The 63,117-nt window shown below is 34.3% G+C and overlaps 7 protein-coding genes and 1 long non-coding RNA gene across 11 annotated transcripts; 3 read left to right on the forward strand and 5 right to left on the reverse strand.

Moving 5' to 3' along the window:
- Nucleotides 1–27,154: 27,154 nt before the first annotated feature.
- On the forward strand, nucleotides 27,155–28,547 carry LOC112802992 (abscisic stress-ripening protein 2). Its single transcript, XM_025846437.2, has 2 exons — nucleotides 27,155–27,542; nucleotides 28,031–28,547. The coding sequence occupies exons 1-2, from the start codon at nucleotides 27,384–27,386 to the stop codon at nucleotides 28,211–28,213; spliced, it is 342 nt and encodes a 113-aa protein (XP_025702222.1). The 5' UTR covers nucleotides 27,155–27,383; the 3' UTR covers nucleotides 28,214–28,547.
- Nucleotides 28,548–29,910: 1,363 nt separating this feature from the next.
- Nucleotides 29,911–33,722, reverse strand: LOC112802993 (uncharacterized). The gene is made up of 3 exons (XM_025846438.3): nucleotides 32,234–33,722; nucleotides 31,438–31,601; nucleotides 29,911–31,329 (listed from the first exon to the last, which is right to left on the reverse strand). Exons 1-3 carry the CDS (start codon nucleotides 32,838–32,840, stop codon nucleotides 30,457–30,459), a joined length of 1,644 nt encoding a protein of 547 aa, XP_025702223.1. The 5' UTR covers nucleotides 32,841–33,722; the 3' UTR covers nucleotides 29,911–30,456.
- A 1,572-nt stretch (nucleotides 33,723–35,294) lies between these two features.
- LOC112802994 (F-box protein CPR1) lies at nucleotides 35,295–37,106 on the forward strand. Its single transcript, XM_025846439.3, has 2 exons — nucleotides 35,295–36,615; nucleotides 36,868–37,106. Exons 1-2 carry the CDS (start codon nucleotides 35,373–35,375, stop codon nucleotides 36,921–36,923), a joined length of 1,299 nt encoding a protein of 432 aa, XP_025702224.1. The 5' UTR covers nucleotides 35,295–35,372; the 3' UTR covers nucleotides 36,924–37,106.
- Nucleotides 37,107–38,470: 1,364 nt separating this feature from the next.
- On the forward strand, nucleotides 38,471–44,957 carry LOC112802996 (uncharacterized). Its single transcript, XM_072237896.1, has 2 exons — nucleotides 38,471–38,753; nucleotides 38,862–44,957. Exons 1-2 carry the CDS (start codon nucleotides 38,606–38,608, stop codon nucleotides 42,944–42,946), a joined length of 4,233 nt encoding a protein of 1,410 aa, XP_072093997.1. The 5' UTR covers nucleotides 38,471–38,605; the 3' UTR covers nucleotides 42,947–44,957.
- LOC112802997 (protein BYPASS1-LIKE) lies at nucleotides 43,097–44,642 on the reverse strand. Its single transcript, XM_025846441.3, has one exon. It carries the CDS (start codon nucleotides 44,640–44,642, stop codon nucleotides 43,506–43,508), a length of 1,137 nt encoding a protein of 378 aa, XP_025702226.1. The 3' UTR covers nucleotides 43,097–43,505.
- Nucleotides 44,958–48,772: 3,815 nt separating the features above from the next.
- LOC112802998 (uncharacterized) lies at nucleotides 48,773–52,867 on the reverse strand. Its single transcript, XM_025846442.3, has 13 exons — nucleotides 52,302–52,867; nucleotides 52,157–52,225; nucleotides 52,000–52,065; nucleotides 51,842–51,917; nucleotides 51,655–51,732; nucleotides 51,237–51,334; nucleotides 50,996–51,069; nucleotides 50,388–50,475; nucleotides 50,114–50,271; nucleotides 49,931–49,973; nucleotides 49,478–49,543; nucleotides 49,209–49,286; nucleotides 48,773–49,087 (listed from the first exon to the last, which is right to left on the reverse strand). The coding sequence occupies exons 1-13, from the start codon at nucleotides 52,398–52,400 to the stop codon at nucleotides 48,992–48,994; spliced, it is 1,089 nt and encodes a 362-aa protein (XP_025702227.1). The 5' UTR covers nucleotides 52,401–52,867; the 3' UTR covers nucleotides 48,773–48,991.
- Nucleotides 52,868–56,129: 3,262 nt separating this feature from the next.
- On the reverse strand, nucleotides 56,130–57,439 carry LOC140184773 (uncharacterized). Its single transcript, XR_011882463.1, has 2 exons — nucleotides 57,321–57,439; nucleotides 56,130–56,755 (listed from the first exon to the last, which is right to left on the reverse strand). It is a non-coding gene; the product is annotated as an uncharacterized lncRNA (long non-coding RNA).
- A 239-nt stretch (nucleotides 57,440–57,678) lies between these two features.
- LOC112802999 (protein SET DOMAIN GROUP 41) lies at nucleotides 57,679–60,521 on the reverse strand. Of its 4 annotated transcripts, none has more exons than XM_072237895.1 (5): nucleotides 59,550–60,521; nucleotides 59,414–59,456; nucleotides 59,160–59,269; nucleotides 58,853–58,951; nucleotides 57,679–58,730 (listed from the first exon to the last, which is right to left on the reverse strand). In XM_072237895.1, the coding sequence occupies exons 1-5, from the start codon at nucleotides 60,339–60,341 to the stop codon at nucleotides 57,714–57,716; spliced, it is 2,061 nt and encodes a 686-aa protein (XP_072093996.1). In that variant the 5' UTR covers nucleotides 60,342–60,521; the 3' UTR covers nucleotides 57,679–57,713. The 4 variants fall into 4 exon arrangements, with proteins under 4 accessions (XP_072093996.1, XP_025702230.1, XP_072093995.1 ...); XM_025846445.3 differs by having other exon boundaries at nucleotides 57,679–58,772; XM_072237894.1 differs by having other exon boundaries at nucleotides 59,160–59,272; nucleotides 59,550–60,474.
- Nucleotides 60,522–63,117: the final 2,596 nt, after the last annotated feature.

Raw genomic sequence — 63,117 nt, forward strand, 5'->3', positions numbered from 1 at the left:
AGTTAAAAATGTCAAAGATGAAAACAATTCACTCATTTTTCAAGAGAAAAGAGAGAATATATGATGAACAAAATTCAGCTTCAGATTCTTTGAGTAATGTTCAAAATATTATTGAACAACCTGTGACACAACTTATTGAGCAAGATATTCAACCCCCTGCTTCCAAAATAGCAAGGACTGAAATAGATCAAGTTAATATTGATACATTGATGCGTGATCCCGGAAAGCGTCCGCAAATTTGGAATTATCCTATCAATCAACAAGATGAAATTCGTAGAGCATACATAAAGTTTGGACCATAAAGTTTTAGTATGTAGTTGAACATTGACTTTTATATAATATAATTACTTTTTTGATATATATGCTACAAATCATATTTTGTTAATTTTTTGTTATATTTTATATTTAATTGGCCCCCCTCTTATAAAATTTCTGGTTCCGCCACTGTGTACGATTACAATAGAATTAAATTGAAATTAGAATTAAATTAGAGATAATTAATTAATTTTAAATAGTTTTTAATTTAAAATTTAAATCAAATCATGAATCTCGTTATTTATGAAATCAAATTAGGATTATCTCTCTCTTTTAATACGATGTGAACTTTTTCTTCCACTTTTTTATCGAAGCAAAAGTCGGTACAGTGTTGTCATGGTTATCGGTCATCGTCGGACATCGTGTCAATACTCTTCCGATTGGTGCTGTTGTCCGCACAGGCCACCGTACGTAGGGAGGACGCGCATATTGTGTGAGTTAAGCTCGCGGCACCGCAGTAACTCGGACGTCCAGTGCCACCGTCGCAGCCGGTTTGTGCCTTCTTTCCGTCGTCGGATGTTCACTTTCTCTGTGAACGTGGATGGTTATTCTTGGGTGCTTAGTTGTAGACAATGATTACTGGTTATGATTTATCTGACTATCAAGGTTTTAAAATGTTTTTTTACACGTTTATTTGGTTAGTAGCTAGTCATTTTATAAAGTAATTACGTTATTATTTATACATGTTCACATTAGATGCTCGTTTTTGTATGATTTTGGATGTTCACTTTCTCAGTTTTCATGGATGTTTATTCTTCAAGTAATTCAACAAGACCCAGACAGCTGGCGCTGGGATGACGCGAGAGCGGGGGGTTTGGGGCTGCAACTTACGTCAGCGACGCTGACAGTTGCAAGTCACGGATGTTTGGCCGCATGAGGAATGACGGAGGTTCTTCCGTCGAGGGCGTTGACGCGAGGAGGCGGAGCACGACAGTTTCGGTCAGCAGGAACAGAGGCTACACGTCGCGCAAAAACAGAGTGGTGGGATGCAGGTTGCTGCGCACACGGCAGGGCAATAGAGAAAGAGAGTTTTTCTGCGGAACAAACAATTTTGGGAGTAGGGTAACGGTGGGTGATGAAGAGTTAATGTGAAAGAATTTAGAATGAATTAGGGTAGATATCACAAAACTGAACAGACAACTAGAAATTAGGGATAATGATGTTTAATTTATATTATTAATACATATTGGGCTAAATAAATAATCCATTGTACATATTGTATAAATGTCTTATTATAAGAATTTGGAATGAATTAGGATAAATATCACAAAACTGAACAGACAACTAGAAATTAGGGATAATGATGTTTAATTTATATTATTAATACATATTAGATTAAATAAACAATTCATTGTACATATTGTATAAATATCTTATTGTCTCTCTAACGAGATGCTTTGATTAAAGTTAGCTTACCAAATATGTTATGGTTCATGGGGGTGTATGGCACCTCTCTGAATATGGCACCGTATATAAGACCGGATTATTTATTTTTATAAATTAAATAAATGTAATAATTATCAAAATAAATAATTTTAAAAATATTTACCGAAATAAATAACCCTCTCTTATTTCGTTTAAGAGAGGTGGACGCGACACGTGTATATCTTGTTTATACTTGATGTATATCTCGTCGAGATACATGTATTTAAAAAAAATTGAAAATAATAAAAAATATTAATAATATCAATAATCCAAACTTTTAGCATGCAAATGGTACATAAAAAGGTTGGTAGAAAATATTAAAATGGGCCAATGAGTTATAGCTCAAATGGCATAGACTCCCCATACTCAATTAAGAGGTCGCGGGTTTGAGTCACATATCTTTCCAGATGATAAGGAATTAAAAAAACAAGGATAGATAAGTTGGTTTTTTTCCTACTAGACCTCTAAGAAACCTGTTCTTAGCAACCTAGGTCACCAGAGGGGTGAAAATTGAATCACTCAATCTTCTCCATGCAACAAGCGAAGCAAATCACTCACCTCACTTAATCACACAAAATAAAACGTGCATAAAGCACTAAGGAAATTTGAAAAGCATTATTGGGTTTCTTGCTGTCCTGACTTAGCCCAATGGACCTTATGAGTTGTCGCCCTTTCAGCACTACTGTTTTTGAGACGGACTCTTGGTCTTCTTGATGTCCAAGATTGGCATGGCACAATTCTTCTAGAATTCAGATCTTTGACTTATGACAAGATTATCATTCCATCCCTTAGCTCTAAGATGACGAAAATGCCCTCCTGACCCCGTATCATTCTCTCCCTCTTCAAAAAGATTCGTCCTCGAATCTTGATTGAGAAGCTCTTTTTTCCTCCAAGGAATCCAAATCCAATCTCCGGGTTCAAATACCATGGTTTGATGACTTTTCTCTACCCACTGAATGGTGGCTATGTCCTTCATTTGTGCAAGTTGTCTGTCTTCTTTTTTCATCCATATTAATGCCTCCATAAATGACCAGTGAATCTACAACGCCTGGAAAAGTGGATATAAAAACACTAGGAATTTCATGGTTAGATGTATGAGAAATAAGGAGTCTGTGGATTTCAATGAGACTAATGCACTCTTGTCTAAACTAGAACTTTCTAGATTTGATTTAAATTTAAAATCCCTAAAAATAATACTAAGCAAATCAGAAGTAATTCAAATCTTCTAACAAACTCTAACAACAAAACAAACTAACATAAATTCCTAAAAATTCGAAAATTAATAATAAATTATGCCTCCCATTGAATTTGAAAAGCATTATTGGGCTTCTTGTTGTCCTGACTTAACCAAATGGACCTTATGACTTGTCGCCCTTTCAACACCACTGTTTTTGAGACAGACTCTTGGTCTTCTTGATGTCCAAGACTGGCATGGTACAATTCTTCTCAGATCCTTGAATATGACAAGATTACCATTCTGCCCCTTAACTCTAAAATGACGAGAATGCCCTCCTGAGCACGTATCATTCTCTCCCTCTTCAAAAAGATTCGTTCTCGAATCTTGATTGAGAAGCTCTTTTTTTCTCCAAGGAATCCAAATCCAATCTCCGGATTCAAATACCATGGTTTGATGACTTTTTTCTACCCACGGAATGGTGGCTATGTCCTTCATGTGTGCAAGTTGTCTGTCTTCCTTTTCATCCATATTAATGCCTTCATAATTGACCAGTGAATCTACAACGCCTGGAAAAGTGGATATAAAAACACTAGGAATTTCATGGTTAGATGTATGAGAAATTAAGGACTCTGTGGATTTCAATGAGACTAATGCACTCTTGTCTAAGCTAGAACTTTCTAGATCTCTCTCACAAGTGTGTTTATTGAACTCAGTTTCTTTTTCACTCATTGACTCCTCTCGCTCACTATTCTCATCTTTTCTCTCAAACCCCTCGCTTTCAATCAAACATGGATTCTTTTCACTCAAACACTCAATATCTTTCTCAATTTCTTTTCTCTCATATTCTTCAAATTGCTCACATCCCAAGGACCCAGTTGAGAAATTCTGCACTGTTGAATCGTCTAAGGACACATCACCCTCTACAGCATACTCAACAAATTCTTCTATCTCTGGCTTTGAAGAAGAATGAAAGATAGGCGTAGAAGAATTCCTCTTGTTATGGCGATCTATCATTTGTTGCACCTGCTCCCAGTCAATGGCCAATTTGACCAAATTGTCCAGGATTGTGTAACGGTAATGTTAGATTTCATCCGCAAGTTCTTCACGTAATCCAAACAAAAATCGGTCCTTAAGAACCTCAGGACTCCTTTTAATATTAGCCATATCCATCAAATATAGAAACTCCTTGTGGTACTCCATCACTGATTGTGAGCATTGTTTTAACGTAAAAAAAATTTCAAAAAAGGTATTGTGGTATGATGATGGCACTAACTGCCTCCTCATGATTTTTTTCATCTTCTCCCAACTGCAAATTGGGCACTTTCCGTACCGTCTTCTAGATCTTCCTAATTCAGTCCACCATATACGAGCAGCATCGAAAAAATTGGCTTGTACCAGTCGAACGTTCTTTTCCTCTGGAAGGATGGAATTTGCAAAAATCGACTCTACCTTCCTTTCCCATTCTAAATAAGCTTCAGGATTGTTCCTCCCTTTAAATGCAGGGATTTTCAACCGAGAACTCTTTTTTGCATATGAGATTCCTTCATCATCACTATCCTAATACTCAATCATTTTTCTATTGTTATTTTTTTCTTTTTTTGTCATACACTGACTTAAAGATAGAATAATTGCAAAAACAAAAAATTAATTAAAAAATTTCGTTTTTTTTGGACTCTAACGTGAATGTACAGAAATTAAAGAGAGAAAAAAAGATTAAACAAGACCCATGGAACGTGTAGATAAATAAGAATTTACCTACGACTGTAACTAATACCAGATGAGAAGGAATTTAAAAAAACAAGGATAGATAAGTGTAACAAATGCTAGATCGCCATAACAAGCGGATTTCTTCTACGCCTATCTTTCATGCTTCTTCAAAGCCAAAGATGAAAGAATTTGTTGAGTATGCTGCAGAGGGTGATGTGTCCTTGGAAGATTCAAACGTGCAGAATTTCTCAAATGAGTAATTGGGATGTGAGCAATTTGAAAAATATGGATAAGATAAGTGGGGTGGGATAGATAAGTGGGGGGATGCAACAGAAAAGACACAGCGGAAACATAAAAGATAGATAAACGGTTTTCCGACTAGACCTCTAAGAAACCTGTTCTTAGCAACCTAGGTCACCGGAAAGGATTCCCTACTAGACCTTCAAAGAACCTATCCTTGACAACCTAGATCAGAGGAATGAAAATTGAATCACTCAATCTTCTCCATGCAACAAGCGAAGCAAATCACTCACCTCACTTAATCACACAATAAAAACGTGCATAAAGCACTAAGAAAAATTTATTCATCAAAAGTTATCTATTTTCCTTTATCTATCAAAGGTTTCTTCGAGGTGTAGTAGGAAAACCCTTTATCTATCTTTTATGTTTCCGCTGTGTCTTTTCTGTTGCATCCCCCATTTATCTATCCAAGTGTTTTTTTTTTATCATTTGGCAGATATGTTTGATTAATTAGTACTAAAACAGAGTACATAAAAGATTTTAGATTAAATTATGATCCAATTGGATTGATTTAAATTTAAAAAATAAAATTTTACTATTTTCATCAACTTCTTTTAACAATTGGCAAATGGTTATAAATAATAATATTGATAGTGAGCACTTAAAAATTTGAATTTAAAAATTAATAAAGAGGGTACATAAAAAATTTTAAAATTTTATTAGTTAGAAACAATAGTATTAATAATGAGCAGTTAGAAAAAAAGATAACCATGTTAATATACAGTAAGACGGTGCATTTAACGAGCTTTCACATAAACGTGTTTAGTTTAAATGGACCATCAATTTTTTCTATTATTTAAAATTATTCATCTTTTCTATTATCTGAAACATTTTACTTTTAAAAGTTTAATCCGAATTATATTCTTAACATTCTTTTATTTCCATTAACTTCTCTTAACAATTGGCAAACGGTTATAAACAATAATATTGATAGTAGGCACTTAAAAATTTGAATTTAAAAATTAATAAAGAGAGTACATAAAAAATTTTAAAATTTTATTAGTTAGAAACAATAGTATTAATAGTGATTAGTTAGAAAAAAGATAACCGTGTTAATATATAGTAGGAGGGTGCATTTAACGAGCTTTTACATAAACGTGTTTAGTTTAAATGGACCATCAATCTTTCTTATTATTCAAAATTATCCATCTTTTCTATTATCTGAAACATTTTATTTTTAAAAATTTGATCCGAATTATATTATTAACATTTTTTTATTATTTTTAAAAATTATATTTAATTATTTATAAATATATATATCTCGTTTACAGTGTAAACAAGATATACAAAACTTGAAAAAACACATATATGAAATACGTGCAAAATCATCTCGTTTATTTAATTTATAAAAATAAAAAATCCTATATAAGACCTCATTCTTATATAATACATCAATTATATACCAAGTACTCTTTTTTTTTAAGATAGGAGAGTCGAACCCACAACATTTTAATTGAGTATGAGGAGACTATACCATTTGAGTTATAACTCATTGGCTATACCAAGTACTCTTCATCTGTATAAAATTAAGCATTAGTTGTCATGATAATATTAGTATAAAACTAATATATAATAATAATAATTGATTTAGTAATTAATTTTTAATTATTTAATTATTCTATCTAAATAATATAATATACAAGTGTAATAATCCGTGTCATGCACGTAATAAGATTGAAATTATAATTTTAAATTATTTTATTAAAATTAATTTTTTTTAACCAAAGATAGGAGACTCGAACCCGCAACCTCTTAATTGAGTATGGGGAGACTATGCCATTTGAGCTATTACTCATTGGCAAAAATTTGGAAAGATATGAGACTCGAACCCGCAACCTCTTAATTGAGTATGAGAGTCTATGCCATTTGAGCTATTACTCATTGGCTAATTTGGAAAGATAGGAGACTTGAATCCGCAACCTCTTAATTGAGTATGGGGAGTCTATGCCATTTGAGCTAAATGATAATAATTTAATTAATAAATAAGTAATATGATGTGTGTTCATACCCTGGCCCAATACAAAGGTCCAGGTCCAACTAAAAGGCCTAATCTAAAGGATTAGAGCCTAGCTAAGTACCGACCTTCACATAAGAAGTCGGTATCAACCACGACTTGGTCAGAAGAGGTCGGATGAAAGATTAGCTGGCAGATAAACACTCATTCAAATGAGTAACCGCCCCTAAAATCTCTCTAACCGCCTCATAAAGCCATATCTTAACCTCCCCAAGATAATAGGGACGGTTACCACCCTAAAGATACGGCACTACACCAACGGTGGTTATTGGCTCATCTCTATAAATACACTGACACTCCCTCAGGTATTTCTAAGTCCAATACTCTCTAAGACCTGCTTGCACTCTGGCTAACTTAGGCATCGGAGTGTCTTTGCAGGTACCACCCCCCATTCTCACGTGAGCACAAGTCGGACGGAGCCTCCCGAGTTGCGGACCTACCCGGAGTTCTCCTCCATCACACACTTGGGCCGCCAAACGCCATCCGTATTATTAATCTCCGGTTACCTACCGTAACATTGGCGCTGTTGCCGGGGACCCGAGAGATCGCTCAACGATGGCGGATAGATCCCACGAAGAAGGCCATGTGGAAACAGATTCTGAACAAGAGAATCTAGACGTGGGCAACGTCAATGAAGACAATGATCAACACAGAGAGGGCACCTCCGGAGTAAAGAATCCGAAGGTAAACTCCTCAGAGGGGCGTGAGTCAGAAAAAGACGGACCGCCTCACGTAACTGAACTAATGGGATTGGTTCATAGCCGCCTGGAGCAATTGGAACAAGAGCGGGAGAGGCAAAAGGAAATCGAAAGGTACCTTAAAGAGGAGATGGAACGGCAGAAAGAGTTAGAAAGAAAACTCTTGCAGCTAGAATCCTCCCTCAAGAACTCCCGCGATGAAGGAGAAGACCAACTCCCAGGCGGAGAAGATCCTTTCAGCGAGGACATAATGAGGGCAAAAGTTCCAAGGAACTTTAAAAGCCCTGATATGGACCTCTATGATGGAGCTACGGATCCAAAGCATCATCTTAGCAACTTCAAAAGTCGGATGTATCTAGCTGATGCCTCCGACGCTACGAGATGCAAGGCTTTCCCGACCACTTTATCGAAGGCAGCGATGAAGTGGTTCGATAGTCTCCCCCCGAGATCCATCACTAGTTTTGAGGACCTCTCGAGGAAATTCTTGATGAGGTTCTCAATCCAAAAGGATAAAGTAAAACATGCACCGAGCCTCCTGGGAATAAAACAGGAGGTCGGAGAGTCTTTACGAGCCTATATGGAAAGGTTCAATAAGGCATGTTTAGAGATTCAAGATCTGCCGACAGAGGCAGTAATAATGGGGTTAGTCAATGGACTTAGAGAAGGTCCCTTCTCACAGTCCATATCTAAAAGACACCCCGTTTCTCTAAGTGATGTACAAGAAAGGGCCGAAAAGTACATCAATATGGAAGAGAATGCAAAGCTAAGAGACCCGAGTTCGCGATCTGGGCCTACTTCCTCCTCTAGGGAGAGGGAAAGGGAAGTCAGGAAGAAGGAAGAACCCGGTCTCGAAAGGCCCAGAAAGTATCACTCTTATACTCCTCTAAAGACTTCTATAGTGGATGTATACAGAGAGATTTGCAACACTGAAAGGCTGCCACCCCCAAGACCTATTAAAAATAAAAAAGGGGGAAGCCGCGGCGAATATTGCGAGTACCATAAAATATATGGTCACTCCACCAACGACTGTTACGACCTCAAAAATGTGATAGAAAAGCTGGCTAGAGAAGGTCGGCTTGACAGATATCTCATGGAGAGGTCGGACATCCATGGAAAAAGAAAGCGAGATGATATGGATAGAAGAGATCCACCACCACAGACCCCTGAGAGACATATCCATATGATCTCAGGAGGATTTGCGGGAGGTGGAATCACTAAATCTTCTCGCAAAAGACATCTCAAAAGAGTCTACCAGGTCGGGGATGAGACACCCGACCTCCCCACTATATCATTCACAAAAGAAGATGGGCAAGGGATAATCCCCGGGCATGATGATCCCGTGGTGATAACCATGATCCTAGCCAACGCCCATCTCCACAGAACCCTAGTAGATCAAGGAAGCTCGGCGGACATCCTTTTCAAGCCCGCCTTCGACAAGCTAGGGTTAGATGAAAAAGAGTTGAGAGCTTACCCCGACACCCTATATGGGTTAGGGGATACGCCAATAAAACCACTGGGATTTTTAAAACCACTGGGATTTTTGCCCCTTCACACAACTTTCGGAAAAGGGGAAAAATCAAGGACTCTGAGCATAGACTTCATAGTCATCGATGAAGGGTCAGCTTACAATGCCTTAATTGGCAGAACTACCCTTAATCGACTCGGAGCAGTGGTATCAACTCCTCGCCTCTGCATGAAATTCCCGACTCCAGGAGGAATAGCAACGGTGAGGAGGGATCAAAAATTGGCAAGGAAGTGCTATAACGAAAGCCTGAATCTGAGAGGGAAGGGCAAAGAAGTCCACACCATAGAATTAGGTGGTGCAAGGACCAGAGAAGAGCTACGACCCCAACCGGGAGGAAAAACCGAGGAGATACAAATCGGTGAGGAGGAAGGAAAAAAAACTTACATAGGAGCCAACCTAGGGGAAACCCTGAAACAAAGGTTGGGTGAACTCCTAAGAGCTAATTCCGACCTCTTCGCCTGGAAGGCCTCCGACATGCCCGGGATTGATCCCGAGCTCATGTCCCATAGGCTCTCGGTTTACCCAGGGTCCCGACCTGTACAGCAAAGGAGACGCAAGCTCGGCCCAGAGAGGGCCTCCATAGTGGAAGAGCAAGTACAGGCGCTCCTGGAAGCCGGCTTTATCAGAGAGGTCAAATACCCGACATGGCTAGCCAATGTAGTGCTAGTCAAGAAACAAAATGGTAAATGGAGAATGTGCGTCGACTATACCGACCTGAATAAGGCATGTCCTAAGGACCCTTATCCCCTACCAAGTATTGACACCCTGGTGGATTCCAGCTCAGGGTACCAATACCTATCATTCATGGACGCCTACTCGGGATACAACCAAATCCCGATGCACGAACCCGACCAGGAGAAGACATCGTTCATCACACCAAAAGCCAACTACTGCTACGTGGTCATGCCATTCGGATTGAAGAATGCAGGAGCCACGTACCAGAGGCTGATAAACAAAGTGTTTTCCCCCCATCTAGGGAACCTAATGGAGGTATACGTCGACGACATGCTAGTAAAAACCAAGCAAGAAGTCGACCTCTTAACCGACCTCTCACAAGTCTTCGACACTATAAGGTTGCATGGGATGAGACTAAATCCCGCAAAATGTGCCTTCACAGTAGAAGCAGAAAAATTTCTAGGGTTCATGCTAACACAAAGAGGGATTGAAGCCAATCCCGACAAATGCAGAGCCATCCTAGAAATGAAAAGTCCGACTTGTTTGAGAGAGGTTCAACAGCTCAATGGCCGACTTGCAGTCCTCTCCAGATTCTTGGCAGGATCGGCACTAAAATCCCTTCCATTATTCTCCCTATTAAGGAAGGGATGCCAATTTGAATGGACTCTGGAATGTGAGGAGGCGTTCCAAGAGTTCAAAAAATTCTTAAGCCAACCTCCTATCTTAACCCGACCAGTACCGGGAAAAGACCTCGTCCTATACCTATCCGTCGCAAACAGAGCTGTCTCGTCAGCCCTGATCAGAGAAGACGAGGTCGGGCAACACCCGGTCTATTTCACCAGTAAGGTTCTACAAGGTCCTGAGCTAAGGTACCACAAACTAGAGAAGTTTGCCTACTCCTTAGTGATAACCTCACGGAGGCTACGACCTTACTTCCAGGCTCACACGATAAGAGTTCGTACGAACCAGCCCATGAAGCAAATCCTTCAAAAGACGGATGTTGCAGGGAGAATGGTTCAGTGGGCGATAGAGCTCTCCGAGTTTGATTTGAGATACGAAACTCGGACTGCAATTAAAGCCCAGTGCCTCGCCGACTTCATTGCAGAATACGCAGGTGAACAAGAGGAAAAACCGACTACATGGGAACTCTACGTAGACGGATCCTCCAACAAAACAGGGAGCGGCGCAGGCATAATATTGGTAGATGGAAAAGGAACCCAGATAGAGGTCTCCTTAAAATTTGAATTTCCGGCTTCAAACAATCAGGCAGAATATGAAGCCTTGATTGCAGGATTAAAGTTAGCAGAAGAGGTTGGTGCCGCAAAGGTGACGATCTACAGCGACTCACAAGTGGTGACTTCCCAAATAAGTGGGGAATATCAGGCAAAGGACCCCAATATGAAGAAATACTTGGAAAAAACCTTGGAACACCTAGGGCACTTTGCGGAAACCGAGGTCAAGCATATAACTCGGGATCTAAATAGCAGAGCTGACGCCCTATCCAAGTTAGCAAGTACCAAACCCGGGGGGAACAACAGAAGCCTGATTCAAGAAACCCTCCAAGAGCCCTCGGTATCAAAAGCAGAAGATGAACGAGAGGTACTTGAGGTAGTCGGCCTAAACCTCGGATGGATGAATCCCTTAGTCGAATACCTAAAATTCGACATCCTCCCTAAAGAGGAGAAAGAAGCTAAAAAGATCCGAAGGGAAGCACAACATTATACTTTGGTGAGAAATGTCCTTTACAGAAGAGGGATATCAACACCATTGCTGAAGTGCGTACCGACCTCAAGAACCGCCGAGGTCTTGGAGAAAGTACATAGTGGGATCTGCGAAAACCATCTCGGGGCAAAGGTCGCTGGCCAGAAAAGTAATCCGAGCAGGATTCTATTGGCCGACCTTGCAGAAAGATGCCACAGACTTTGTGAAAAAATGCCAGCCATGCCAGATGCATGCAAATTTCCACGTGGCTCCACCAGAAGAGCTCATTAGTATAACTTCCCCCTGGCCTTTCGCAAAATGGGGGATGGATCTGTTAGGTCCTTTTCCCCAAGCACCAGGGCAAGTTAAATACTTAATCGTGGGAATAGATTACTTCACAAAGTGGATAGAAGCAGAACCGTTAGCCACTATCACCGCTCAAAGATGTCGCAGGTTCCTCTACAAAAACATCATCACAAGGTATGGTATACCTTATTCCATCACCACAGATAATGGAACCCAATTCACCGACGCCACCTTCAGAAACCTGGTAGCCAGTATGAAAATCAAACATCAATTCACCTCGGTAGAGCACCCACAAGCCAATGGGCAAGCCGAGGCAGCTAACAAGGTCATACTGGCAGGTTTGAAGAAAAGATTACAAGAAGCGAAGGGAGCTTGGGCTGAAGAGCTCCCTCAAGTGTTATGGGCTTATAGGACAACCCCCAATCCGCCACAGGAGAAACACCCTTCCGACTAGTATACGGCGTAGAAGCCATGATTCCTATAGAAATCAGTGAGCAAAGCCCAAGGGTAATTCTCCATGATGAGGTCGGAAATGTACAGGGGCACAAAGAGGAGCTCGACTTGCTCCCCGAAGTCCGAGAGAACGCCCAGATAAGAGAAGCGGCATTAAAGCAAAGAATGACTACCAGATACAACAAGAAAGTCATTCGAAGAACATTTGCCGTAGATGACTTGGTCTTAATCAGAAACGACATTGGAGTCAACAAGTCAGGAGACGGAAAGCTCGCCGCAAATTGGAAAGGGCCATACAAAATCAAGGAAGTGTTTGGGAAAGGTTATTATAAAGTAACCGACCTGGATGGCACTGAGTTACCAAGGTCGTGGCATGCTTGTAATATGAAAAGGTACTACAGTTAGAAGCGAACTCTATTCCCTGATGTACTCTTTTCCCAGCTTCATGATTTTTTCCCAAAAAAGGGTTTTTTCTGGAGAGGGGTTTTTAACGAGGCATCATAGTAGAGGCTAAGGGAAAATATGCTGTCAAGACCCTTAGTAGCAAAAAGGTACCTTCCCGATTAATAAAGATCTTTTTCATTACTATATTTCTCTTAAATATCCTCCTCTATTTTTATAAGTCTTTCTACGAAACGCGCCGACTTAAGCTCGACAAAGCGTGAAAATCCCATGAACCGACCTAACATGGTCGTCAGGATAAAACGACGAGGTACAAGTCGGCGTAAAGAGGTTATACAAGTTGATCGTATTAAACTCGGAAACTATCCGACTCTTAAGTCGAAAGGAAATCCGAGTAAAACAAACTCGAAAGAGCTCTGAGTAAAAGAAAACCGAGCTCCGAGTAGATGAAAAACGCATCGCAAAAATAACCTAAGTCATAAAAACTCACTAAAGCAAAGTTGAGTATAAAGGATAACAAAAGAGATATGAAAACCTGAAAAGTTTAAAGTTTGCATACAAGCCTTTGCACGAAAAAGGCCCTAGAAAACAATGCAAGCTAACAAAAGGTTTTTCCGAAAAGATCAAACATATTCAAAACAGAAAAGCATGTGCACGCGTAAAGTAACTTAAACCCTTATCCAAAAAAGGGCATTTATTTTGTTTAAAACCCTTATCCAAAAAGGGCACCAAACAGATCATTTTGTTTACGACCTCAAAAGGCCAAGAAGCAAATTGTTCACAACGACCAACGAATAAATAGAAGTTTAAAAAAGGGGGGGACCCACAGGCCGGGCCCCCATATAGCCACAAAAATAAAGAAATCATTTTTTGGACGGAGTAGAGGAATCACCACCACCAGGAGGAACATCACCAGGGCCGGGAGGAGGAGCCAAAGAGGAAGTCGGAGCGAGGGTTGAAGAACTCGGAGCATCTCTGGAATGAGGAGGAGACTCTATAATCCTCTGCCCCCGAGTCTTTAGGTCTGACTCGGAAAGGACCTCGGGAGCAGGAGGATCAACAATGGCACCATTAATCACCACTTTGTCAGGATGTAGTGGAGAAAGATCCAAGTCGGGGGCTATAACCCTGACCTGCTCTAGGAAAATTCTCCAAGACTCCTCGGCACCATCGGCGATAGAGTCCTCCAAGTCAGCATAAGCATTCCGAGAGTTCATCAAATCCTTCTTCACCTCCACCATATCTTTAAATAGGCTTTGGTAACTCTCCTGGGCTGCCTTCCTTAGATTTACTTCCATAGTACATTGGGCTCGCAGCTGGCTCTCCTTCCCCCGAAGGTCATCTCTCTCCTTCCTCAACTTATCCCTCTCCTCCTTCAACTCCTCTTGATGCTTTTCAAACAAAAGAAGCCTCTCCTCCAGCTCCGCAACCTTTGAGGTGGTCCCCAAGGAGCTGAGGGGAGTCTTCTCGAATATATCCAAAAGTTTGCCACAAACTCCCGCCGCCCTAAAACTCTCCTCGGCCAGAGCGGTAAGGTGGTTCCGAACAGAAACATCATCCATACTTATAAGAGGATAGATGTTCTTTCGGACGAATGCAAGAGCATCCGCCTTAACACCACCTTCCCAAGAAGGGCCAGACTCGGAAGTCTTGCGCTTCTTCTTCTCCGGCTCGGAGAATAGTTGGGCAGAAGGGAGTGGTCGAGCCAAACTTGAGGAGGAGGAGATGATAATAGGTTGAGAGGGAGTACCAACAGTTCTAGGAGGAGGAGGAGGAGGGGGAGGAGAGACGACCGCCTTGGAACCCCCGGACCTAGCCCGGGACTTTGCCTTGGCTTCCTGCACCCTCTGGTAAGACTCTTGAGCATTCTTTTTTGCCATATCTACAAAAGAAACAATCAAGTCACAAGTCGGTAAAATACAAGTCGGATAAAAGACAAGTCGGTAAAATACAACTCGGAAATAGGAAATGCATGCGCTACCTATGCAAGATTGAACAAAAGTCGACGTCCCCTGAAGGATTTTTCTTGTATCTAAGTATGGGGCCCTCCCCCATGCTTCACGGAAAAACCCCACGATGGCCGCCTCCACCTCGTCTAGGTCATCTAGACCAATCTTTTCACAAGGGGTGGCCGGCAGCCAGTAAAGGGGAAAGCGAGGGGAGGAATGCTCGTCCAGAAAAAAGGGGTGGTGACCCTCTACAGCTTGAACCTTGAAAAAGAAATTTTTGAAGTCGTGGAAAGATTCGTCAAAAAGGGTGAAAATCCTCCGACCTTGAATGGCTCGGAAGGATACCCATTGTTGTTTGTTGTTTAGCCCACTAAAGGGCTTAGTCATATGGAAAAGATAAAAGAAGATTCTCAAGGAAGTCGGGAAATCCAGAGCGTGGCTTATAAACTGGTAAATCTTCAAAAAGCCCCAGGAATTGGGGTGGAGTTGAGTAGGGGCAACCTTACAGTGGTGCAAAATGGATATCTCGAAATCAGAGAAAGGCAGAAAAACCCCCAAACGGGTGATTATACATTCATACATGAAGAAAAAATGAGGGGCCGCCTCATTAACTCTCCCAAAACAGACCCGGTCTTCAGGACCCGGGACTATCAGTTCATATTTGGGCTCGTCCTCATCCGAAGTACAGAGCCTGTGATGAGTACGAAGATGGGTGATAAACTCAGCGTCAACCAACGGTTCCTCCCCAAGGACCGTAATGTCAACCCACTGAGAAAGAATGTCTACAGAAGCCATTTTTTACGTAAAGAAAAGTGGCAGAAAACCTACAAAAGGAAAAAAGAAAAAGAAAATCAAAAAACACGGCCACTAAAGAAGAGAGATTCGAAACTAGAATCTACGGGTCAACCTATCTACTCGCAAAACAAAACATGCAAACATAAAGCATGACATGGAAAAAGCAAAACTAACCTTTATCCAAAAATGGAGGTTGGTGAAGGGCAGAAGTCTTCGAACGCAAGGATGCAATACGAACAAGATAAAGAGAAAGTTTGAAAGATTGCAGAAACGGAAAATGGAAAGAGAGGGAAAGTATTTATAAAAAAGGCTAAGGGGCATAATGGTAAAAAACGAAGCAGTCATTAATGAGACTGCACCGTTACCAAAGCCCTCAATCCCTAAAAGATCCCTCAACGGACACGACGCTTGAATTGACGTAACTGTCAGAAACCAAAAGTCGCGGAAATCACGTCGGTTTCCAAGATCCGTGTTCTTTCAAACAAATCGACTACGAACCCGAGTTGAATACTTGAACCCAAACTTTAAAGGAAATTTGGGCTCAAGTAGGGGCACTGTTCATACCCTGGCCCAATACAAAGGTCCAGGTCCAACTAAAAGGCCTAATCTAAAGGATTAGAGCCTAGCTAAGTACCGACCTTCACATAAGAAGTCGGTATCAACCACGACTTGGTCAGAAGAGGTCGGATGAAAGATTAGCTGGCAGATAAACACTCATTCAAATGAGTAACCGCCCCTAAAATCTCTCTAACCGCCTCATAAAGCCATATCTTAACCTCCCCAAGATAATAGGGACGGTTACCACCCTAAAGATACGGCACTACACCAACGGTGGTTATTGGCTCATCTCTATAAATACACTGACACTCCCTCAGGTATTTCTAAGTCCAATACTCTCTAAGACCTGCTTGCACTCTGGCTAACTTAGGCATCGGAGTGTCTTTGCAGGTACCACCCCCCATTCTCACGCGAGCACAAGTCGGACGGAGCCTCCCGAGTTGCGGACCTTCCCGGAGTTCTCCTCCATCACACACTTGGGCCGCCAAACGCCATCCGTATTATTAATCTCCGGTTACCTACCGTAACAATGTGTATTGTTCTTTTTTAAATATGATATTAAGTTTATTAACTCAAATGTAACTATTAAATGTATAAGAATTATGTTTGAATTATGAATTCTTTAAATAAAATTATCCCATTTAAAATATTTAAATTATGATTTAAAAAAAATTGATACGATATTACATTTTTTTCTCCACTTCACTATTAATATACTGATATTGCAAGTCTACATTACAATATTTTTCTGGATCTTGACTGAAAAAGAAAATAGTTACGTGTATCATTCAATTTATTTAATACACCATGTGCTAACACTAACGATATTTTTAAAAAAACATATATTGATAAAAATAGATATAATATGATTACAAATATAACATAAATAAATAAAATATATAAATAAATGCTAAACCAATATGCTTACCAATGTCTTTGTTAAATTTTGTAAATTAGAGAATAATTATGTATTCGGTTGTTTAGTAATCACATAGATGATCAATTAATTAGATTGTAAATTGATATCACAGTGTGCATCTTTTTTTTTTCTCATTTCTAAATGAAAGCGAGAATTAAGAGAAATAAGTAGTAATCATATAAAGAAAAAAAAAGATTTTGCACTACAACACATAATTATTACTAAAAAAAATATTCACATTAAAATATTAAATTTTTACATACGTACACTGTAAATCATGAAGATCAATTACAATGTACTGGTCACTTCTCCTTATTTTTTATCATGATATAAGTTTTTCTTTTTCACTCAAGAGTCCAATAACATCTAATTGAACAAAAAAAATTAAATTAAAAGTACCAAATTAAGAACAAATGAGTGAACAATATAAGAAATTAAATTCCATTTGATTCTTCAATCTCAAAATTTGAGAAGACATAGACCTTCCTTTATAATAATTCATTCTCAAACATTTTTGTCAAATAGTTCTTGATTGAACAATAAATTTTATCGTACTGCTACAAAATAAATTAAATATAAAAGCTATTAGCTTCTATAAAGCTATTAAAAAGAATTGTCTTTGACTTGTGGAATGACGTACTTATAAAATTAACTTACAATACGAATTACAAATATTTTTAAGAATTTAATTTTGATGCACTGACAATGTAAAATATTTTACACTGTCAGTATATCAAAATTAAACTCTATTTATCAATTGAACTTAGCATTACTTGAAAAAATTTAGTAAAAGAATCAACTAATTTAATAAAAGAACTATTTCTATGTAAGCCATCTTGTTCTTGTCAAACTTGGATAGGACTTTCTATAACCTTATAATTCTGATCTTTATTTTCCATACTTTTTCTTCGTATAATTTACTGTAGGTGATACTATTGATAGGATAGTAGACAGTAGCCATTAGATATAAAGAAGAAAAAAAAATAGAATAAAGGCTATGTCAAAATTATAAATTCTTTAAATGATAAATATGTGAGAGAAAATTCACTTTTACTTATTATATATATTAATAATATGTCAATATTTTAAAAAATATATTAATAATACTAATAGTTTAAAGATAATTGTATTACAGTTATAATAAATTTAGTTATTACTTTAAATAAATAAAATAAATAATATATTTTAAAACTAAAGAAAAAAGGATTAACCATAATTATGTTTGAAATGTTTCCATGTTTTTACTCATTCTTTTTTGCTTGTCATTTTTACACGTAATATTAGATTAAGAAATTTCTAAATTTGAAATATAATAATTATGAATATGTGATGTGACAGAAAAATAATAACTTAAAAGGGGATATTATATATATATATATATATGTATATATATAAAGAGAGAGAACAGATATAAAAAGATGTATTATTATAGTAAAATATTACACTATGAATAATTATATTTGTTAAGTAAATTTATTTATACACTATATATCTATTATATTATTTTATGTAAAATTAAAATCTACTCTCCTAACTTAAAAAAATATAAATATTCGCTCCCAACATTACCCAAAATTAAATTGGGATTATCTCTAAAGTCTTAACACCGTAAACAGGGTATAATTAATATCTAATATTTTAATAATTAAATACTTAAAATAAGTTAATAAATAACAATAATTAATACTTAAAATATCATATATATATATATATATATATATATATATATATATATATATTTGTTTGTGGTATTACCCAAAATTAAATTGACCTCGTGTTCAAAGCCTTAATATCGCAATTGAAGTATAATTAATACCTAAAATTTTAATAATTAAATACAAAAAATAAGTTAATTAAATAACAATAATTAATAATTAAAATATTGAAAAGGAGTTTTTAATAAATGTGAAAATAAAAATAAAAAATTAATAAATAATAATAGTGTTTAAATAAAAGAATTAATAAAGAATAATAATTATAGGTAAAAATAGTGTATTTATTTTAGAGAGAAAAAAAATATATGAGAAATTATTTAATAACTCGTGCCATGCACATGATAATAAATTGTTCAATAACTTGTACCATGCACGTGATAAGGTTCAAATTATAATTTTAAATTATTTTATTAAAATTAATTTGAATGGTAATAATTTGATTAATAAAAAAGTAACATATTATGCGTTCATTTTTTCTTAATCTGGTATTAAGTGTAACAACTCTAATATAATTATTAATGTTTTTGTTAATCTTCTTTTTTTTTCTAAATTTATGATTAAAATAATTATTATAAATAATAATAATTAAATAAATCATTATATTATAATTATTTACGTTTTATTCCCAAAATAAAAAACGTAATATTTCTTTTTTATTTAAGGATTTTTTTATTTATGCTACCGATATATATTAATCGTTTAGTCAATAGTTTTTTTTATTGGTAGGATATATTTATTTATTTTGTTTAAATAATTTTAAATTTTTTCTTATTTAAGTATATATATATATATATATATATATATATATATATAAGTTACCTATGCTAATTAGTTTTTGATTTTTTGATTATGAATATTTTATTTTGAGCCTACAATCATTTAATGATTTTGTTATTTCATTAATACCATTATACGCATAATAATCTTCATAAATAATAATAACTTTTTATTTATTTATATGTATATATTAATTGTTTAGTTAATAATTTTTTTATTTTCATAATATATTTATTTTATTAAATAATTCTAAATATTTTCTTATTTAGTTTATAAATATATGTTAATTATATGTAGATATATTTAAATCGCATATATTAGTTATTTTCTGATCATAATTTTTTTTGAGCCTACAATCAATCGATAATTTTTTTATTCTTTATTATTGATGTCATCGTATGCGTAATCTTCATAAATTATAATAATTTTTTATAGTAATTTCTTTATTTATATATACGTATATATTAATTTTGTTAAATAATTCTAAATATTTTCTTATTTATGTATACATATATATTAATTGTACATAAAAATATTTAAGTCACATATATTAATTTTTTTTATGATTATTTTCTTATATATATGATTATTTTTTATTCTACAATCGTGCAATAATTTTTTATTTTTCTATCCATGCATATTTCTCAATCCCCTTTCTTACGCATGATGATTAACTATTTTTATTTTAAATGGTGATGTTTTAATTTTTCTTTTCTTTCGCGTATTTTTATACATTGGCAAGAAAAGCAAAATCACGTATTGTGAATCTTTTTCTTTTTTCACGCTTTAATCTTAATTAATCAATCTTGTGTCCACACAATATAATTAAATTTTTAATCACTTTAGTATATTGATAAATTACATTTTTCTTAATAATTGCATTACTAATCTGAAATACAAAAAATAAAAAAGGTGATATATATATCCAAGAAAAAAATAAACTTAAAATCGAAAAAAGAAAGAAATTTCATATTAAAAAATTAAAAGAAAAAAAACATATAAAAAAAAATAGTCATAATATATGAATTGAGGCAACAATTTAAATTTCTCTAAAATTAATTTAATCAAATACTAATATTAGAACTAAATTATTTAAATAATATTTAAGCTATTCTAGTCCTTAGATACGTATAGATTAGAGACATTCTAGTAACAATAACCAACCGAAATAACATTATAAGATCGAACATTTAGAATCCGTACAAATTCAGACCATCTTCTTGTTACGATTGTCAAACTAAATTGACCTTTATTTTCCTCAATGACATTGCAGTGATGCACCAGAAGGCCGGTAATTTCTGAAAAAATCACAGTATGTTATAAAATTATTTTAATACAAAAGTTTAAGAGAAGAAAATTTAAATATAATACCAATTTTTGAAATTGCATCTTCAAATTTGAACAAATTTTTTAAAATTGAACCTAAATTGAGAAAATTCAATTTTATTAGATGCTCTACTTGGAATATTTTTGGACAAACGTAGGAAACGTGGAGGGAATGAGACTTGAACTTGACCTACAAAGCTCCTTGAAAATAATTGCTCAATCAAAGAAGAATAACAAATTTGAAAAAAAAAATGCTTTGCCTGTTAGATTTAGACTCACAAATCGCAAACAAAACACTATATATAACCAAGGTTAGTAGTACAAAAATAATTATAGAAATTAATTATTGATTTCAATATCAATTTACCACTATTAATGTTGGTATCATATTTATGGCAATTAGTAGTACAAAAATAACTATAGAAATTAATTATTGATATCAATATCAATTTACCACTATCAACGTTAGTATCATATTTATGGCAATTAGAATTATAGAATTATGTTTATTTTTTTATTTTTAATTATTGATATCTTAATCTTTTTAAAAATATGTTTTGCTTTTTTAAAATATAACGTGTGTATGTGCTATTTAGACCTTTTCTATTATTATTATTATTATTATTATTATTATTATTATTATTATTATTATTATTATTATTATTAATTAATTAATTAATATCAATATCAATTTGTCACCATTAATGTATGTATCAATTTGCTACTAATTATGCTTGATTAAAAATAATAATTAAAAAATAATAATTAAAAATATTAATAGTCGACAATTAGTATTATACAATTAATATAATAATTAGTATCAACTTGTATTAACGTGTATATCAACTTGCATAATGATAGAGAATTAGAATTATATAAATTAATATAATAATTAGAATGATTAAAAATATTTAATGATTGACAATTAGTATAATAATGTATTAAATATTAATTTTTATATAATTATAAAAAGGATATTTTCTTAAAATAGATTGAGAAGATAGTAAATATAAATATTGAAAGTAGCGCTTTTATTTTGGAAAGAAAAAAGTTCATAAGAAATTGACATCTCATTTCCAATATTTCTAAAAATATACTAATATACCAATAATAATAATAGTTGAAAAATAATTGTGAAGACTTATTAATAATTAATATCTAAAATAAGTAAATTAAATAATAATAATTAAAAAAATCTTTAACAAATGTGAGAAATAAAAATAAAAGAAATTGATAAATAATAAATGTAAATATATTAAAGAATAATATTTTTATTTTGGAGAAAAAAAATCCATCGAAAAATGACACCTCTTTTTTATTAGTTAGAAAAAAATTTAACTTTAATAGATTAAGTAGATTATTATTATTATTATTATTATTATTATTATTATTATTAAGAAGACTTATAAGTTATAAGTACAAAATAATCGAATAACCCGTGCATTGAAAAGAATTTTATTATGATTAGAATAACTCATGCCATTAGCTCTACTCTAAAGGAGAGAGAACATTCAACAATTCAACCCAAAACCAGAATAAGGCCACTCAATGTAAGAAAAAATCGGTCTTAAACTGCTTATTGGAAGAATTTGCTGGGATGTCAATGCAAGAAGGAAAACAAAGTTTAAAACCACAAGACACTGGTAATAGGGCAGCACCTGAGTCACCTCAATCAGCCAATTCTAGAACAGAATGCATGGAGGTTATCATAGCTGGTCAGTCCAATACCAAGGAGGATGAAGGGCAGCTTATGCAATTCGCTATTGGGCAGTGTCTCACCACAGAGAAAGGTAGGAAGTGGAAAAGGTTAGTAAGACAAGGTGCTGCAGAGTCAGATACTAAAAGTGAACCCAAAAAAAGGTTGATGAGTGGTATAGCTGAAGGATCTACAAAGAAAGCAAGAATAGAGGATGAAAATGCAGTTGAAGAGATGGTGGAGGGTGCCAACCTACAAATGGCTCCCAAGGCGCCATGAAAACTATAGTTTGGAATTATCGGGGTTTGGGGAGACCCCTGACAATTCACACCTTAAAAGGGATCTGTAAATCCCACTCCCCCGAGATTGTGTTTATAAGTGAAACAAAGAACCAATCTCAACAGGTGGAAGTAAAACTTCGAGTATGCGGCTACGAAAACTGGCATATTGTTAACCCGGCAGGAGTGACAGGAGGACTTGTACTAGCTTGGAAGGACAACATCAGTGTTCAAATTATTAGCAGTGGAGAATTCTTTGTGGCAGCCAAAATTAAAGAAGTCGGAAGCAGTGAGGTATGGGCGTTCATTGGTGTCCATTTGAGTTGTTTGGAACAAATTCGATCCTTACAGTTTGAGGAGCTTACAACAATGAGCCAACACTTGGAAGGAAAAGTGGTAATAGCAGGCGATTTTAATGCTATAACAAGCCAAGCGGAAAAAGAGGTGGGGGCCAAAAATCAGCAACCACCATTGCAACATTCACTAATTTTATTGACAGTAACGAATTAGTGGATATTAGAATGGTGAGGCGCCCTTTCACGTGGACAAATCGAAGACAAGGAGAGGATTTGGTGAAGGAGAGGCTTGACCGCTATTTAGTTGGGATGGAATGGAAGTTGAAGTTTTCGAATGCAGTAGTGCACAGGCTCACAGAGTCAGGCTCGGATCATGCTCCACTTTTGATGGAAACCGAACCTCAATCCTAGCATAGTAAAAGGCGGTTTAAATACCAGGAACGTTGGTGTGGAGAAGAGGATGTTAAGAGAATTGTCAGTGAAGTGTGGAGAATGGAAGTTGTAGGCTCAGTTATGTTCTCCTTGGCCCAAAAGTTGAAAGTTTGTAGGCATAGACTATTTCAATGGCAGAAAACTCACAAAGCAAACTCCCAGAAAAAAATTGAGGACCTTCAAGCTAAACTAGAGGAGTTTCGGGTGGCTGGAATCAATGGGGGAGAGGAGATTACCAGTTTTAAGAAGAAGTTGGAGCTGTCATATTTGAAAGAAGAGAGCTATTGGCGAGAAAAATCTAGAGTCAAGTGGCTAAAAGAAGGAGATCAGAACACTAGATTTTTCCACCAGAAATTTCAATCAAGGATGCGAAGGAACAGAATTTGGAGATTAGTGGGGAGGGACAATGAGATTGCATCAAAACCGGAGGATATTGTAAAGGTAGCTGAAGACTACTTTTGCGATATTTTTACATCTTCTTGTTCGGCTGATCCGAATCCATACTTAGAGGATTTGGAGCCAAAGGTTACAGCTTCCATGAACCGTAGGCTCCAAAGGCCAGTAACTATGGACGAGGTCAAAAGAGCTACATTTAGTGTTCACGCTCAGAGTGCTCCTGGTGATGACGGGTTTACAACTAAGTTTTTTCACTTTTTCTGGGATATAGTTGGAGGTGACGTTTTTAAGGCAGTAAGAAGTTTCTTTCACAGTGGCAGAATTCTAAAAAGTTTCAATCATACTCAAATTTGTTTGATTCCAAAGGTGCTAGATGCCAATGACATGACTCAGGTACGACCGATCAGCTTGTCTTCAGTTATGTATAAAATTATTTCTAAAGTTATGGTGCATCGATTACAAGGTATTGTGAATAAAATTATAAGCCCAAATCAGAGTGCGTTTCTCAAAGGTAGACTCATTTCAAATAATATCCTAATTTCCCACGAATGTATGCACTATTTGAAAAATAAGAGAAGTGGGGCAGAACATGAGATGGCTATTAAACTAGACATGAGCAAGGCTTATGATAGGGTCGAATGACATTTTTTATGGTATATTATGGATAAGCTGGGCTTTAATGCTAAATGGATTAACTGGACTAAGGAATTGGTAACGACTGTTTCTTACTCTGTCGTTGTGGAAGGTCAACCTTTTGGCTATTTTAGGCTAAATAGGGGCATCCGATAGGGTGACCCCCTGTATCCATATCTCTTTCTTTTTTGCGCAGAAGGGCTTTCCTTTTTGCTACACAAGGCAGAGCAAAACAGATTAATTCAAGGAGTTCAAGTTAATCGGAGATGCCAAACAGTTAATCACCTTTTGTTTGCTGATGATTCAATCCTTTTTTGCAAGAGCGCACCTCATACAAGCCAAAGTATTCTAGAATTGCTAGAGATATATGAGGGTTTCAGTGGACAAAAAGTCAATTTGAATAAGTCAGCTATCTTTTTCAGTCACAACACACCTCAGAACACAAGACTAGCAGTTGCTCAGACACTAAATATTGAACATATCGGAGCACAAGACAAATACCTGGGACTGCCCTCTATAGTTCAAAAATCAAAGAAAGCAACCTTTGGAGCTATCAAGGATAAAGTTCAGAAGAGGATTATGGGTTGGAAAAGAAGTCTATTGTCATCAGGTGGTAGGCACACGCTATTGAGAGCGGTAAGGGAGGCAATTTCTATTTATACACTCTCTTGTTTCAAGCTCCCGGACACGCTGTTGACTGAGATTCATAGCATGCTCTCGCAATTTTGGTGGGGTCAAAAAGGTGCAGAATGAAGAATGGTTTGGATTAAATGGGACACAATGACGAGACCGAAGAAAGATGGAGGGCTGGGGATCAAGGACCTAAGGGCGCAAAATTTGGCTTTATTGGGAAAACAATGTTGGCATCTAATGAAATATCCTAATTCTACTCTATCAAGAATGCTCAAAGCTAAATATTTTAGATATACAGATTTCCTACATGCAGAGATAGGAAGCGTACCGTCGTGGGGCTGGAGAAGTGTTCTTGAAGGGCGCAAGGTGATTGAGAAAGGCTTGTTATGGAAAATAGGCTCTGACACTAATGTTCGCATCTTCCATGACCCCTGGCTCCCACCACCAGTGCCCTTTAATGTCCCTCAAAATGGACTCACAATCCCGCCAGATCTGCAAGTGTATTACGTTAGTGCGTTACTAAATCCTGATAGAAGTTGGAATAGAAATCTGATTGAGTCGATTTTTTCAGTTGATATATGCAATAAAATTTTTTCAATCAAACCAACAGAGGAGGAGGATGAAGTTAATTGGTGTTGGACAAAATCTGGTATATATGAAGTTGGGTCAGGATACAAAATTGCTTATGGATTCTTTCATTCTCCTACTTCATTGAGGCCCCAGAACATACACAATAGAGTCTGGAATAGCATTTGGGAGTTGAAATTACCACATAAAATTATGATTTTTCTATGAAAAAGTCTTCATGAAAAGCTTCCAGTGTTGCAACAAGTTCACAGCCGGTTTGCATCCACTCCTGCCACTTGTCCAAGATGCATGTTGAAGACTGAATCAATTTCTCATACTTTGTTCCAATGGCCCATATCTTCAATAATATGGAGACTAAGCTTAATAACCCCTAACCTATGGATGAGAGAAGAAGAGACATTTTTCAATTGGTGGCAACGAGTCTTATCCTGGGCAGCGGCTCAATTAGACGGTAGACAAAAGACCCTCCTCATAGCGGCGCTGTGTTGGAGCACTTGGAAAGCGAGGAATCGGTGTGTTTTTGAGAAGGTAATAAGCCCGGCATCAGAGATAGTGAAAGAAGCCAACAATTTAGTGCGTGAACTCGTGAGCCATACCTGATAGATGCTGCTAATTTTCTTTACTCTTATTTTACTCTTCTTTAACCTCTTAGTCTTTCAGTCACAGTTGGTGATAAATGGGAATACCCAATTTTTTTGTACTTCCTTATGGAAACACTTTTATTTTATATTAATAAAATAACATTTATCTTTGAGAAAAAAGTAAAAAAATATCATATTGATTTGATATAATTATAATAAAGACAGTTTCTTAAATTAGTATAATTATGTATCATTCATTAAATATTAATTATAATATAATTATATTAATTAAAGATATTTTTCTAAAATAAATTTAGAATTGAAGAGCAAATAGTGCAATTATTTTGGAGAAAAAATGAATTAACGAAAAAGTGACACCTCACCATTATAAGCTGGGAAAAAATCCAATTTTAATATATTAAGTAGATATAATCAAAACTTGCTAATGAGTTATAAATTAAATAATATAATCTTTCCATAATAAAAGATTGTCAATATTTAAGTGCAGATTTTAATAAAAGTGATGATTCTTAAATTTTCCCTAAAAAAAATGTATAACTAATAATAACACATACAACAATTAAATAAAAATCAAGGTTTACTCTTTTAAAATTTTACTAACTTTATGCTAAATGGACACAAATCATGATTAACCGCGCTTCTCACTCTATATTGCTGCTAACTCCATTATTTTATCCCATAAATCATAGGTTATATCTAGCCAGTCTTATTGGGAGATTTTTTTTTTAATTATATGAGTAGCCATTGACTAAATTGATGAACAAGAGATTATTACATTTTGATTTGTGCAAATACTATTGGTTTAGGCTGGTTTATTATTAGACTTTAGAGTTATAACATTCAATGAATTTGAAGAAATCATTAGAGATTAAAAGATGATATCTTTTGGACCCAAAATTTTACTATGAAAAAATGTATGGCCTACCAAGAAAGCTGCAAAGCAACCAAACCAAACAACCGTTAACACGTTGGTTATGTTAACCAGCCAATAATAATATATCATATATTATAAATAGGTATCTATTCCCTTCACAATTCTCACATCACTCCATAAACTCATCACTTCTTTAATTCATATTAAGCTTTTAGATCATGTCTGAGGAGAAGCACCACCACCACCTCTTCCACCACAAGAAGGATGAGGATAACACTTTTGAAGAGGTAGTTGACTATAAGAAGGAGGAGAAACAACACAAGCACCATGAGCACCTTGGCGAGCTTGGTGCTGCTGCTGCTGGTGCCTATGCCTTGGTAACTATTTATTTCTCTTAATTTCATCATCAATATTAATTAATTATACTCCTATATATTATATATATCATTAAATATCATCTAGATATAAATTAATATTCTATATACATGTCCTAATTTGAATTATTCTTTTAATTTGTACTTCAGATCATTTTTGTCTATTCTTCTTTAATCTGTTCAGTTTAATTCTTGGAGAGCAAACATTAATATTTAACTAGTAAGTTTACTTATTATATGTATTGTTCAACTAATTGAATGATTAATTATCTTATTAGTTAATTGCATAATATAAAGAAAAAAAAAATAATGAGGTGTGTATATATATATTACACAAGATCTGATCCTCAATCATGGGCACCAATATTTTTTTTTCTTAACTTTGGTTCCTTTTTTTAGTAACATCCCCACACATCTCTATTGTTAATAATATAGTGGAATAGTATATAGATTAATTAATTTTTTTTATGCAACTGTTGATTTTGTGACAGCATGAGAAGCATAAGGCTGAGAAAGATCCGGAGCATGCTCACAAGCATAAGATAGAAGAGGAGGTTGCCGCGGTCGCTGCCGTGGGAGCTGGTGGTTATGCTTTTCATGAACACCATGAGAAAAAAGAAGCAAAGAAGGAAGACGAAGAAGCTCATGGAAAGAAGCACCACCATTTGTTTTAAAATGTTTTAAGAATATTTTTATCGTTAATAAAAGAGTTATATGATAATTACAACAATAACCAAATCCTAAGCATTATTGTCATCACCACACCCTAGCCTTCTATTTTAGTTTCTTATATATTGATAAGCTTTTGGTATATTTATGTGTATTTCTATAAATCTTCCAATTATTCACTATGCACTATCGGCTAGGGGTTCTCAATCATCGAGTTTGGAGTGTGTTTAATTCTTTGGTGTTAATTAATTGCTTGATATATATTTGTATATGTAATAATTTAATGTAATAATGTGTGCTATGTTGAATATATTCATAAAATAATAATATTGTAAAGTATAGTTTGAGTCTTTTGATTAGATTAACAATTTATCTTTTTTGATCATTTTCTATAAGGCAATTATGTAATGAAGAATTGAAGACTCCTGATTAATTATTAACCTTTCGATATTAAGATGGGTTGAAAAAACTTTTAACACCACCAGCGCATATAATCAAAATATTCACTATCAAAAATTTGAAAATTAATTATTCAGTTTTTCTTACACTAAGACTAAATTAACTAAATTTAAGTTTTTGCCCCTGTAGAAATAGACTGAATTTAAATTATTCTTCATTTTTGCTTGCACTTCCTCTAGCCAAATTTTTTTCACCCTGTTTCCTAACTGAACGGATTAAGGATTGATAATTAATTTGTTACGGATCTAAAATTTATTTAAGAATTTATTATTGATAAATAAATTACTAAATATATAAAGTCGAATTTAAATTTTTAACATTTATTTAAATAAAATAAGTCAGTTAATTATTAGAGCAATTTAAATTAATTTTTTATTTTAGCCAATTTTGTTATTTATTCTATGCAGTTGAGACTTGAGAATGAGATCATGGACCCAAGGAAGTGTGATCCAAAGAAACATTGTTAAGGAAAAACAATAAGATAATGTTTTTTAGTCAATTTTCTACTCATTTAAGTAATGAGAGTGAAATTTAACTACTACTATAACTTTTCATGTTAATGTAAAAATAAGTGTATTATGATGTAACTGTGTTGTGTATGAATGAAAGAAAGATGATAGAATAAATATTCATAATGATTTTCAAATAACTTTAATTTTAATATATTTTTATTCTTATTCTTTGATTTTTCACCGTATTTTCCAATTCGACAAGTTAAAAACTAATCTGCTCATATTTGCTTTAAAGAGTTAGTGAGCTAACCACTAAACTAACCCCATTTGATTTTATATTGTTATTCTTAAATCTTTAAAAATTATCTTTGTGGGATGGATTGATCTTTTATTATTACGAAAAATAACTAATTTATTTTATAGTAATTTTTTTGGGATGTAATTTTCTTATTATAAAATTTGTTTAAAATTTATTTGTTCATATTAAAAATTTAATTGAAAACGACAAAGAGATTAATATGTTGAATGAAAGTAATTTTCAAAAATTTTTAATGAATAAAAATTTATTAGGGACTAAAGTGACTAATTTAATAGTTTTGGATTTGTAGAATTGCATAAAGGTAGAATTAATTCTGTGTAATTAGTTTAGTTAAAATTGATTATAATTTTTTATTAAAAAAATTTAACAAGCTTTTACTTTTCTCAAAATCAATTCTAGAGGACACAATTAATTTTGAATAAACGTAATCATATATTTACCTCTAATTCTGTTAGGTAATGCAAACCAAATATTGTTCATCATATTGGCAAGTTCATTACATTCATCCCTGTTTAAATACAGAGCTTAGTTACATGGTAGTCTTTGTTTTACAGCCACACAACACACATGAATCCTCCAAATCCTAAATTAGCATAGGAAACTAGGAAACATGAATGACTGTGATGAAAGGTAAACCTTGTATACAAAATGCAGCTCAGGAAATTAATTCCAGCACATCTAAACTCATTCACAGCTTAATTTTGTTACAAGTGATAATATAAAATGAGCAAAAGAATGTGTAAGCCAAACTGGCATTAAAAAGTATAGAAAGAGATAAAATGTAAATGTAAATCTACTTCTATCTGCCACAAAATGCTATGACTTGTGACATACCACTGCTGTGCAGGATAAATCACTGTCTATACTCCATAAATTCAACTCTTCAAGACATTTTTTAACGGATTCTAGTTCCATCACAGTTGACCAATGTACCAACTTTTTATCCTCAAAAGAAGATTTCCCAACTTCATCAGAACAAATCTTCATTCCAAAGGTAGTCTCATCAACTCTTCCAATCCTAGCACCACTCTCTTCCAATAATTTTTTTTACCACATATGCAAACCTTATACCATCATCTTTTCTTGCCAATGAGTCTGCCATAGCTACAACCTTCGACACGAAGTCATTACTCCAAACTTTCTCACTCGAAGATGAGCTTTTAGCATAGAAGAAATCCAAGTTGTTTGCAACAAAGAAGTCCTTGTTGAGATCACTGGATTCGAACAAGAGGTTAGAATTGAGAAGCATGTTTCCATTGATCACCCATGTGTTATACCTATTTTGGATACACTTTCTAATTACATAAGTCTTTGCCAAAATACTCTTGATGGCAACAGAATTGGGACCTTTGGAAGTCGATTTATACACTCCAACACTACTTAGAAATTGGTCCATATCAACTACAGGATGCCCCCTACTTGCAAGATCAAACAAGAAGTCAGATGGAGGGCCCATAAATATATAATTCCTGATATCTAGCCTCTCAAAGTGACATAATAAGTTTCTAGCTACTGCATCTGATACCCCAACAAGATTAACTACGACGATACTATCTTGTTTCGGTAGAGAGTGAAGCATAGATCCAAGTTCTTCCATGTTTGTCACCACCTTGCTGGGAAGTACTTCTTTGAAACAAAAATCGTACCATTTTAAACTGCTCAGAGGCTGCATTTCCAAAAGATTGAAGTCAAGAGATCTTTCCTCAATTAATTGAGAATCAGGTCCAGCACTTTTTCCATAGTTTACTCCTGCATCTCTGTGGGAAACACTCAATGCTCTCTCATGCAGAAAGTTCTGGTAGATATTAAAGTAACCGTGGGATTGAATAAATTTAATGAACCAAGGTATCCAAATTTTCTCCTCCATCTTCTTATACCATCCTGTAGTCACCTACCCACAATTTTGCAACAAAAATTATATGCTAAAATCAACAAATCTGAGAACTGGATAAGAGTGAAGAACACAAATTTTTTTCTTACAGTAAAAAGGAAATATTACCATTCCCTCAAGAAAGGGCCTAATTCCCTTTGCCTTGTTTCCATCGTACCACAACCTGAACTCTTTCCAAGGCTTTGGAAAGAGAATTTGACCCCATGTGCCAACCAGTTGGTATAAAAATAGTTGTGTCTGGTCATCTAACTGTAATTTGTTTCCATGTTTACCTGCAGCCCCGAACCAATTATGCCATCAGTACCCATATTAACATACACAAATAATGAAGCAGCAGAGAATAATTACTTAGGCAGCAGATAAAAGAAGAAAGTTACACCAAGTTGTCCAACAAACTGACAAAATTCTTCCACCGTTATCAACTTTGTAACATCCATTTTCATTTTTCAAATAATCATCACACACAAAGAAAAAGGTTCAACTCCATTCCATCAAAACTCAAAACACCCGTGTCTCATAGATCAAATTCTTATACTCAGCATGATTGTCACCGGCCCGGAATCCTACTGCCGGAAGTATCCCACTACTCAACTAGTGAAATTGCATGGATTCGCAGCTTCCATTCTCAATTTTTAAGCATCACCATCAGAATTGGAAAGTATTAGAAGACAACTTCTAAAATCAAATAAACAATAAGAAAATCAGATAAAGCATAGATGAAGAACTTTGCCATTTCTATGGAATCTACATTATTAAACCATATTCTTTCAATACATAAAACTTCACCTACTTTCCAAAACACACACACAAAACTAACATTTAAAATAAGTTTGCACAATTTTGAGCAAAATCAATCAAATGAATTCATCGTTACAAAAACAAATAAACAGAAAAAACATGGTACCTGGGACAAACCTTGCTCTTTGCAACGAAACACCATAGATGGAAGGGCTATAATTGGAGGCATTGTAATAGAAATTCATGATCACTCCTTTCACGAACTCGTAATAGAGTGAAGAAACCTCCAAATCATCCTCCACAACGAATGCAAACTCGTCATCGTTGCTTGGCCACCACGCTTCCAGCCACTGCGCCTGCAAGCCAGCATTCAGGGTCCTGTAAAGCATAACTTTTTCCCCAAATTTCCAATCAAACGAATCGACGAACTCCAAAATCCGGTGTGATTCTCTAAGCTTCTCATCAATCTCCGATGATCCATTGGCGAAATGGTCAATGTAGATGTGGAGGTGGACGCGGTCGCCGAGGTAATCGGCGGAGGAGAGTGAGCGGAGGCAGCGGGAGAGGGAGTCGAGGCGATTAAAGGCGAGGACTTTGATGATGAAGGTGAAGTTAGGGTTAGGGTTTTTCCGAATTGGGTTTTGGAGGGTGAAATTGGGGTTAAGTTCGGGGGCGGAAGGTGATGGAAGTGAAGACTGGTGGAATGTGTAGAAGATGAAGGCGGTAACGGAGATTAAGATAAGTGGAAGGAAGTGTCTTTTCGGTCCCACCATTTGCGTTAGGGTTCGTTTGGGAGTGAAGAAGTTGCATCTAAGAGTGGCATTGGAAGGATTTCTGCGACTCTGATGAAGAAGAAGACACAGATCTCAAATCTCAGTTAAGACTTAAACGACACTAGCACAGACACCTCAAAACGACAGTAGTAGTGCATTTTCGATTTAGGTGATACTATGTGACCAAGGCATTTTGGCAATTAAATTGGACTAAGACCCTGGATTACAACTTTCTAAGCCATGCCGACATCAGGAACAGTGGGTGGATCAGGAACAACTCCTAGAGCTGCATCAAAACGTAGGAGATCATAAACAGAGGAACCTTGATGATCCATGCTTGCAGACATTCCCTCTTTAAAACAAAACGAACAAAAAGACCTCTTTTTATATAAAAGACTCTAACCCAATTGCTAAAATCTTAAATTGAATTGAAAATGTTGAAAAGTTTCATCATTTCAATTTGAAAACAGAAGTCTCCCATTAGCCATAAGGTATAATTTCATTCACAAAGTATTTTATATGCATTTTATTTTTTGAAAAATAAAAAAGATGTAACAATCCATAAAATACCAAAAATTTATGTACGATTTAATTTATTTTCAATGTATATTTATATTTTAACATGTATTTTTATATTAATAATTGACTTTAGTGATTAATTTTAACGTGTACCTAACTAACTATTTGATCAACTCAAATTGATTAATTAAAAAAATTTATACTATAATTTTTTTGGTATAGGCAAGGGCCTCTGACGGAACCCAGGCCCACCATGGTTCTTTTCTTCAATTTAACAAAAGTTTTTGAATAGGCCGTTGTCAATATAGTTAAATCGATAAAAAAAAAAAAAAGGCTCATTTCTATTATTGTGAAATCAGTGATAGGAATAGTGGGGGAAATATACAGATACTTAAATACCAAAAAAGAAAAAATATATACAGATACTTATCAAATAATCACTAGTTTGGTTCTGTACCCACCTACTCTGCTGCTTCGCTTCTTTATGTTTTCATTATAATTGCATCTCTTTTTCTTCGCTTAACGCGTTCCACCAAGTCAACAAATGGAAATGGAAATGGAATTTGCCTGGAACGTATGCTTTCTTATATTTACATTTTAAGGTCTTTTTCTGCTGCTATCAAAACCTCATGGTTAAAGAATTAAAGTCAAAATGACCATACCATTTGGTAACATAAACAGCCTGTCAATGCAGAAGTCAAGAGAAAATTAGTGGGACAAAATGGTATTTTTGGAGTAGCTGTTACTATTGGAAACAAAATTAGATACTTGCAATCCGAAACACTATTATATTCATGTCAAATTTTACTTGATTAGATTGCAATGAAATTAGCATTGGTTCTGCATCCGGGATAACAATACCTTTAACAATGAGCCCACCATTTTTGTAATCATAAATTGATAATTGTGTTGTATGTATTTGAGAAGGGAATGGATTAATTCTTATTCTCTCAATTTTTTTTCTTTAATTCTTTTGTAAAATATGATCTCTAACAGTAATCATATATTTTTAAGTAGGATAAAAAAATATAAAAAAAATATTAAATAATAAAAAATTATCATTGACGAAATAATTTAAAAAATTGAGAAAATTTATTTTTATTTAAAAAATTATTTTTAAAAATTTTCTAATGACTTAACAAAAGAGATGGAACCAAATAAATAATTTTGATAGTTATAAAAATACTTTTTTTAATCCTAATTTCTCTCCACATTTACTCTTGTTTAGGTTAAAAACACTTTTTTACTCCTAAATTCCACTAGTAGCTCGTCTTTCAAGTATATTTTTTTCTCCCATCATATTTAATTTTAGAGTTTAATTTTTTTATTTTTTATGGTTAATTATGAGTTTTTTTAATGGACAAAGTAAAGAACTAAATGTTTAACTATCTTTACATTAAAATAATAAAATTCACGTATAATAAAAATTACAAATTTAATAATAATAAATTTTTTATTTTACTATTTTACCAATTTTTTTATTATATATTGTCTCGAGATTTTCTCGTTTAGCATCAAACCAAAAATACTTTTCAAGGCTCAATTTTATTTAGTAGCATATTTTTCAAGTACATTTTTTTTCTGTTTAGATTAATTTTAGAGCATTATTTTTTTATTGTTTATAGTCAATTATGAGTTTTATTTTAATTCTAAAATTTTTTCTTTTCCTATTTCCATCACAATTGTAATTTTTTTTAGTTATATGTAATTGCAATGAGACTGTGTTGTTTTTGTATAATTATGAATATAATTTAGAAGTTTTTAAGAATAAAAAACCATACAAGTTTTATTTTTTAATATTTCTTTTATGTTACTTAATTAAAAAATTATCTTTTATCCAAATAAAATTAAAAATACTTTTAATATTTTAAAAAAATTAAATATGATCTAAATGTTAAATAACTTTTTTTAAAAATAAAAAAATAAAAAAAGACTTCTTGGGTTTCCTCGGTCCTCTGTTTTCAACGCAATTTCAATTGAGAAAAGCAGCGCATTTCATTTCAATTTCCAAGCATGGATGATAAGATGAAGCTGAAGCACACAGGGAACAAACCAAAACAGCAATCGACCATGAAGAAGAAGCAACAGCAGAATGAGAATCACAAGAGCAAGAGCATTCACGACATTCTCGCTCTTGAGCTGATTCACAGAATCCTACTTAGGGTTCCTGTCAAAGATCTCGATCGCCTCAAGTGCGTTTCGAAGCTTTGGAACACTCTCATTTCCGATCCCGATTTTGCGAAATCGCATCTTCACCTCTCTGCCGCACCCACCCATGTATGCCTCTTCATAACTGACCGCTCCAATGCCTTTTCCGTTGACATTGACGCTGTATTTCACCGCCACAATGCACTAAAAGAGGTATCTCTCCCTTTCAAGATGAACACACCTTTGGATTTTACAGTTATGTGCTCCTGCAGAGGGCTTGTTCTCTTACACCGTGCCCCGCATTTTTTTATCGTATGGAACCCACTAATTGGATCCAGCAAAAGAGTTTCCTACTCTCACATTGTTTCTCGTAGTCGTCGCCAGTACTTTATGTTTTCCGGTATTGCGTGTTTGTATGGATTTGGTTATGATGCTTTACAGGATGACTACTTAGTTGTTGTAGCTTCTCAGGATAAGAATGGCCAAGAGCACTTTGATTGCTTGTCTTTGAGAACCAATTCATGGACTAATCTTGATTTTGCACTCTCCAAACCCTTGGATACTAGCAACTGGCAATCTTGTGGGTTCTTCTTGAATGGCGCTATTCATTGGGGGACTTTTAGAGATTATAGTATTCTTATATTTGATTTGAAGGAAAGAAGTTTCTCAATCATATCTATGCCTGAACAAGTGATGGGTTATCTCTTTGCCCCTCATCTCGTCCTACTAGGAGGGTGCCTGGCCTTGTATTCTCATGAACCCAAAAAAACTAACATATGGGTGATGAAAGAATACAAAGTGCATTCATCTTGGACTTTCTATCAGATTCCTCGTGCACGATTTGAGCCTCTATGCTTATCCAATAGTAGTGACATTGTTGCACAAGATTATGTTCTAATGTCTATAGATCCCTACTTAAGGTTGGCCAAATATAATGTCAGAGGAGAGCTCCTCCAACAAAGAATTTTTGATGATCATCATCTAGCACATGTTAAAGCTCGTCCGAGGTCTATATCGTCCGGAACAAGCTACATTGTATACACAGAGAGTCTCGTGCCAGTCCCCAGTGAGATTAAGGATAAGGATAAGGATAAGAAGAAGAAAAATGGTATGTAACTATTCTCCTAAGGATTGCACTATGTTATTCCTCATAGTCTTCATTGCTTTGGGATTAATTAAAAATACCTAGCAAGATGCATTATAAATCAAGTTGCAATCAGATGCGGGTTTTGGCTGTTTGCATTTATCAATGCTTATGGAATAACTGATCACTGTCTTGCTTCCTGAAGCCTATTCTTGTGGTGAGGGGTTTTAAGTTATTTCTTTTTTCATGTCTAATCGGTGCTTATTTTTTTTATAGGCCGTCAGAATCAGAAGAATGATGTCAAACAAGAAAAGAGAACTAGGAGCGAATGACTCAACAAGAGACACTTAATTATGTTGTAAATAAAGTGTTGGCAAGTTCTTCTGGAAGAAGCTACTAGAGAATTTTGTTTTATTTTGCTTTTGCATTAAAGTATGATTTCCCTTTCAACTATGAATGTAAAAAACTGGAACATTTGAATGAGCAGATAGAGTTTCCTCTAGTTATCCCTAAAATTTGGTATCGTTGCTAAACAGAGTATTAGATTTAAAATAAGAATCATGCTGTATTGCTGTTTAACCACATACTCTCACTCTCTCTGAATTTCGGAACGACGAGGACAGCGATTGATTATCGATGAGGCAATAATCTACAAGATGCCATGTTATGCAAACTTACAAAATCAATAAATAACAAATTATGATTTAAGCATCTGGTATTTTACAATATACCCCAGTTTGTTGAGGAATCAAGAGGCTTTCTTTTCCTTTGTTGACTGAAGATTCTTCCAGAGCAATCTACATATCAGATATGCTTTTTTGAGCTAAGTAAAACAGAGTCAAAAATCACCTCACTCGGCATTTTGAAAAACTTTTGAAAATTAATTATTCAGTTTTTCTTACACTAAATTAACTAAATTTAAGTTTTTGCCCCTATAGAAATAGATTGAATTTAAATTATTCTTCATTTTTGGTATAAAACATGATTGTTTTTTCAACAATTTATTACATATATATATATGTTTAAAAATTAATCAAATTCATGATAACAAATTTGGAAATGATGGCTAAAATTCAAAAGAAGTAAATAGATTTATGTCTCTTAGTTCAGAATTAAAATTACAAATAAAATATGTAAATACAGACTATAAAAACTAATTTAAGTTGATTGAGTGATTAATTCACTTGTCTTCTTAATTAAATATCTTTTTAAATAACGAACAAATTCTTATTGAAAATAACTGAAATCTGCAATTCTTCATGTGCATTGAAGATCATATGAATCACAATGCCTCAATCTAACAATCAAGTCAATCACACATGCATTACATACACATGGCGGCACATGCAATATAATTGATAAAGGCTAATAATGCATGTTCTTGATTTGATCTGATCTATATGTTACCTATCCGTAAATGGAGGACTGTTTGGTTGGTTATAAATGGAAAGTTAGTTATGAAACTTAGTTTCAATGTAGTGTTACATGAACTTTACTACTACACTAGTTCCTATTTCATATGCATCCATGTACCACTATAAATAAGAATATGCTATAAATATGCCAAAATTCTAATTGTGTAAAATAGTATGATTTTGTCTTTTAGTTGAAACTATATATATAGGAGACATATGGTGATGTATGATAGATATCATTGCTTTTTCCAAATTCCATTCATGTAGGCAAATACATTTGTAATTGAGAATAGAAAACCAGTGGTATACTAATTAAGAATTAAATGATTATATTGGAAGATACACATAAAACAGAAGCTACCAAATTAGTTTTCACTTTAATCAATAAAATAAAAGTAAAATGGTTCAGCTTTAATCATATTAGAATCATGTAATGTTAGGCTTTTCCTTGATGCATTGTAGGTGCAAGAAAAGAATATATACTTTTCCCATATATTACTACTAAAACTGCACAATAGAAGCCTCATTTCTTCTATTTCTGGTTTATATATTCAATCTTATGCATGCCCTTGTAAGAAAATATTATAGCAGCAACAAATATGGAGCTTGAATTAGGACTCAAAATCACTAAAACCAGAGATGACATTACTTCCATCTCTCAGTATCAGTTAGCCAAGGATCGAACCGGACCGGTTTTCGAGTCTAGAGAAACAAACACCATGTTCATCCTCATTGCTCATCTTAAAGGTTAGTCCAAAAGATTTCATAATCTTTCTGTTTGTTTATTTAGTTTCTTGCTATTTCATTCTGTATGTAATGTTCTATTTGAATTGAGAAGCATCAATTAAAACACAGGTTATAAGAGGAATAATATTGACATAAAGATTAGTGAAGATGGTACTAAGATATCAATTAGTGGAGAGAAGCCAATTCAGGAAATGACGATGATGGGGTGGGTAATGCTCAAGAAAGATGTTGAGATTACACAGTTCAATAAGGCCTTCAAAATTCCTGAAGGGGTGGTTTTGGATCGGATCAAAGCGAAGTTTGATGAAGAGGAATCGATATTGAAGATTGTAATGCCGAAATCCTTGAAAGGGATTTGTGGGGCTAGGATTGAAGAGGTCAAGGAAGATGAATCTGATGGAGGGAGATCAGAATTAGAGAAAAGTGAAGCTGATCACATTTTCAACAGCATTGGGGAGACAAGTGAAAGGGGATTCAGAGAGCCTGAAGTTCAAGAAATGGAGGACAGTGAAAGTGTCATGGAGAAGGAACAAGTGTTATCCGAAAAGATAGAACATGAAGCAATGAAGGAATCAGATTCAGAGCAAAATGTAAGTGCAAGTATCCCACAGAACATTGTGGATGCAAACCATGATGAAGAAAGTGTGAGAGAAAAGAGCAAAAAATCAGAATGTGAAGCCATCAAGACATTGGAGCCTGAGCAAAATGTAGGAGATCATATTCCACAGAGCATAGGAGATTCAAGTCAAGAATTTTCTGAAGAGTCTGCGGTTCAACAAATGAAAGAAGCTGATGTTGAAAAGATGCTTGATAAGGCCAATGGATTTTCTCAGGACAAGCATGGAGAGAGGTTAGAGAAAGAATTTGGAGAACTTAAGTCTGAAACTGAAGGTGTTGAGGAAGTTATTAGTATGGAAAGATTTGAAGAAACAAGAACATCAGAACTGGACAAAACTGAAAGTTTTGAAGAGACCATCAAGAAGGACATGAAAAGGCCTAAGAATGAAACTGTCGATGGTGATGATGAATGTGAACAGAGAACAGAGAAAGCTAACAGGAGTATTGAGGAAAATACCTTAAATGAGACCTCAAGAAAGGAAGATGAGGAGTCTGACAATAAAAGAAAGGTCAAAGATCGATCATATCTGCCGGACATTGTTGTCGAAGGAGTATTCGATGCAATGCAGGAAAAGGTTCCCAAGAAGGTGGCAGAGGCAATGGCCCTAGGAGAGAATGAAAAACCTGGATATGGTGGTGTAGTGAAATTGAAAGAAGAGGGATCTATGAGGATGAAGTTTGAAGCAAATAAGGTTGTTGAGGAAGACATAAGTAGGGACAGAAATGAACAAGTTAGAGTGCCAAAAATGAAGTCAAGGGAACAACCAAGTGTGAAAGAGAATACTCATGAAGGAGGACTACATGGAAGCGAAACACAAGAGCTTCCGGAGGGAGGGAAAACTAAACATTTCAAAGAAGAGGGTGCGAAAATTGAAGAGTCTGTTAAGAAAGTGAATGGAGAGAAAAATGGAAAGATTGAAGCTGAAGCAAATGAAGGTTTAAGGAGAGACTTGACAAGGGATACATTTCAGCAAGAAATAGATGATCCTGATATTCAAACTAAGGAAAGTGAACAAATTCTACAAGAATCGAGGGGTAAAGGAGGCTTTGAAGCAAGCATGGCTGAAATAAAAGATGCAGCAGAAGTAAAAGAAGAGCTGGTCAAGCAGAAGCGTGAGGCAAAGGTGGGGGAGACAGAAGATGCCGAAGATGGTGCGAAACTTGAGCCGCCTATGAAGAAGGTGAAAGGAGAGAAACATGAAAAGATACAAGATGAAACAACTAAGAAAGGAACAAAAGAGCCTGAGATTCAAATTAAGGAAAAAGATCAACAATGTGTGCTGGAAATGAATAAGAGAATGCTTGAACTAAGCATGGCAACAATTGAAGAAGCAAAGGAAGCAAAAGAAGAGTTCATCAAACAGCAGAGTGGGGAAAAGATGGAGGAACCTAAAGATGTCAACAATAAGGGGGCAACAATACAACAATTTGTGGAGAAAGAAACAGGGGAGAAACATGAAAAGACACAAGTTGAAGCCAGTGGGGATCTGAGGGAAAATATAACAAAGGATTCCATGATTCAATCCGAAGAAAAAGATCAACAAAGTCTACATGATGCGATGAGCAAGGAAAGATTTGAAGCAAGCATAACAGCAAGAGAATTTCCTCTGCAGAAGAATGGAAGGGAAGGACCAAATGTTGAGTCCACAGAAAAAGAGACAACTCAAGAGTCAGATAGTGAAAGAATAACCAAGACTTTTCAAGAAGTAGCCAAGGAAAAAAATCCAAAAGCATTTCTTGTAGGAACTGATGAAAGAGATGCAAAAGTATTAAATATGGGAGTTAAAAAGACTGAACAAGGGAGTGAAAAGAAACATGACACTGAGCTGTTATCTCAAGAAAATCAAAGGAAGGAAGCTTGTGAATCAAGAAATCAAAGTGTGAACCAAGATATCGTAAAGTCAAAGAAAGCAAAAGAAGCAGAAAGTGCAGATCAGTGCACTTATAAGAAAGAAAGAACTGAAGCAGCTGCAGCCATAGAAGATCAAATGGCTAAGCCAAGGTTTCCAACAACTCAACAATTTGAGGTTGAAGAATGTACATTACAAGAAGACTGCAAAAAGAAACATGAACCATCTCCAAAATCACAAAAGGAATATCATACAAATGATTTGCGAAATTCAATCGGAAGGAAGGAGCAAGAATCCAAGCATAGGGAAGTTTTGAAGCCAGAAGTTCCTCTAGAAGAACTCCTAAAGAAAAGCGAGCAGGAGACTAGAAAAGACGAATTTCAAAAGGGAGAAGAAAATGAGGAGAAAATGCAAGAAATTGAGCAATCCAAAAGTAAATTTGATGACAAAGATCAACAAGATGTTTGCAAAGAAATTGGAGCAGCAGAGATCATAGGGAGAAAGATGCCCGAAGCCAAAGAACAATATGCATCAAATGCAGGCTCAACAACTGGAAGGACGGAAACCGAAAAAGATTTGGAAGCAACACATAAAACAGAGAAAAGCTTGGTTCAAAACCTTGAAGATAAGAAGCTTGGGAATAGGGAAGAAATTAAAAAGACCATTTCTGAAGAAAATGATGAAGTTAAATATGCCGCAGAGTTAAGAAAAAGAACACAAGTGAAGGAGCATCAGAGAAAATCAGAAACTGCTGAGAATGAAGCAGAACCTCCCAAATTGAAAGAGCAAATTATTGAATGGAAATCACCAAAAACAAAAGGGTATGTGCAAGAATCAACAGGCAAAAAGCAACATGACTATGGCACAGAAGACACAACACTAAGTCAGCAATCCACATATGAAGAAAACAGAACACCAGAAAATGCTATTGATGAATTACTAAAGAAAAACACTGACACAACCTACAGAAAGTCAGTTGAGTCGGTGGATCCCTCCGAAGATGAACGAGTTGAATCTTTTCAAGCACATATCCCAGAAAATCAAGGCTTGGAAGATAATCAGGAGGGAACCAAATGTCCCAAGATTTCCACCGGCAACCCTGATAAGAAAGGATATCAAATAACAAAGGATATAGATGAAGAGTTGCTGAGGAAACAAGACTTATCAGAAAAAATTGTTCATGAAGAAAGGGGAGTGCAAAATTTTGAAAAGAGAGGAGAACCTGAAGAGGATCCCAAACAACTTCGCAAAAGAGAGAAGGTAAAACCAATTCAAACTGCTATAGATAAGAAGCCAATAATAATGGACATAACCCCAGAGTTTGAGAAGGTCAACGGATTCAAACAAGTTGCAGAAACAATGCAGAAACCTCCAACAAAAATTGAAATGATTTCAAAGAAAGGAATGGATAAACCACAAAGAGATGAAACACCACCTCTGGCAAAGGAAATCAAAAGAAAAGAGCCTCCTGAATTATTATGGTCAAGCATGGGCCCTGAGAACTCTCAGGTTAAAGAAGACACAACAGATGAAGGTCACGAAGCGTGTGACATAATAGAGGTAGAGAAGCAAAGAGAATGTGAAGAGAAAGATGTAAGTGGAGGAAACAATGACAAAACAGAAAGAACAAAGAAACTATTCGTTCCTTTGTTCATAGCAGGATCAGCCCTTCTTGTGTCTTTGGTATTTATGTTTGTGCATCGCAGAAGAACTAAAAGAAGGTAACAAAAATTAAATTTATTTTTCCTTTTATGCTATGATAAAATATCTTATGTTACTTTAACTAATACTCAGATCAAATTGAAGTTCACATTGCACACCAATTTTGAACTCAAGCAAATTGTACAAATAAGAGCATGAGGAAGATTGTTTATCTGCACAAAAATGCTTGGAAATGCTACAACTTGTTCTTTTGGTGTTATGTATTTACCAAGCCTTGTAATATTTGTAGAAAAATAGATTATACAACAGCAGCATTACAAACCAAAAAAGACAGGGGAGGAAAAACAAGCAAGGCAGACCATGAAGGTCAACTTTAAAATGTCTTAAACTCTATACAGTTTAGATGGTTTATAGATACAATAAACCTCCCCCTTACCACAATGTCATTGTGATCATCAATTCAAATATATGGCCTATACAATCTTCTCTATCCACCTCTTACTTCTTCACAACTTTTCAGTAAAATCAGGTTATTTTATGACATTATGTTAAACATCAACAAACTAACCCAAATGATGATTTTATTCAGCATAGCTTGTTGGCCTAATAAGAGAAAAGAGAGTCAAGTCCCTACTCGGCCGCGCACAATTACATGGAACACCTCCCTTACTTGGCGTTCCAACGGGTCTAATCCATCCTTGAGGGCCTCAAGAACATGTGAAAGATCTTGCACTCTTTGTCTAACCTCCTCTCCTTTCTCCTCAGCTAATGGAAACTGCAAAGTGTCAACCAACTCATTCATCACCCTAGCACATTTCTCAATCTGTTGAATCTCCCTCAGCAAGCCACAAGCATTCTTCCTCTCCTTCTTCTTGGAATCCTCCATGATCCTCTCATGGAGCGACAGCAACGGCGCAGACCAAGGAAACTGTCTCGGAATCAAAATGTGGAGCTGCAATCTGCGATCCTGGCATGGAATTGCAGCCACAAGAGCCCACATTACAAACAACAGGACCGAGCTCATCGTATAAACCGGCATAGCAAGGCCATTAGTGGCCACAAGATCATTACTCTTAGGGGGGCACAAGCTGTTCCCAATTGCTTGGAGCTGCTTAGCAGCAGACCAATTCCTCGAAACGCTCCATGAGAGCGATCGAAAATGGCCCACTGATCGGTGTTGGTAGTTACTATTTTGATTGTGAATTTGATACAAATCCTTAATGGTAGTGTTTCTACCAAAGGATCTATTCCTAAGAGCCATGTAAGCACTAGATTCCTTATCATCAAACATACAATTAGCCAAATCAGCGAGAGCCTTCTTGGCACGGCGGCATTGGCCCTCACCAATGATCCTCTTTTGATCCAATGCACATAGAACAATCTCTAACAGCCTCTGACACTGCTTAATCTGTTCAATTCCGTCACGGACGGCGTTGCAGAGATCAAGGGCCTTCACGCAGCGTTCAAAGAAATCAGAAACAATTCGGTCCATTGGGGGCTTCATGACCTGAGCCCTGTGATTGAAGAAAATCATCCTCAATTCGTCTTGGCATAAGATGAAGATATCAAGGAGCTTCCTCATCCATGCGAGTGAAAGCAAATCATCATTTCCAACTGCGGCCAGCTCAAGGAACCGCAACGTGACTTGTCTCTGGAAGGTTTCTAACTCGAGCTCCAAGCTTGAACCATCCATGGAGTGAACTTGGTTTCCACGGATAAACATAACAGAGGAACCTTGATCATCCATCATTGCAGACATTCCCTCTTTAAAACAAAACAGAAAAAAAAAAAACAAGACCTCTTTTTATATGTAAGACTCTGACTCAATTGCCAAAATCTTAAATTGAATTGAAAATGTTGAAAAGGTTCGTCATTTCAATTTGAAAACAGAGGTTTTCCATTAGCCATTACAATTTGGGAACACCAATAATTGAAAAAGAAAAAGAAACAAAAATTTGGTTGAAACCCACGAAGAAATTGGACAATGGAATGAGAATGCAACCAAAAGTTGGAGATTTTGCCACAAATAGATAAAATCAGAGAAAAGAGAGAGAGAGAAATTCAAAATGCTTGTGGAACCCTAGTGAGAGGGAGAGGGACTTATATACTTATATTGAGGATCATTGGACCGCGTCTTATGGTTGTTGGAAAAAATAGAAAAATGAAAAAGTGTAAGGTCAAAAAGAATACTATTACTAACAAAATTAAAAATTATATTATAATGATTGGTTAACAGGATTTTAGCTTTTGATCCTCAGTGATTAGTGAAAATTAAGGTTTCGAAAGATACACACGGATCTCGCTCACACGGTTCGGACACGGTGGCAAGAACATAGATTCTTCCAAATGTTTTACGGCAAAAATATTAAAAAATTAGACTCACTCGGAGATGGAGTATTTTTTTTTTTTTGTGACTTCTCGGAGATGGAGCATTTATTTAATGCTTTTTAATTTTGATATTAAATTTATATTAGTATTTTTTAATAATGTGTGAAATTTAGTGTATTTATAGATATCACAAATATAATCTTTTGATTTGTGAACTCCCAAAATTTGAATTCAGCTCTCCTCAAATTGGACCATCAATTTTTCTGTTCCCAAAATTCAGTATCTTCTATTTATGTTTTGGAATTTAAAAAATAAAATCGACTTCATATTAATTAGAAACACACAGGTTCTTTGTAACTATAAATAATACATCCAAAAATTTTATATATAAAAAAATAATCTTTATTTAGAGGATAGCAATTAAGATGAAAAAAAAGTTGATATTTTTTATGTCATTATATATTGCTATATATTATTAATATTTAAGGTAGATATCAAAATAGTCTTAATGTTTTTTGTCTTATTTATATCTCAAATATTTTAAAAATAATTTAATATTATTCTTATTTTAATGTCATAAAAAGTACTAATTAAAAGTTTATATCTTTTCAAATTCTAACTGTTTATGTAATTTATTAGAGAAAAAATGATTTTATGATTAGTTTAAATTTTAAAAACAATTCAATAATAAATATATAATTCAGATCTATCTATATAGTAAAAATATGCAATACACTTATAATTTAATAAAAAAAAACATTTAAGTAACGACATCTATTGTTGCATTTGAATTTTTAGGATTAGTTTCTTCTACTAAATTAGAATCTCTCATTTTGAAGGTCAAATAAAGAAAGCATCATGTAGTTTGGAATGTAGCAATGTCAAAACTCATAACAATGAATAAGTATATTGGATTTGAGCCATTGATTTTGGGAGAAAGAAAGAGAGAGAGGATAATTGGCCACCTTATTTGGGGGCAATTATGTCAGAGTGATTAGGATGTTTGTTAAGGAGTTGGGAAACTTGCCACGTGGAGGGCAGACAGGGCTTGATGCTGAGTGGGTCACGTGCTCAAGTGACATTGACACGTGGGGCCGGATACGGTATACCAGAACCGAGTCTACGTACTCGGATGAGTGAAACCAATTAAAACTTAAAAGACTTGGTCTCTTCAATCATCTTAGGCTTATGTTACGTGGCCTTTGCTTCTAGAATCAATAATATCAAATTAAGCTCTAAATGAAAGACTAATATAACAAATAATCAAGTAATTTAATTAGTTATTGTTGAGTCAATTTTATTATTGTTGAAATTGATAGGTGTGATGTGATTCTCAGGTCTTATCAACTGGATAATTAATGTATTGGTGATATAGTGCTGAATAGAATAATAATTTAGTAGTCATTATCATATACTTGTTTTATTGTGAAGCTTTCATTTTTTTTTCTTATTTTATGTTTATAATTAAAAATGTGTTTTGAGAACATATTAGGATATGGTAGCCTTTGTGTCAACTTAAAGTTGGCAAAACTTCTTTGTCCGATTTTATATTTTCAATATTTTGTCCTTTGATTTTTATATTATATATTATTACTATTATTATCAAAAAGAATTTTTTTGCATTTGCTGAAAATACAGATATTACATAATGTTATTTCAAAATGGTAAAATAAAATAAAAAAATATTGTACTTATTTGACTAGGTAATAACTAATAATAAAGTTACTTATGATCAGCACTGGCTTATGGCTGGCAAAGTGGCAAGCACACACAATTTGTACGTAACAAGCTCATCCCAATTTTTCTAGACTTCAAAATCTTAATGCTCTCCAAATTTAATTAAATATTTACACTTAAGAAGAAATTTGAGGTTTATTTATTACAACAAAAAAAAATTTCATTGTTTTTTAACGAATTTAAAGGAATATATAGGACGAGTTGGGGTCCTCCAAGTTTCTTTTGAATTGAATATGTATGTACTTGGAAAACCAAGTTTGGTTGAAATATGCATGCATGACAATAATACATAATATATGACGTTATAAAATAATGCCAAATAAATACAGATAAATCACCGCCAAACATTATCCCTAAAATTTAGTATCATTGATCTTTGATCATGTTCATATATCATATGCTTAAGTACAGGATGAATCCTCCTTTAAATCTCTTCTATGGTGCAAGTTGGCTACTATTTATTAACTATTAACTATTATGTAATGCATATTGACGATGAAAGAATATTGTACTCTACTAGTTTGAGACGATTTTGGATATATATTTGTATCATAAAGTAATAATTAAAGAACACTTTATTAGATCAGTAATTGGGTAGTGTGTCTAATCAATCTATATACTAATATAAAATGCAAATATCTTATCCCTATAACCTCTATATATTATTAACGTAAAATATTTGAAGTTCATTAAGCATAGATCATGCAAACGTTGACAAACTTTTTAATAATGTGTGTAAACGTTTAACTTATTGAATTCTAATTACAAGTTATATTTATCATTTGTGCAAAATTTTACTAAAAAAATGATCAAATAATTTACTTATATATTATGTTGATTTAAATGTGCATAAAAAAATCTATCAAACAATATTTAAATTAGCATAAAATTTATAAATATGATCTATAACATGAATTTTGAATCCAATTATTAGTTTTTGTAAAAACTTTCAGTAGTAAAAACTTAATAGGGTAAGAATTGAGTTTGACTTCATTTCCATAAGAGTATCCCAAAAACCTTGAAAGAATTATTATCTGATTAATTATAATAATTTCAATGCTTCTTTATAGGCATTTATTTGCATTTTCTGAAGGTCCTACTTAGGAATTATGAATTATCCCACAAAAGTATATATATGACAAGAATCATTAATGAGAAAATCAATATTGTGAGATATCACAGCATGACACTCAAATATTAAAGTGAGGTGGGGGAGGGTATCATTCATAGGTAAGGTTAGTTATTTGATCAAATCAAACTTGGAAGATTTCCAAGAGGTAGTTGGTTAGTTGCTTTAGCAATGGAGGGTCTCAATGATGGGGTCCCCTTTCTCTTGATCATGTCCCTCTATGCATCACAACCAATCCCTACATAGTTTCCCAACAAAATAGCATGATTTGAGTTCCAATGGCTAAGGAGCTCCTTCAACCTTTGAAAAAGTCTAGACCAAGGGTTGAAGCACATTAGATTTAGTGTTGTATCAGCTATTCAATTATTAGGGGGAAAATAAAGAAAATCCAAAATCAATTATGAGCAGATAGAATTGATTTTGGGGACTATAGTTCTAGAACTGAAACCAAAAAATTCTATAAGCTTCTTTTATCCAAAAGGAATCAAACAAGGTAATTAAAGAAACAACATTTCAATACTAATGATTATGATAAAGGTCAGACATGATGCTGAAAGTTTTTAATAATGGACAAAAGCATGCAAGGGAGTGAAAAAGAAAGCTTAGATTGTTGGGTAGCAAAAGTACATTTGCTATTTGAATGATTTATATGATTATGTTGAATGGCATATCAGTATCACAATAATGACTTTATATATGCAAATCACAGAATCAACCTTCATATTAATAGTTTCAATAATTGAGATTTTCAAATAATGGAAACTTTATGATCAAAATGACAAAATTGGAACAGTGCACAGAAATAATACAATTAGTGATGTGAACTCTCGTTTTTTTTTTTTTTTTTTTTTTGGGGGGCTGAGAGATAAGTGTGGTTGGTTACAGACACTGAACTACTGAAGCTACCAAGAAATCTACAGAGACATCATTTCATCAATTCCACTTGCTACATCAGCTATGAATATGCTACCTGAATCACACCATCCACCCAAAACATCTTCTTTGGAGCTCTGCAATGTAAAACACATTAATTAGATAGAAGCAAAGTGCAAGAATGAAATTTGCAACTTCTACAAAAGTAAGAACAAACTAATCATAATGAAAATTTGGTAAGAAACTCAGTTACAGTACCTTACTAAAGCCAAGCCAGTTCGAGTCACCTCTAAATGAAAACAACTTGTTGGTTTCTTTCCAAGTTCCACACAAGACCTGTTTGAAATTGTTTAGCCTTATGAGCATCTACAGGAATATTCTGTGAAACATCTTATTACAAAGAATGCTCAGAATAGTGAGTCACAGAAAATCAGTTTAACACAAGCAGCGACATTATGCTCATGACTCATTATCTCATTGTACATGGTGTTATTCATTGGTTGTAAAATTGTCTGAAAAAGAGTTACCTCATAATCAACCCCTTGAATATAAATGTAATTAGGGTCAATTGTTGAGAAAGCAAGTCCTGTTATCTGCAGTAATAATAACATTATACTTTATTATAATCAGTTATATAAAGTAACCAAGCAAAGCTACTCAGATTTTCCAAAATGAATAACACAGGAAATCAACTTAAAACATATAGTTAGGACAAAGAGAAGTACATGGTAAATAGGGTTTTTCAATTATACACAAGAACCTGAACATATATAGCAATAATGTAATAAATACTTAACAATAATTACAGCAACTACATAATATTTTTCACAACTGTTTCCACAGCAAACTTATACCCTAACAGTAAAATACATAAAGATGTCTAAGATATTACAATTTCTTCATGAAAGATTCATCAAAAGCAGGATCGAAGTAGTTGAGAAAGATGAAGGCAGAGAAATATATTTAAAGTTTAAACTGACCTCAAATTTAGAGCAGTGCACCCATCTAGACAATGCCGACCATCTATATATACAAATGTAATATACAGGCTAAGATTAATCCAACAAGGTAAGGATTAAACCAAAAGAAAAAAAGTGTGTTCTATAATGGCAATTGCTGAACACATATACTTGTTTTATCTAGAAGCCTAGAAGGCAACTAACCTGCGAGGATCATAAACAGTCACAGTACGATCTGCTCCACCCACAGCAACATTACCAGTGGAAGAACTGCAGACAGAATATAAGATGTCACCAGGGGTACCACAAATTCGTTGTAAACAACCACCATTTTCTTTCATTCTCAAGTCCCATAAAGTCAGCTGCAATTATATTAAATGATGTTGCTCAGAAATAGATACCAATAAAGGGTATAAGGAAAGGAAGAATTCATAATGACAATAAAGCATTAAAGAAACTATGAACTGAAAAAATTCACCTGGCATCCTTCGGTAACAGCTATTACAGGACTCTGGTTTCCATTAACTACATTCTGCATGAAGTTTAAGGAGGTAGGATGCCAAAGCCTGAAATATGGAAAAATAACTAAGGAATTCTAGCAACTAAAAGTGAACATATACAAAATTTAGCAGATTTTATCAGTTATTCCTTTGCTTCCACAAGTAAATACCAGGTCACTTAATATCACTTATGTCCAAGGAAACAAAAAAGAAAAATTAAGAAAATAAGCCAATTTATGTAATTAAAGTAAGCTAGATACATAAACTTGATTGCCTTGACTAATAAGAAAAAAAACAACACACTGCACAGGAACTGAACTGAAATGTGAACCAAAACAAGAGAAGAGAGAAATCAACAATTGAGATTAAAGTGAACAAACATACAATTCTTAATTTCTGATCATCAAAAATAAATAGCCAAAGAAATATTGTAAATTGTCAAAGTTAGGTCATATTCAAGTCTAAAGGGTATTGCATGGATGGAAAAATAAGAATGAATCATGGAGAAGCAATTAAGGGCAGATACTTATTCCTATTTCCATAAAATTTAAGATAAAAGTGTTGAAGTACTGTACAGAATCCTTACGGTCGTAACGTACGAACATGTATGTCCTGGTCATAAATATCAATCGTTTTGCAAAAGCTACGTGCAACAGCTGCCTGGAAAACAGCACAAATATGACAGATCATAACCAAGAAAGCAAGCATATTAACTCTACACACTAGTTTAATAACATCAGCAGCGATAATCAACAAGAGGGTTAAGATCACAAGAAAGTAAAATATTAGTCTTGGTCTCTACACATTTGATTAAGGAAATAGCTCACCATAGACCATTGACTTGGGCTAAAGCAAAGTCCTGACCAACTTCCTTCCCCAATACCATTATCAGGAGGCAACACTGAATACGTAAGCCTGTCAACATCTACAGAAAGGCAACTCTTATTCAAGTCAGTGATAAACTCCGGCTTACTTTTTTTCTTTTCTTTTCTGAGTAGCATTATTTCTCTCAGAATCCAGCAAGACAGTATATACAATAACCAGGTTTTTGTGTTCCTCAGAATCTTAGCATTGTAAAAGGAATAAATTATGTAAATCTAACTAGTTGCCTCTAGACAAAAATGATATACTTGACAAAAAGTTCATAGTTGCCTCTAGACAAAAATCAAGTATGTTTTCTTCTCCAAGCAAACTTGAACATAAAAATTAATTCTGAGTGCAAGGAAAGTCAGAATAAATAAGTACCTCTACCAGATGTATCTAGTTTGGATACAATAAGATGACCATAAGAATCCACACTTCCTAATATTAAGTAGCCATTACCTGAAAAATGCATCAAGTTCAATCATGCATGCTATTGCATTATAAGGTAGCTAAACAGGGTATTAGATTTAAAATAATAATCATGCTGTATTGCTGTTTAACCACATACTCTCAGTGTCGGCAAGAACAATACTCTGAATTTCGGAACGATGAGGACAGCGATTGATTATCGATGAGGCAATAATCTACAAGATGCCATGTTATGCAAACTTGCTAAATCAATAAATAACAAATTATGATTTAAGCATCTGGTATTTTACAATATACCTCAGTTTGTTGAGGAATCAAGAGGCTTTCTTTTCCTTTGTTGACTGAAGATTCTTCCAGAGCAATCTACATATCAGATATGCTGTTTTGAGTTAAGTAAAACAGAGTCAGAAATCACGTAACTCAGCATTTGAAATGAAAAGTGAAAAGCAGGAACCTGGAGATTATAGATGTGAGGACCAGAGGCTATGTAGAGAAAACAAGAACGGGAAGAGTCATGGCTGACCTGAGAGGGAAAAACGAAGAAAGTAAGAAAGTTAGAAACTTTAAGAGAAAATGAATTGATAGAGAGGGGAACGAACATGGAGAGCGAGGCGAGTAGATTGAAGGCTTCCGGGAGATGGATTCTCGATGAGGGTGGTCGGAACCACCGCTTTCTTCAGACACCTAGCTTCCAACATCTCTCTGCTTCTGCTTTCACCACTTTTTGACCTTTTATTATATTGAGTTTTTAAAATGATATTTAGTTTCAAAAATTGTTTAAACGGTTACCATTTACCAATTTTAATGCATAAGTAACATTATTGTATACTATATAATAATTTTTTATTTTAAATATTATTTTTAGTTACTAGTTAGGGTTTGTTGATACTGTGTTAATTAATTCAGTTAATGTGTTACAAGATTCCAAGAGTTTCTTCCTTTCTCTCGTTTTACATAATACATAAAATCCTATAATTTTGCATTCAATACCATGCCTTCTAGTTTGTGAATCAATTGGTATACGCGTTCTGCAATAAACGGTGTACGCACAGCGGGATCGCAAAACTTTGTTCTTTCTTTCAAACTGTAAATCACTAGAAGAGAAATTAAAGAAAAACTCTAATTTATTTGGGATCAGAGAGGATGTCATATCGAGAACAAAAAATCAAATAAATACAACAGCGCAACATAATTAGAATAAAATTATAGGATGCATTTCAGGTGAGGCATTGTACTATATTGGAGGTTCAGTGTACCATGCCTGTGAACCATTAAGATATAATATAAAATATATAAAGGGATGAGATTATGGGAGAGAGGAATGTTGTGAAAATGAGATAAATGAGTGCATGGTGGACCGTTAACCTGTTTTCTCATTGTCAAGTTCATAGGTATGGAAGAAGTCCATAATGTCCACTACGGTGTGATGATGTGGACTAGCTTATGACTTATGTCATGTGCCCTGTAGTTAGCTTACAATGAAATGATGAGCCAAAATTTATTTGATTGTAATTAAATTGTTAAATAAAAATATTTTTTAATAATTTTTTAATATATTTGATAAAATTTTAACAATAAAAATTAAAAAAACTTTTAAAATATTTTTAAAATTTTTAAAAAATGACTTAAAAAAATATTTTAACTTTAATATTATAAATAAATAAAAATATTTTTATATTATCATATCAAACAGAGAATAAAATATTTTTGCACAAAATATTTAAATATAAAATTATTTTTATCTTTTAAAAAAATCACTAGCAAGAATTTTTTTTTCTAAAAACACAAAAAAATCCATAATTTTGTCCATTTAAGTCAATTTTTTATCACGTATATCACAAATTTTATATTCATCTGATTCCCATTAATCTTGCATCCTTACTCAATTTATTATACACATATTAACAATTTATCAACTAATAATAACAATTTCAATTGATAAAATATTCAAAATTTACATATTACAATAAGAAAACAACATTAGCTTATATTAGAAAATATTAATTTTAAGACTTTAATTTGTTCATTTATTTTTAGTAATACTTCAATTGGTTTTTAATAATTTTTTTTGGACAAACTAGTTTTTAATAAAAAAAAATTAGTTTTTAATCTTTTAGAATATCAAACATATTAGGAGTTTTTTATTTAAAGAAAAAATATTTTTTAAATAGTGTTAAAAAGAAAAAATTTACTATTATACATATTATTTGTTAATTTTGTGGGTAGTTTTATTTCACAACTAGTCTTATTTTGTTGAGATATATTGATAAATTAAAAAAATACTATTTCATAAGTATATTTTTTGCAAAATTAAAAACCAAAACAAAAAATTCATCTCTATTTCACAGACTATGCATGTAAAATCACATAAAAGAAATTTTAATTATATTAAAATATTATTTTAAATTAATCATTTATTTTTCATAACTTTTAAAATATAAATATCAATAAAAAATATATATACTTCTATTTGAATTCAAATAAAATATAAAAATAAAATATAATAAAAATCTAAATTTTGTGTTTCAATTCAAATTCATTAAAAATAATATTTTTTATAAGTTTATCAATTTAAAACAAATCCATAATGATTTCTTAAGTTTTATTATAAATCATCATTTAATTTATCATCGTCCAGCCATGGAACCATTACCAAAATTTTTTATTTTGAATAGATACACCTAACATATAGTCCTACATATGATATATGAATTTAAAGTTAACATTTTTAGAGTTTAAACTAACATATAATAATATCTAAACATTTGTTATACTATATTTATTTTACAAATTAAATAGTAATTTAACTAATGTTATGCTTTAATTATTTTCAAAATCATAATTGCATAAATTTAGTTAGTATTCTTACTTTATTTTTATTATAATTATTTGTTATTCTAAATTCTTAAGTTTAAATTTCCGTGCCACTTTAAAAAATTATATATTAGATAAATTGTTTTAAAATAAAAATGTGTAGTTTAAAGTTATAAATTTATAAAAAAACACAATTTTATAAATAAATTTGATTTTAAAAAAATTAGATTTCAATTTGTATTAGGTTTTACTTTTTATTTTATTTAAATACAAATGAAAATATTTTTTATTAAAATTTATGATTAGAATATCTTTCACTATATGATTTCACTTACATAACATGCAAAAGTAAAAATAATTTTCTTTGCTGTTTTATAATTTTGTAGTTTGTGTTTTTGAAATACTCATTTCTTTCTTAATTTTTTAGTTTGTACATTAAAATTAATAAGTAATATAGATAAATCTAAATTACCTGTTTATAATACAAATTTAAAATTAAGATTTTTATTTTAAAAAATAATCTATTGTAAAATTTTATAAAGTATAAACTAATTCTCATTTTTAAAAAAATAATATTATTGAGGAATTAAATTATTTATAATTTTAAAAACAAAAAAGATTTTATTTTATTAGAAATAGTTTGCTATTTTTCTAATAGAAAAATTTTTTATGATAATTTTAATGAAGTGTTATTCTTAATTTAGATATTTTAGCACACAAAGACTTATAGAATTTAACTATTTCAACTATGTTCATCAATCTTAATATTTAAAGAAAAAAATATGATATTTAAATTATACTACTTGATATTTCATATATAAAATTATTTCGGCACTTCTATGTTAATCTTGCTATTTTTATAAAAATATTAATATTAACATAGAAGTTGGATTTCTTTTAATTTATTTTTTCTTTTACAAGTAAACAATAAATTTTTGTTAGCAGAACTTTTTTAAAATTTCTTTTCTATTTACTTAGTCATCATTTTTAATAATAGAGTCTTTTTTTTTGGTTGTTTCCTCTTATAACTAATTATTCAGTGAAAAAATATATATATAAACCTATATATAAATATACATAAATATAAAATAACTAATTTAATAGCTAATTTTTAGTAAATGCAATAATATTTTTACCTAAATAATGCATAAAAAAATAAATAATAATGGTTCTTCTATTTTTGATAATGTCATTTCATACATAATTTTTTATATTGTATATTTGTATTTTTTTAAATGACATTATTAAAATAAAAATGTTGATATTCATTTTTTTTATAAAAAATATAGTTATATATATGAATACTTAAATTTAATATTCAATAAATCTGATAAAAAATAAGGTTCTCAAATTTTTTTTATTTCAATTTAATTAAAATTTGCAAATTTTATTTTTTTAAAAAAATTAAAGAAAAAATATTTTCTTTTCCTATTCGTAATAGATTTGATGTTAAAATAGATATTTTTTTCTTTTAAAAAAATGTGGTGATAGAGATAGATTGATTTGAAATTTTTCTCTCTCTGCATCTCTCATAGCAGCTGCCCCTTGTCCTTTTCATTTACTTTTCAAGGATAAATTGGTCCTTTCCTGCATCACTCTAGGACAAAATAAAATTTGCAACCTAACCGTACTTGGCATACTGATCTTTAAAAAAATACCCTGGAGCACTTGAAACGTTTCCAAAATTATATTATCAACATGCTCGGATAATATACTTGTCAACTGTAAAATTACAAAATGGTTATTTATATCCTAACTAGCCCAGCCAACAGCTACGAAGAGCAATGCAGGAATAACGCAGCTCCAGATACCAATACCAACAAAGCTGATATTTCCGAGTAGAACCAAAATTAGATATCTCCTTCAAAGATTTTCCTGTTAAAATGTCAGAACCCTATAATTTCCGATTACTAAGTATACATGCCAATTACCATTTCTAAAAAAAATGCATTCATAGCCCTCAGATCTCATAGCTATACAGAAATCATGTGTAGTTTAAACGGGTTTCATTAACAGCCTTCTTGCACCATTGCCTTGATCATTATTATTATTATTATTATTTCTAAATATAAGAGTACTTCATCCAGTCACACACACACACAAACACACCCACACATACACAGAGATGGATTAAGAGAGAGAGAGAAAGAGAGAGAGATAGAGTCAATGGTGCATGTCCAGCCAGAAAACAGAACCACGTAGCTACTCAATAGTCTAATTTCTCCATCATTGGGCAGCACTAACATACACGAACAAAAACAACAGAAAATTAGTGAGCTAACAATAATAATAGTCAGAAAAAGCCCTCAGATCTCATAGCTTAATAGAGAATCATATGCGGCTTTGGACACCCGAATTCCATTCATAACCGTCTCTGCATCAATCAGAGTGCCATTGACATACATACATACGTACATGGATTCATATGACCGGTTCGGTTTTCAGAAACTTGAGAGAAAAGAGTGCGAGCGATGAGGGACCAAAAGGGAAAAAAAAAAAGAAAAATAGTATATTCATAGAGAGAGAGAGAGAGAGAGAGAGTGCAGATCAGATTATGAAGGAATACGAGTAGCCGCTCAACAATCTATGTTGTGCATCATTGGGCAATCTATGAACTATAAATTAGGGTTCTAACTACAAGATTTTCATCATTCAAACATAGCTTCATGTAACTGGTCAGAAAACATTGTATGCGTCAAAATTTAGGTACGGATTTCATTTTTCTTTTGAAAATTTCAACAATATGAAAACATAATAAAGTAGCAAAAATTCAACACACAGAAATATCACAAATAAGAAAACACCTGAACAGAGAAAATTTTGGGCGTAAATGTGCAGAGAGCCAGAGAATGGAGAATATGATCTAGATTTTAGCAGCGGAAACCGATTAGGGTTTTGAGGGATTTACAGCTTTGCATGTGCGCTATATATAGTGGGAACAAAGGAAGTTACCAATCGGTCCCTCTCCACTCCCCAGTCTCCAGTCTCCACTCTCTCCACTATCACTCCTTTGGGCTTTTCTCTTGTGGGCCTATCCACACAAAGCGTAACTGTCCACTACTTGACAAAAAAAAATGTTATGCATTGTTTTGTAAAATATTTTCATTTGGAACTGGAAGTTTTTAACTAATATCAGGAACAGGTATCAACTAGAAAAATTAATTTCCAAGTCAATACTTTATGGAAGCATTATAAATTTATAATATAAGATTGTTTTCGTCATCCAGAATCTCTTCAACATATGAAGCCAAATGGGAATGGTGACCATAACATATAGCAGCCAATAATCCTCCATATGCTAAGCAGTGTACACCCAGCTCAAAAATGTGTACCCTTGCATTCTCATTGCAAGTTTGTTCTTCACAGGTCTGGATACTATTTCCAGATTCGTGTGAGTCACATATTTCAGATTTTTTCTTAGCCAGAGCTCTGGGATCCGTTGCTCTGGAATCGCTGGTAGAGACTAACCAGCCCGAATCCATAGGATCCTTGATCGATCTCAAAAAACGGCAACCATTGACAAGGAAACTCCAAACCTTCTGTGTTGAATCAAGTGAGATGCAATCAAGAAACTCATTTGATGCATTCTCAAAATCATCATTCCTAATTCTACCATTACACATATAGGCTCTAAATGTATCCATTAATGAACACTTGGAACATTTGACCTTGGAAACCGAAGAAGCAACCAGACTTGATTTGAAAACCTTGCTCCATTCCGAGCTTCTGGCAAGATACAACAAAGACTCGCCTGCACCTGTCCAAAAGTTTGCAAGAGATGCAATCAGTGAGGATTCAGAATTGAAGAGATGATGTGCTGTAGTTGCTAGTAACAAGGAATATGCTGCACTTGTTCTGCTCATGTTGAAAGCTTCTAACTGGTTTTGATCTATTGTAGAAGTTGTAGACAAGATATCACTGGCACGAACTTTATATGCCGAAGCCAGTGTTGTGTATGCATTTAGAGAGAGGTAATGCAGGGGATGCAACATGAACTTATAATGTGGAGTTTCTTCAACATTGTCCAACTCGTCGCACAGACCCTGCATAAGAATCTTCTCAAGTTTCTCACAGCAAGGCTCAGGATCACCAACCATGAGATATTCAGATATAATATCATCCACTAAATCATTCAGTCTTCTTTCTGCTGTGTCTCTGAGAAGATTGTAGTTGGAGCTTGAACTAGTAAAATCACAACCGGAAACAGAAATTTCCTGAGATGTTTTGGGAAAATTGCAGATTGTGATGACCACATCCTAGGCAAAGAAATCACTAATCTTGGTGATACCCTGACTGAGCTAAATACAGTAGAAAGTGAATTCCAAAGACAACTTACTTGCAATGCATGATCAACATATGTGAAGGGCACAACACTACATCGCATGCAACAGCAGATAAACCTGTACTTGGACCATAGATCCAATTGCCGCATTGCCTACAAATGCAACATGCAAAATCAAAAGCTATATACTGATCAATACAATTTAGACACGTTTCATAATGCCTAAACCATCATCAACCAATCTGATAGTTACATGCATTACATTCTTCAACTTCATAATGAGAATACATATCAGGATCTTAGAACTCAACAATACAATACTCTACAATACAATACATGGATCAATAAAAATGAAGCATACCTTAGATTGCAAGAGATCAGTGTATGCTATGGTAATCTCTTGTCTCTTTTTGATTCTCTTGATACTCCTCACAATCAATCTCGGTCCATAGCCTTGGTTTTGCTCCTCTTCTTCTAATGCAGAAAAGTAACCCCAATTCACTATCATAGTATTCACCAAACAGTGCAAACCAAAAATCAACTAGTAACAAATATAAAGCTAGATTTTGAATTTCTTTTTTAAACTTAAAAATAAAAATACAAATTTATGAAGACCTTTCTGAAAATGATTACTGATAGTACAAACCCCACTATCTATCTGCAAAAAACAGCACAATTCCTATCTCATCAAAGAACAGAAGCAAAAAGACAGAATTGAAGACGCTTATTATAGAGCTAGTAGATGAAGTACTTGTGAATCAGGAGAACCGCGAAAGGAAGATGGAGCTATTCGAAGCTTGGATTCCTGCGAAGAAGAAGAAGAAGGAGGAGGAGAGAGGATGAAGCGGTAGCAGGCATTGGGGGAGCAGCTGTGGTTGATCCAAGAGAACGCCGGACCATAAACCGCGATTCCTAGTGCGCGCCCTTCCTTATCCTGCACCTCCACGGCGTTCGTTAGCACCGCGCACAATGCACACTCCGCCTCCTCCAAAACAGCGTCGTCCGGCTCCAGCTCCCCTCGCAGCTCCGTAATTGCAGTGGCCAAGGCTCTGACTCCACTGCTGATTCTCTCGGAAACCTCGTCTTCGTCGGAGCTGTGGTGGCACGTGAGCTTGTGGCGGTTGGAGAGGAGGCCAGCGACACGAGAGGAAGTGACGGAGGGGCAGTGGTGGGAGAGGAGGAGGAGGGCGGCGCGGAGGTCGGAGGAGTGAGAGACGGCGGGGTGGTGGAGGAGGAAAGCGTGGGCGGCGGAGCAGGGAGGAGAGCAGTAGAGGAAGGGGGTGATGGGAACGGGAGAGAGAGGGAGGAGAGAGAAACAAGAGGAGCAGTGAGTGTGGAGGTTGGAGGGGTGGAGAGAGAAAGTGAGAGGGACGAGGGATGGAGTCATGTCTGTGGCTATCTCTGTATCTTCCATACTTAGCATCTCCATCTCCATCTTCTTTCTTTTCAAGCCTCCTTCTCGTAGCGTTATAATTTTGCTTGCGGTAATAAGAATAAATGAAAAATAAATATATTTTTTTATCAAAACATGAAGATTTCTCATTTATTTGCTACTTGTGTAAAGTGGATGTGTTATAAGCTTTGCTGTATATCTTTTACTTTGGCAGGTTTGGACAACAATCGAGTGCCTCTCCAAGTATTTCAGTCTCAATTCACACCTCATAGTTACAAGAATGAGGTTATCACAAAGCAAAGCAATAGTTCAAGCATCTGTGGTTGCCGCATAGAGAAGATGAGATTCAAAATCTTGATATTTGTTTAAGTGGAGTTAACTAATCTTTTTTTTTTTTTATTGACCGGACATATCTAATCTAAATTAGTTAAATAGTTTTTTTCTTTTTTTCTTCTCCGAGCTATACACCAAAGTCTGGAAAGAGACTGTGATGATGACGTATGTCCGAAATGAGGGATGCCTTGCTTGAACACGATCTGAGCGGGGTACCTGCAAAAATGATTCCGACGCTCAAGTTAGTGAGAGATATTTTTTAAAGATGAGAACGAAAACTACTTATGAGTATATGTGTGTGTTTTCGATATATCTCTTTTACTTAGTGGCTGTCGTTCTTATAAATTTTACTATTGAATTTGTTTACAGGTTTGTTGGAGTGAATCTCGGGTTTGGCCGAGATTATTGGGTGGTTACGGTCATAGTGCGGCTTTGTTGCTTATCTCTTTGTAAACGTTGCAGTTATGGCCGAGATATGGGTCGTTGGTTCCGATTTTGTAGGGTGCAGTACATAGCCTCCAAACTTGACTTGCTTGGGTGTTTTGTAGCAAGTTGAGCTTTAAGTTCGACCTATATCTCGGCTTGCCCTAGATGAGTTAGCCCCCAAGCTCAACGCTGCATTTTGCTTGGCCTTTTGATTTCGAAAAGCATGTATTCTTCAAAAATTGAATTAATGATTGATTATTGGTTTTGGAAAGTTGTTCTCCCCTGTTTTTAGGAGAACGTGTTGCAATTACTTCTCTTAATGGCTGCTTGTGGACCGTTTATGACTCCTATTTTCTTAGCGGTTTGTCTCTTGGTCTTCCTATTTTGTTAGTGGGTTGTAATAGATTTTTGCTTCCCTTAAAAATTTTCGAAAAAATCATTCCTTTTTACTTGTTTCTGAAAAATGACTTCCAAAGATTAGCTTTTTATCTTTTCCTTCTTCTTGCTTCTTCTCCTGTATTTTGTCGGATAGTATTCTGAAAATGAAAAAGGAAAAATCAAAGGAGAAACAGAAGGTCGTTGAGGTTAAAAAGGATGATTTGTATCATTGGGTGCATGATGACGTTAAGACTTGCGCTTCTTCGTATTGTTCTTCTGAGTCTCTTCGAGAGCTTCGTACCATGAAATTGACTAGGGATTACTCTGATATTGCTATCGAACTTCTTCCTTGTTCGTCTGAGGATAGGATTTGTGAATGTAGGGGTGACTGAGAGTATTTTTATATGTATACCCCTTGCTTTTCTGAGTTGCATGTTAGGTTTCCCTTTTCTTCCTTTGAGTGTGACGTACTGACCCAGTTAAATTGTGCCCCTTCTCAATTGCATCCAAATTCCTGGGCGTTTTTGAAGGCATTTCAGTTTCTGATGTCTTTTCCGGAGTATCCTCCTTCTCTTGGAGTTTTCTTTTCTTTGTTCCAGTCTAAGGGTGTTCGTAAGGGCTTGTGGGTCTTTTTGAGTAGCTTCCCTGGTCGTTCTGTTTTCCTTCTTTATAAGTATTCTTTTAAAAATTTCAAATCTCTGTTTGTCAAGGTCCGTTCCAAGGAAACTGAATATCCTTTCTATCTTGATGACGAACTGTTTGAGAAGTTTCCACTTTACTGGTGTTCCGAGCCTATGCAAATTCTTGAGGCTTATAGGTCTGAGGAAGAGGATTTAGTTATTATCGGTCAATTTCTTCTTAAGAGCCTGCAAAATCACTTTATTAGTGGCTTCTGCAAGTCCGTTAGTTTGTGGGTGCTCGACAGAGAAAAAATGGTGTCTAATGTTCATGTTAGTTAGGAAAGTGATAATTTTTTTGTCACTAAACTGCCTACCGTTATCGGAAACAATTTTTCTTGGCAAACCATATCTACAAATGATAAATTTTCAAATAAACTTTTGTACCTTGTCCGAGGTTATTTTTTCGAGTGGCTGTGCTTCTATCCACTTTGTGAAATAATCAATAGCCACGAAAAGGAACTTTACCTGTCCTGGTGATATTGGGAGTGGTCCGAGGATGTCCATGCCCCACCTATGAAAGGGCCAGCTGGCGTCGGTCATGTGTAATGCCTCGGCCGGGCTGTGTATTAATAGTGAACACTTTTGACATGACTCACATCTTCGAACTTTGTCTGTGCAGTCCGATCTTAAGGTTGGCCAGTAATAACCTGCGCGCAAGATTTTTGATGTTAGGCTTCTGCCTCCGATATGATGCTCGCATATACCCTCGTGTACTTCATCTATTGCTATTTTTGTGTCTTCTCCTGCAATGCATTTGAGTAGAGGCCGAGAGAATCTGCGCTTGTATAATGCGTCCCCAACTAAGGTAAAATGTGCTACCTTTCTTTTGAAAGATCTCAGATCGCCCTCCGGTATTGTCCCTGTCTTCAAATAATGTATTATGGGAGTTCGCCAATCTTCTCCCTGTGATATGTTTAAAACATACTGCATATCTAGGCTAGGTTTTGTTAGTGTAAGATGTACCAAATTTTCTTATTGTTGACTTTCTCTATAGGTCGCTAGCTTTGATAGTATATCTGCCCTACTATTTTGTTCGCGTGGTATATGTGTTATTTCAAATTTTTGAAAACCTCTTATCATGTTCTGGACAATATGTAGATATTTTTCTA

This window comes from Arachis hypogaea, chromosome 5, assembly GCF_003086295.3.
Source record: "Arachis hypogaea cultivar Tifrunner chromosome 5, arahy.Tifrunner.gnm2.J5K5, whole genome shotgun sequence".
In the NCBI taxonomy this organism is placed as follows: Eukaryota; Viridiplantae; Streptophyta; class Magnoliopsida; order Fabales; family Fabaceae; genus Arachis; species Arachis hypogaea.

Excerpts from the sequence above, each read along its gene's own strand:
- LOC112802992 (XM_025846437.2), top strand. The coding sequence starts at position 27,384 with ATGTCTGAGGAGAAGCACCACCACCACCTCTTCCACCACAAGAAGGAT. Across the intron at positions 27,543-28,030 it reads CTGCTGGTGCCTATGCCTTG|CATGAGAAGCATAAGGCTGA; the intron begins GTAACTATTTAT and ends ATTTTGTGACAG.
- LOC112802994 (XM_025846439.3), top strand. The coding sequence starts at position 35,373 with ATGGATGATAAGATGAAGCTGAAGCACACAGGGAACAAACCAAAACAG. Across the intron at positions 36,616-36,867 it reads GGATAAGAAGAAGAAAAATG|GCCGTCAGAATCAGAAGAAT; the intron begins GTATGTAACTAT and ends TTTTTTTTATAG.
- LOC112802997 (XM_025846441.3), bottom strand. The coding sequence starts at position 44,642 with ATGTCTGCAATGATGGATGATCAAGGTTCCTCTGTTATGTTTATCCGT.
- LOC112802998 (XM_025846442.3), bottom strand. The coding sequence starts at position 52,400 with ATGTTGGAAGCTAGGTGTCTGAAGAAAGCGGTGGTTCCGACCACCCTC. Across the intron at positions 49,544-49,930 it reads TGCACTGCTCTAAATTTGAG|ATAACAGGACTTGCTTTCTC; the intron begins GTCAGTTTAAAC and ends TTATTACTGCAG. Across the intron at positions 49,287-49,477 it reads TTCAAGGGGTTGATTATGAG|GTCTTGTGTGGAACTTGGAA; the intron begins GTAACTCTTTTT and ends AATTTCAAACAG.
- LOC112802993 (XM_025846438.3), bottom strand. The coding sequence starts at position 32,840 with ATGGTGGGACCGAAAAGACACTTCCTTCCACTTATCTTAATCTCCGTT. Across the intron at positions 31,602-32,233 it reads AAGAGCAAGGTTTGTCCCAG|GTAAACATGGAAACAAATTA; the intron begins GTACCATGTTTT and ends TCGGGGCTGCAG. Across the intron at positions 31,330-31,437 it reads GGCCCTTTCTTGAGGGAATG|GTGACTACAGGATGGTATAA; the intron begins GTAATATTTCCT and ends AATTGTGGGTAG.
- LOC112802999 (XM_025846444.3), bottom strand. The coding sequence starts at position 60,341 with ATGAGAAATCTTCATGTTTTGATAAAAAAATATATTTATTTTTCATTT. Across the intron at positions 58,952-59,159 it reads CTGATCTCTTGCAATCTAAG|GCAATGCGGCAATTGGATCT; the intron begins GTATGCTTCATT and ends TTGCATTTGTAG. Across the intron at positions 58,773-58,852 it reads ATGTTGATCATGCATTGCAA|GATGTGGTCATCACAATCTG; the intron begins GTAAGTTGTCTT and ends TTCTTTGCCTAG.
- LOC112802996 (XM_072237896.1), top strand. The coding sequence starts at position 38,606 with ATGGAGCTTGAATTAGGACTCAAAATCACTAAAACCAGAGATGACATT. Across the intron at positions 38,754-38,861 it reads CCTCATTGCTCATCTTAAAG|GTTATAAGAGGAATAATATT; the intron begins GTTAGTCCAAAA and ends ATTAAAACACAG.